Source organism: Musca vetustissima, unplaced genomic scaffold (assembly GCF_032173495.1).
Source record: "Musca vetustissima isolate MV318-11 ecotype Yass unplaced genomic scaffold, APGP_CSIRO_Mvet_v1 utg13279, whole genome shotgun sequence".
Lineage (NCBI taxonomy): Eukaryota > Metazoa > Arthropoda > Insecta > Diptera > Muscidae > Musca > Musca vetustissima.
This window is the reverse complement of record NW_026880990.1, coordinates 162,605-234,693: the sequence shown is the minus strand read 5'-3', so window position 1 is coordinate 234,693 and position 72,089 is coordinate 162,605. Positions and strand designations below refer to the sequence as shown.

Here is a 72,089-nt window from a genome sequence, read left to right as displayed (position 1 = left end):
TTTTAAAAGACCAAGAGGCGTAGTTTTTTAAAAGACCAAGAGGTGTACTTTTTTAAGGGCCAAGAGGCTTAGTTTTTTTAAAGGACCAAGAGGTGTACTTTTTTTAAAGCACCAAGAGGTGTAGTTGTTTTAAAGGACCAAGAGCGTAGTTTTTTTTTAAAGGGCCACGAAGTTTTACATGTAAGTTCTGACCTGACCAATAACATATATTTTGTTTGTAAATATTTAGGTGTTAAACTGAAAAAAAAACTTTATTTTTGTCCTTTTTTCTGGTCGATCTAGAGGCCACAATTATCAACCGAACATCACGAATTTTTATAGGGGGAAGGGGGTCTGCTTAATGAATAAGCATGACTGTTGTGAGAGAAATGATTGATCTTTAGATTAATATCAATTATTCTATTGTATGTACATACTCGTATCAGGGAGTTATACTTAAATATGTATGGGGATCTGGGTATTCCGATATTATTTCGTACTTTCAATACCAATCTAAAGGGTGCAAATGCCTTGCTAATGGTTATGAAATTTTGCATGATGTTGCGGTTATGACCAAGAACGACGTCTGTAGTTTTCGGTGGTGATCAGATATTTAGGGTATAAAGATATTTTTTTCGACTCAAAATCTGTGAAATATGACCGAATTCCGACTCCTGTTTATGCCCACCTACCAGCTTATTGCAAATTTTAATCAAGAGTTAATAATCGAAGCTGATAAAAGCAATCAACCTTTCGCATCGTCATGACGAGATGGTATATTACAACATGTAGCTGACAGCTAACACTTAAATATACTGTTAGGAATCAGGATTTCATACCAAAGTCTGTGGAAGGAGGTACATGTGACCTTATGGTCGAATAGAAAGACTGCTGGGTTGCGAAAAAATTGATCTAGACTATAGCAGTATGCCTATATTATAGTAAGGTAATCCTAAACATTGCTAGAGCTTCGCCTTTGGTGCTTTCCCTGATTTTGAAGCAGGTGTTTTCCCGATATTTGATATTTATTAATAAATGAACTGACTAACATCAATCCATACACATGCCTTTCCATCGATGCCAAATTTGTGTAAATCGATTTATTGCACACTTGATACACACTATTCGGTAATATCAATCAGACACCCGTTCGAATATATATGGAATATGCCTGCATATTACACAAAAAAAAAAAAAAAAAAAACGGAATAACGTCATTCTAGTTATCAATCGGACAAACATTAGGAGTTTGGTGCACCACTTACATTAAATCGGACGAAAATATATATGTGCAGATATATCTAAATCTGATCCGATTTTCACAAAACTTAACACACATTATTATAGACTCAATTCATTACGCTATCGCAAATTTCGTGCAAATCGAAATATATATATAGGGAGTTTGGTGCACCATTTACCATAAATCGGACGAAAATATATATGGGAGCTATATCTAAATGTGAACCGATTTTTCCCAATTTCAATACGGTTCGTCCTTGGGCCAAATGAATGAGCTGTGCCATATTTCATCCAAATTGGAACATAAATGCGACCAGTACTTTCTCTAAAATTTAACATCAACAGACGGACATACATAAATCGGCTCAGAAATTGATTCTATGCATATTGTCAAAAGGGAGGTAGTGGTAGCTGTAGTTTTCAAGTTCCACAGTTGTTCCGAGTTTACTGGACGTCTTGTGCATTAATACCATCAGCTTGGTCTTATTGACATTTGTTGCCAGACCAACTTCGGCAGACTCCTTCCTTAATCTGTTCAAAGATGGCAGTTACTGCTCGTAATGTTCGATCTATTATGTCCATGTCAACGGACTTGGCGGGCAACATATGCTTCCTTTTCTGTTTTTCTTTGCTTTCGGGCAGGATGTTAAATAAGTTACTCGATAGGTTGTGGAGACTAATTCCTCCCTAATTATACCCTACACAACTATGTTGTCAGGGTATTATAGCTTTGTGCAGCCCCATGAGTTTGTAACGCCGCGAAATATTGGTCCCAGAACCACCTTTAAGTATACCGATCGTCATATCTCGACTAGCTGAGTCGATCTAGACATGTGTGTCGGTCCGTCTGTCCATTATACTTTGTAAACACGATACAGGCCACAGGAATGGACCAATCTTCACGAAATTTTGCATGTAGGATGGGTTCTGGCCAATGAAGACTCCTATTGTTATTGATAAAGATTTAGGGGATGAAATGGACCAAATACTTAATTTTTGTCGGTTTTTCTGGTCGCTCCAGGGGCCGCAATTTTGGCCCAAACATCTCGAATTTTTATATGGAGAAGGGGATTGGGCCAAAGAATAAGCATACCTGTTTTGAGAAAGATCGGTCAATATTTAGCGGGTCAAATGGACCCTGACTTTTGTGCGAAAAATGACAAAATTTGTATTCTACAGCGTATATATTTGCCCCTGAAGGCATAGACCCCAGAAGTTGATAGTATATCCAAGAGGAGTGGTGGACCTTTAAATTGATACCAATTATATTGTTGTATGTACTCGGATGTGGGAGTTACGCTCAAATATGTATAGGTGCTTACGTATTCAGATATTATTTAGTAAGCCATTACCAAATTAGAGAGCGGAAATATAGCGCTGATCGCTTTGAAATTTTCCTTGAAGTTCCAGTTGTGGTCAAGGACAATGCTTATAATTTTCGGTGATGATCAGATTAAAATTTTGTGATGAAATGAATCGAAAACATAATTTGTGTGTTGTCGAGTTGAATATAATCCGAAAATGTAAGGAAAAGGTTCTGTTGACCTCTAATCGGGCAAGAGGGGGCAAATATCACGAATAAACATCCGCAGAAAGTTAGAGTTCCATGGTAGTTGTCTAGGGTATAGTATGGTCGGCCCCGTCCGACTATACTGCTCCGCTTACTAGATTTGGGCACCACTAACGTATAAAGGTTAGTGGGTATCGTGAACTTTAATGGCTACAGATTTAATTTTCTTTGTTGTTTTCACAGTATGATTCCGTGTGTATGCAACTAACCCGACGAGCTCTTCTAGGTGAACTCGCGGCATATATCTGCTCAACTACTTGAACGGTTGTTGAACGCTCTGTGTCCACAATTGAGATAAATGCAAGATTAGTCTGGGATTTTCAATTTATTCCTAATCGGAGCCTTTGCTTGGTATTTATCATTACATACGTTATCCAATCATTAGTTTCCCTAATAAAAGAAAAAGCCTTGAACTTGTTCGCAAAACTTCACTCCTTTATGTTTGACTCTTTCACACCAAGTTGGTCGTGGGAAAATCACTTGCTCTGCATCTGTTCAAAAATCGTGGTAGCATTTATGTAAATTTTTGTTTTATTTATTTTTTTCCAAACTAAAGTAGAACGACCGATGTCGGATTACCATGGTCTATCAATCAATCAATTAGTTAAGCGTTAGCCGGACAAGAGCGTTAAAGCGCTGAAACATGCTTTCAAACAAACCACAATGAAGCAAATGGTAAAAAATGAAAAAAAGAATGAAAAAATACACAGAAATTGGTAAACTGCGACCACCAATACAGTCGGTCGAACAGTCAAATTCTGTAGATAAAATTGTAAAGATATAATTTTACATACACACACACACAGAGACATTTGTGGTTGCATGGCGGGGGGTATTTATGCATTTGATGTAGGCGAATTTGTAGTAGGTGAGTAAATTTTTTTATAAGGTGTCGTTTGGGTTTCATTTTTTTTATTTGCAAAACGATGCCATGACAATAAATTTATTCAATGGCACAAATTTATGATCAAAATGACAGAACATGACATTAAAGTAACTAAACAAAAACAACAACATCGAAAATTCGAAAAAAAAATACCTAGAGCAAGAATATTTGTAGTGTAACGATGATATATGATTACAAATATCACACAATTTACATAAATACATATTGTATGTCCATTTCTCGGTGTGTGTGTTTGTGCAAATGTGCATGCTTGATCGTTTTGTATTTGTTTAATTAAACAATTTGTCAGAATGTGCAAAAATATGTTACACACATCCGAATTGCAATGCATTTATCATACGTGCATATGACCACATGTATGTTTGTTTGTAGGTCGCTGCATAAAGAAATTTATGTATGCTAATTTGTGCAGTTGGTAGTGTATTTACATTTGTCCGCCCGATTGTAATTCGCTTTATCAATGCATGTAATTGCAATCGTTTACATGTGTATATTTTATGCGAAAATAAAAAAAAATTGTTTTTTTGTTTTGACTTTCGGCCGCGTTGCGAACAATTGTTTGTATAAATGACAGCTGGCATACATATGTATGTATTGACCGATGAAACGGAAATTGCCAACAGGAAATGGATTCGATGGTAATAAACTAGGGAAATATGGAGTCGGATGTATGATCATATATAACAATATGTTTAAGAAATATCGGTGGATTTTTAATGAAAGTGATACTACAAAACTTTAAGAATAAGTGGCTATATATTAGGTTGGGAAAAATAAATCCATTAGGCTAGTCGTTGAAAATGTCGATAAAATTGGGGAAATTATCGAAGTTGACCGGCATGTTAGCAGTCGTAACATCTCCCAGGAGCTAAAAGTCGACCATAAAACTGTTTTAAACCATTTACACAAAGCTGGAATCAAAAAGAAGCTCGATGTTTGGGTGTCACACCAAGTAACAGAAAAAAAGGCTTAGATCGAATTTCCATCTGCGAAGTATTGGCCAAACGCAATGAGATATATTCATTTCTTAAACGGATGGTGACTGGAGATGAGAATTGGATCACATGCGATAACCCTGTGCGAAAACGATCGTGGTCAAAGAGCGGTGAAGCATCTCAAACCAGGCTAGGAATGTTCTGTTATGCATTTAGTGGGACTGGAGGGGATTATTTATTATGAGTTGCTTCCATATGGCCAAAAGCTAAATTCTGATCTCTACTGTCAACAACTGGACCGTTTGAAATTAGCAATTGACCAGAAACGGCCAGAATTGACCAACAGGAGAGGTGTCGTGTTCCACCAGGTCAACATAGGCCACTGATATCTAAAGTGAATCGCCAGAAACTTCGGGAGCTTGGTTGGGAAGTTTTAATGCATCCGCCATACAGTCCGGACTTGGCACCAAGCGATTATCAATTGTTTCTTGCATTGTGAAATTTCTTACTTACTTAGCTGGCTTATGAAATAAATTTTGTTACACAATCCGAGCTTAAAAACCAGTAAGGAAACTAGTAAAGTCGGGCTGGGCCGACTATATTATATCCTTCACCACTTTGGGTATATTCAACATATGTATCCTAACAGACGTCGAAGTAATACTAATTTCATTACATTGTGTCAATCAATTTACATTTAAATCTAAATTGAACCTATTTTTACGAAACTTAGCACACATCATTCTCGACCTAATTCAGTACCCTATGCCAAATTTCGTGCAAATCGAATGATATATAGGGATTTTGGTGCACCATTTACATAAAATCGGACGAAACTATATAAGGGAGCTATATCTAAATCTGAATCTATGTTCACGAAACTTAGCACACATCACTGTAGACTTAATTCCGTACGCTGTGCCAAATTTCGTGCAATTCTAGAGATATATAAGGACTCTGGTACAACATTTACATAAAGTCGAACGAAACTATATATGGGAGCTTGGGCCTTGGGCCACATTTCATTCAAATCGGATTATAAATGGGACCTGTACTTTGTTCATAAAAATACATAGACGGACGGACATGCATAAATCGACTCAGAAAGTGATTCTCTGCATATTCCCAAAAGGGTCTATCTCGATTCCTTTTGCCTGTTACAAATCTATGCACAAAGACATAATACCCTGTACCACAGTGTGGTAAATGGTATAAAGATTACCAGGCGGGTTGGTTTTGTCTGCAGCTCTTCCAATTTAAAAAATACCATGTTCCGAAATGTTGTCTTCCATTTAATCATTCCATCGGATTCGTGGACTTCCCCTTCTGCGTGAACCATCATTCTCACAACATGGCCTAGCCAACGTAGTCGCTGCAGCTCGATATGTCTGAATATGTCGATGTCCGAGAATAGGTGATACAACTCATGGTTCAATATACGGCGATATTCACCGTCGATGCAGATCGGTTCATAGATCTTTCGGATAATTTTTCTCTCAAACGCTCCAGGTGCTGTCTCATCTGCTTGCGCATGTACCCATGCTTCGGATTCATATAACTGCATATGCAAAATCAACTTATGGTAGAGTGTGAGTTTGACGGTGCCGAGGTATACAAAATCGAAGCTGGACATCAGCTTGGTCTTCCAGCGGCCTTTCTCACTTTGGCAGACCCTTGCTAAATTCGTTCATAGTGATTTTTTGTGTACAGAATGTCATTTCTGTTCACCTTTGCATCTTGTATGACCTTTTCCAGCAGGATGTTAAAAAGGTTATACGACAAACTGTCACCATGTCTGTATCCTCGATCGGTATTAAAGGGCTCCTAGAGGTCCTTTCCGACTTTAACTGCTGACCTTGTACCGTTTAAAGTTATCCTGCATAGTCGTATGAATTTCGCAGTTATGCCGAAGACAGGTATGTCTTTAAAAACCTCTGAACGGATTGGGCTATTGAATGCGGCTTTGTAATCGACAAATTGGCGGAATGTGTCGATGTATTTTTCATGGGTCTCCTAGAGGTCCTTTCCGATTTTAACTGCTGACTTCCGACCAGTTAAAGTTATCCTGCATAGTCGTATGAATTTCGCAGTTATGATGAAGACAGATATGTCTATAAAAAACTCTGAAGGGATTGGGATATTGAATGCGGCTTTGTAGTTGACAAATAGGTGGAATGTCTCCATGTATTTTTCATGGGTCTTTTCCAGGATTTAGCGCAGTGTGAAAATCAGGTCTATAGTGTATTTGCAGGGTCTGAAGCCAAATTGATACGATTTAATAATATTGTTGGCCATTGGCTGAAGTCGTTCACACAGCACGCTGGATAACACTTTATATGCGAAGGGAAGGAAACTTATTCCTCTATAGTTGGCACATACCGTCTTGCCTCATTTTTGTGCATGGAACACAGGAAGCTGAGGTTCTATTCATTGGGCATGCCAAATTGTACTAATGAGCTGGTGCATGCCGATCTTGAATAGTTCGACTGATAATCCATCGGCAAATGCTGCTTATTCAGCCGATTAATTGCTACTCAGACCTCATCGTGACTAGATGGTATATCTAGGTGATATACCGTAATATTTTATGGTTCTGGGGTATCTTCTTCACAGCTCCTTCGAGATCCTCAGCACGCTATCTGTATCTGTCACCAGGTTTCCATCTTCATCTCTACAAATTTGGCCCAGCTCATGTTTTTCTTGTTCTTTCTTCTGAAGATACGTTTCTCCTCTCTCATTTTCTTCCGATAATTCTCTCTCGCCTTACGTGTTGCTACTGTCTCAGGTAGCATTACGACACTTCTGATCGTACCACAGGTTTCTTGATGGTGGTCTTTGGTACCCAAGTGTTGATTTTGGTTTTTCGGGACAAGGATTGCTTTCGTCAAGCAGGTGGGTAAGTTGAGCGGAGTAGACTTCTGCTATCTGTTGTGTTTACGCATCGACCGAACGTCTAATACACTGGATGAATGCCTTCCGTCTATCACAACATGATCAATTTGATTTCTCGTTGCTTGATCAGGAGAGATCCAGGTGGCCTTGTGCATATCGAGATGCTTGAATCTGGTGCTGCTAACTACCATGTTTTTTGCTGCCGCGAAGTCAATCAACCTCATGCCGTTGTCGGATGTTTCTTCATGAAGGCTGAATTTTCCAACGGCCAAATATATTTTCCCTTCCGATTTTTGCATTAAAATCTCCTAGCAGAATTTTAAAGTCATGGCCAGGGCAATGGTCATATGCTGTTTCTAGGTGCTCGTAAAATATGTCTTTGGTCTGCTCATCTTTATCTTCGGTCGGAAGATAAAGACTTATGTAGAAGAACTTCGCCAAAGATATTTTCCCTTCCGATTTTTGCATTAAAATCTCCTAGCAGAATTTTAATTTCATGGCCAGGGCAACGGTCATATGCTGTTTCTAGGCGCTCGTAAAATATGTCTTTGGTCTGTTCATCTTTATCTTCGGTCGGAAGATAAAGACTTATGTAGAAGAACTTCGCTTTCATACGGATTATAACAATTCGCTCATCTACTGGAGTGAATCTGGAGACGAGGTCTTTTATTCTCCTGTTAACCATAAATCCGCAGCCAAATTTATGTCTCGTTTCATGACAGCTATAATACAGGGCGTAATCATGTGATTTACTTACACCTGTCCCTTTCCATTACATTTCCTGTAAGGCAATAATATCGGCTTTGTACTTCTTCTGTACAACGTGCAGATCGTGGTCCTTTATACGTTTGCGGGGGTCGTAAACATTAGGGGGGTTTGGTTCTCTTTTTCTTTGCCTTTTCATAGTAGGAGAGATTTTCCGAGTGTGGGCAACTTACCCGACGCCTTAACCCATTTTTTATAGTTTTTATGGAAGAACTTGCGGCACATATAAGCTCATTATTTCCACGTGTAATGAAAATAGCTACCCCAGGTGACACCATGGGGAGGTCAGTGTCCACAATTGAGATGAAAGAGGGACCAAGATAAGCCTGGACTTCACCATGCTAAAACCAATCAGAGCCGTTGCTTGGTATCTATCATCCCCTACGCCTCCATATACGCATCAGCTCGAAAAATATAATAATTGACAGTGTGGATCTTCGTATATTCCAGAAGAAATTGCCACGCCTTATTCGGCAATACTGGTCTGCGGTGACTGTTCCGCTTGAGCAAGAATATTAATTCTGAGTGGTAGCTTACAATCTGTTTCCCCGATGTATTTGTCTTGTGGCAATGACTTCATTTTATTCCCGAACATCCTGAAAAAAATTGAGAGATCCCGATAGAGGTCAAAAGCCATGTCTTGAAGGCATTTGAACCGAAATGGAATCATTTTTGAGAACTATTTGCATTGTCATTATTAAACCATAAATAGTAGATCTCGCAACACAACTTTTATTTCCATTAGCTGAAGACAAAATTCAAAATTCTGGAAAATTCCCAAGGACAATATACTTCCCCATATAATTAAAAATATGCCATGGCAAATTATTATTGACATCAAGGTCTCATTACTAATGCCTTCAGCTAGGTGTTGGCGCTAGTTGCATACAAACAATGCTAAAAAAATCTCACGGAACAGGTGCTATCATAAAGGGTGGCTAAGTTAAGGTTAAATGACAGATATTGCTTTCATTGTTCTCCACTGGCATACGCCATGATTTATGTAATACCAATCCCCAATGGGTGGGGTTCTGGCATGACAGATGAAAAAATGCGGTAACAAATTGTAACTACCGCAAGGCGTTTAACTTTAAATTGCGATAAATACTTTCATTACAAAAAAAAAAAAAATTTTAAAAAAAACTACAACAAAGTTGAACAAATTTGTAACAACACCTTTTGCAATGGAATGATGCCGCCAGCCGAACAGCCAGCCAGCAATCGAAAAAAATGTCACAATTTATTTCCACAACAATGAATGTTGTGATTGAATTACGATCTATATTGTATCAACATCTCTGGGCAAAGTGTATTTTCCGAAAGTCTGTCTGTCTGACCGTCCGTCCATCCATCCATCCGCATGTACGCCTGTTTATCTAGCTTCGCAGATATGTAGCGGCGAATGTTCTCTAGCAAGACAGTGATATTTGATTTTGTTGCACATAAATCACAAAATGCCTCATTCTTTTGGAATACAAAATGTGACAACAACAACCACAACAAAAATGCGAACTAACTCAGTACAATAATTTATGGACATTTAATGGCAGCTCTATAACCACTGGCTAGAGACGGGTGCAGATCGGTAGTTAGAAAAAATTGTTAACAAAAAATACAAAAAAATTAAATAATAAAATAAACAATAGCTGAAGTGTTTAATAATAGTCTTGTTTGTTGTTGTTGCTGATGTTGTTGTTATTATTTAATATCATGTAGAGGTGTAGAGTGCTCTTACAGAGTAGAGCTGCGCCGTGCCGTGCAATTGCAATTCATTAAATGTTTGATAAGGAAACCAAACTTGCCTTAATAACAATAGCGACCCAGGCAGGCAGCCGGAGAGAAGTTGTCATGGAAATAGACAAACAATTATGCACTTTGTGACACTTGCCACTCAAGTAACCCACGATCTACCAACAACCTACGGATACATTTAGCATTGAAATGAGAGGTTCAGCATTTGGTTTTCATTTTTTGTTTGTTTGTGTTACAACAAAGTTCCGTCTCCTTTGTGTGAAATGATATAGGTGTATGTATGGGTGTGCTCCACATACACTGATAAAAAGAGGGAAATAAGAAAAAAGTGTTTTAGTTGGCTTAGAATGGGGATTGAAAAATTATTGTAATGGATATTGCTTCAAAAATATTATCTTGCTTAGTTAGCAAAAGCTGGGCACAAAAATTTTAAGGAAAACAATTTGTAAACACGATACAGGCCACAGTTATGGACTAATCTTCATGAATGTAGGATAGGTTCTATTTAATATTTAGGTGATGAAATGGACCAAAAAATTTATTTTTGTTTGATTTTCTGATCGCACCAGAGCCCGCAATTATGGCCCAAATTTTTACATGGAGAAGGGAATCTTACCAAAGAATAAGCATGCCTCTTCTGATAAAGATCGGTTAATAATTAGTGGGTCAAATGGACCCTTAATTTTTTGTGAGAAATAACAAAATTTATAGATTTACCCCTAAAGGACATAGTATATCCAAGAGGAGTGGTTGACCTTTAAATTGATACCAATTATATTGTCGTCTGTACTCGGACGTGGGATTTACAGGTGCTTACGTATTCATATAATATTTAGTAATCCATTACCACACAAGACGCCGGAAATATAGCGCTGATCGCTTTAAAATTTTCCATGAGGATCCATGTATGGTCAAGGACAACGCCTATAATTATCGGTGATGATCCGATAATTATTTTGGGATGAAGTGGATCGAAAACCTATTTTTTGTGTTTTTTTTCTCCTGTCTATATATAGGCCACAATTGAAAGCCGAATATCACAACGCAACCCACTATGAAGGGAATCTGGAAAACTAATTAGAAGGGTTGTACTGAATATTAGTAATATTTGTTGACCTCTAGTCGCTCAAGAGGGTGCAAATATCGCGAAATATTGCCCAAAAGTTGTATCATAATGTTTTCCTAGTACTGCCTATAATAGATGAAGAAATAGATTGCTGAGAGTATTAGCATTATGGTTATATGAGGGTATACGGCAAAAATCTGCCTTATCGAAATATTGGTCTTAGAACCGATGTTTCTTTGGGCCAAATCCGTTTCAGACTATTTGGAGTCGATTTGCAAAAGTCTCCCTCTGACCCTTTGTCTGTCTGGCCGGTTGGTGCGTACGATAACTCTCGAATGGAATAACCGATTTCATCCCAACTTTGCACATCGTAATATTTCTTCCAAACTTAGTTCAAGTTTGTGGATGGAGAATATCGGTACATTGCTTCGGGTACCTTCCCTACAAAATTATCAAAATTGTGAAAAAAAAACAAATTTTAAAACATCATGCGAACGGACTATCCAATTTGAACCAAACTGTATACATCGTATTTTTTTACCAAGAATAGATCAATCTGAAGAAGCATTTTTAGACGGAATGAATATCTTTGAACACCGTTCTTAAAATTTCGGTTTAATTTTTTTCCGACCCGCAACCAATTTTTGTATATGCCAATCTTGAATTTTATCTGCGTAAACCTTTTTGGCTACCTTTTTCAGATGTCGACACAATTTACATGAGTTACCATGTTTTCGCAGTGTCATTGTAAACTTTTTAATTTTTGGTTGTAAGGGCGCAGGAAGAATTTCGTGATAGTTTTCATTCGTTTACAATTTTTTTGCATTCCAACAATCATTACTAATTTATTTTCTTTCGTATGTATTTCGTACACAAAAATTTATTATAAATTTCCCTAAAATGCAACAGGTGGGACCTTTGAACATGCCCAGTAAACTCCAGTAAAAACAGAGTTTTAACCTTTTGGCTTCGATTTCTCAAGCGGAATGAATGTCAGTTTTGCACCAAACATTGCACAACTTATTATTTTTACAAAGCTGATATAGGCTTTGTAAAAATAAGAAGATGGGACCCATTGATTTACTCTTTCTGATACCTCCCCCACAAAGGGTCCAAATTTTCAGTATTTACTAATCTAATATTAGGCGAATGGAATGGCCGTGTCTTTACTAGGACTCTATCATGTCCGAAGATGAGACGCATTGATCCACTCCTTCTGGTACCTCCCCCACAAAAAGTGCCAATTGGCACAACATTTTCACAACGTATTGAATTAGGTCTAGACTGATGTATGCCAAGTTTTGTTCAAATCGGTTCAGATTTAGATATAGCTCCCATATAAAGTTTCGTCCGATTTTATCTAAATTAGGCACCATACAGCCAATATTTGTACGAATAAGACAAAATTTAGCATAGCGTATTGAAATATTATAGTTTCGTCCGATTTTATGTAAATGGAGCACCACATTGCCAATATTTATCAGATGGAGACAAAATATTGCACAGAATACTAAATTAGGTTGTGATTGATGTATGCGTAGTTTTGTTGGAATCGGTTCAGATTAAGATATAGCTCAGCTGAAACACCATACTGCCAATGTTTGTTTGAAAGGTATCATATAGTTGGCCCCGTCCGACTTTTGAACTTTCCTTGCTGGTTTTTTGAATAGCATTGTCAGCTGGAATGTCTACCAAAGGAGGTAGCTTTTATCCAATGACTTTTTGAGAATGACACATATTACTCCTGTAGTTAATATAGAGGTCTTGAATATATGTAATGTATACCTAGAGCCCAAATGTTTATGAAAATCTTCAAATTCAGATTCTCCAACCAATATTGTAATTCGTTGATTATTTGAATTGATGTGACAAGCGAATCTAATGGACAAACTGCATCACATTAATCTTCATTAAAATTTCCCAGATATGTCAATTCTAATTTTGTGAAAATTGTATAATTCAATTTCTACCCTTAATTTCTGCAAAAATCTGCTGTTGTTTTTCCCTGTGTACCCCAATGACCGCGAATATCAATAAAACTCGGCAAGCCATTGGTCAGTGGAATAAATGTTTGTTGTGTGTCTATTACCAGTTGTTAAATATGATATCCGATAGTTTGACATTCATTTGTGCCAGTGAACATGAAATAGAAACGGAATAACCTCACACACACACATATATATACACAGTATGCAGATGCAATAGGGTGGGTCAATGTTTGGAGATTTATATTGAGGAGTTTTGATAATAAAATAGGGTTACCTTTACAACTACATTGCATTCCTATACAATGATACCATAGATCTTAAAGTCCTGAATTCTTTTGGGGCGACTTTAGACCTTAAAGTCCTCAATATAAATCGAGCGAATTTTTTGATATACTGATTTCCCATTGCATACATATGTCAGGGAAATATTTCTATATTTTCCCTTAATTTCAAATTATCACTCTTCATTGTTTACCTTATATACATATATGACCGAACAATGTTGCCTGCTGTCAGACAATCAGTTCCCTCTTTGTTACATGGAAGTATTTTCAAATATCGAATACTAGGTTATCCATATATTTTCTCGATTGGTCTGTTTTGTGTTTAACTGGCAAAATGGAAATGTTTGTTTAGTTGGCAGTTTTGTTGATGTTGTTGTTGGTGTTTTTAGTTAAGAGGGGTTAGATTTTGACAAGACAACGACAATAGCCACAGCTCAAATAGCCAGTTGTTCCAATACAGTAACAACAACAACAAAAAACCCTGTATGGAAACAAACATTTGGACCCGGTCACGATCTCTTTGTTCGATATTATGCCATGATATACAAACATCGAATATTCCGATTACAAGGCAATTGCATTTTGCAAAACGAAATTAATTTCAAATGTCAAACTAATTCCGTTTTTTCCTTTTGTTTTTTTGTTATTTAATTTTACTTTATTAAATTTTATTTGAATTTTTTTTTTTCAAATTTAAATTGGAAAATGTAACAAAATTTACAATTATGGGAAAATGTGTGCACTGATAAAGAAATCATTTAAAATTTAATTGAATGAATTAATTAAAATGTATATAAAAGATTGAATTCATGAACATGGCGTATGGGATGGTTATGGATTATTATTAGAGTTTAAATTCTTCCGAATTGATATATGTATTTGGTTTGGTCTAATTCCGCTACATCCTTCAAAGCTTGTTTCATGGGAAGTTCAAAAACATAATTTTCATAATATTGGTATTTTAAACAGATTTAAAATAGCTATATTAAATAATTTAAAATTAGAATCGTTAAGGAAATATGCAGAATTTTATGATTATGTTTCCAAAACTTTTCTTACCCTGCGTTTCCAAGCGACGGAGCAGTCGAAGACACTTATGTTTATGCAATAAGGGGACTACCAGTTCTCGATTCAATTTTTTATGATTTCCACCGGTTAGCAAATGGACATACATTGCATTGAAGTCTTGAAACTTTGTATATAAGCATATGAAGGCTTAAAGGATAAGAAAATTAATTAAAATAATTTTGTTGCTCTTTATTTAATTTACGAAAAGACTTTCTTTTGGACAGCTGGCATGATTTACCATCATTAGAACATTCGATTTCAAAAAGTCCAATGGTCTTCGGTATGAACTAGGATTATTAACGTCGTACAAAAAATATCGAAATGGTGGGCCTATACAATTTGATTTTGGAAAAATCGCTTATTTTCGATCTCAAACCAAATTAGAAAATATGGAATACTTTGATCGATTACATTCATCGTAGTTCACTCGATAGTTATGTATGTATATACATAATAACGTGCTAATATTTGGAACGCATAAAATTAATTTTTTTATCTCCCATGCCCACCATTCGTATAAGCACTGTTTCGAGAAAGATGCGTTTAAAGTTTGAGAAGCACTATTGCCGTCAATTAAAACTGACACAATAAATCGGCTATATCTTCTTGAGATTTTCGCGTGAAATTTTAAGGGGACATTATTGAAAAAGTGTCAGTGGGTGTTGCCGACAGATATATACCCTTAGCCTATGGTTTTCTGGGACCTTCGAAATCATTTTTTTTTTTCAAAGAATTTACCATCTTTGGAGAGGCTCCAGATGAGGTTACCCTATAGACCCCATTTTAGAATTTGGAAAAATATATCCCATTTTCCAAATTTAATAAAGTTTGAAAGACATATTATGATCTACATAATGTTGACCCATTGTGGGAGAGGGACATGCTGGAGTGGGTCCCATCTTTGGATTTGATTTATGTTAGGTAAAAATATTACGATGAGCAAAGTTTTAATGAAATTCGTTAATTTCATATAATATATTTTTAAAAATTTTCAAAATGTTGACCCTTTGTGGGGGAGCTACTAGAAGAGGTGGACCGATAAATCTGTCTTCAAATATTAGACATGTTTGGTTGAAGTTTTAGGTTAAGCAAAGTTTGAATCGAATGCTCTGTTCGCATGATATTACAAAATTAATGTTCAGCAAAATCTTAAAAATGTTGACACTTTGTGGAGGAGTTACCGGAAGGAGTGGAACAATAGGTCACATCTTCGGGCTTTATCTGCGATTGACAATGATAATAGGTTGAGCTAGGTGTGGTTCAAATGGTATAGTTCGTTCGTATGATATTATAAAATATATTTTCAGAGTAACCAGCCGGGAGTAACCAGCCGGACAGACGAACGAACATTTGTTAATCCACTCCAAATTGTCTGAAACGGATTTTGTCCAAAGAATCATGGGCCCTAAAACCAATATTTGGATTAGGCACACTTTTGCCGAATAATATAAAATTAATAATGCCGAAAAATAGTCGGAACCTTTATGTGGGATTATATCAAAATGTATTTTACTCTCCATTATTCCGAATGGCAAGATGGTACGCTACCCTTTATGGGGGCTATGTCAAAATCTTGGACCTATTTTGCTTTTTTTATACCGAAACATAACCCGTTATTTATAATTTATTGTAGGACATCCGCTTGAAAATCTGGGCAATCAAAGAAGTAAAAGCATCGCACTATGTCGCAAGTTCATATTAACAGCCGCCAAAAATAAAAGAAAAATAACATTTTGCAAATAGAGCAGGACTTTTCTGAGAGAGGCATTATGAAGTTACCTTTAAAATGCCAACAAATCATACAAAACCAGTAAGGAAAGTTCAAAAGTCGGGCGGAGCCGACTATATGATACCCTTCACCACTTTGGGTACATGCATTGTTAATATCTACAGTATCCTGTAGATAGAACGGTCATAGAATCTTTGGAGGACCATTGAGATGAAATCGGGCGAAATAAAATGTGCTATCTAGATAAATATTTGAACCAATTGAAAAACCCCATACACATATCATTCTGAAATCAATGAAAAATTGCATGTCAAACGGAAAGACTTGGATTCTGTGGAGTACCATTTGTATGAAATCGAGTCAAATCATGTATGGGAGCTATATATAAACACATGGACCTAATTGAGTAACCGTTGCATACACCATTTGTTTTTTGTAATCACTATATTCAATTTAATACCCTCTGCCAAATTTCGTGTAACCACCATTTACATAAAATCGAAAGAAAATATATATAAGACCTATATCAAAATCTGAACCGATTTCAACAAACCTTATCACGCATCATTTTTTTCTCAATAGCAGTCGCTATGCAAAATTTTACTCAATCACACAAAAATTGGGAGTTTGGTGTATCATTCACAAAAAATCAGACGAAACTATATAGCAGCTATATTTAAATCTGAACCGATTAAAAAAAAACATCGCTGATATCAGTCTGGATCTAATTCAGTACTCTGTGCAAAATTTTGTCCCAATCGGACAAATGTTGGGAGTTTGGTGCATCATTCACATAAAATCGGACGAAACTATATATGGGAGCTTTATCTAAATCTGAACCGATTTTAAAAGAACTTCGCAGACTTCAGTGTGCACCTAATTCAGTACTCTGTGCAGAATTTTTTCCAAAACGGACAAATATTGGTAGTTTGGTGCACCATTCACATAAAATCGGACGAAACTTAATATGGAAGCTATATCTAAATCTGAACCGATTTAAAAAAAAAAAAAAAAACTTAGCAGACATCAATCTGAATATGATTCAGTACTCTATGCAAAATTTGATGCCATCGGACAAATATTGGGAGTTTGGTGCATCATTCACATAAAATCGGACAAAACTATATATGAGAGCTATATCTAAATCTGAACCGATTTTAACTAAACTTGGCAGACATCAGTGTGGACCTAAATCAGTACTCTGTGCAAAATTTTGTGCCAATCGGACAAATATTGGGAGTTTGGTGCATCATTCACATAAAATCGAACGAAACTATATATGGGAGCTATATATAAATCTGAACCGATTCCAACAAAACTCTGCACACATAAGCATAGACCTGATTCAGTGCACTGTGCAACATTTTGTTCCAATCGGACAAATATTGGGGGTTAAGTGCATCATTTACATAAAATCGGAAGAAACTATATATGGGAGCTATATCTAAATCTGAACCGATTTTCTCCAATTTCAACGGGGTTCGTCCTTGCGCCAAAGTGAACTTTGAAGAATTTCATCCAAATCATAAACATTGTTAACAAAAATACATGGATGGACGTGATTCTATTCTCAAGAGGAACCATGGGTCTATCTCGATTCCTTTTGCCTGTTACAAACATATGCACAAAGACATAATACCCTGTACCACAGTGTGGTGAAGGGTATAAAAACGGTGCATATTTGCATGTTTGTTTAGGAAAAATCGGACGAATATATATGTATATGTGGGAGCAATAATATATACCGGTTTTCGCGAAACTTAACACACATCACTCCGGACTTCATTCAGTACGCTATGCCAAATTTAGTGCAAATCCAAGGATATAAAATGACTTTGGTACACCATTTACATAAAATCGGACGAAAATATATATGTAATCCCGAAACTTAACACACATCGTTGCAGACTTAATTCAGTAAGCTATGTCAAGTTTCGTGGAAATCGAATGATATATAGGTACTTTGGGGCACCATTTACCTTAAATCGGACGAAAATGTATATGGAAGATATATCTAAATTTGAACCGATTTTTACGAAATTTAACACACATAGTTCTACAATTAATTCAGCACGCTATGCCAAGTTTCGTGCAAATCGAAGGATATATAGGGACTTTGATGCACCATTTACCTTAAATTGGACGAAAATACATATGAGAGCTATATCTAAATATTAACCGATTTTTACGAAACCTAACACACATCACCCCAGACTTAATTAAGTATGCTATGCCAAATTTGATGCACCATGTACATTAAATCGATCGAAAACATATATGGGAGCTATATCTAAATCTGAACCGATTTTTCCCAATTTCAATAGGGTTCGTCCTTGGGCCAAATAAGTGACCTATGCCAAATTTCATCCAATTCGGATAATAAATGCGACCTGTACTTTGTTTACAATTTAACATGGACAGACGAACAGATCGGACAAAGACTCCTGATCCGATCTTATTGTTTTTCCGTCACTGTATACAACACATTGTATCATATTTCAATGTGGGGTATTGTAATAATATTCCCCAATGTATGCCGACCGTCCACTGTATTCAATTGTCCAATTAAATGTCTGCTTAGTTAAAATTCTTATCTGCAACAATGTTTTCAAACAATGATGTTTTGTTTTATTCGATTTTAGTTATTCTACTCTCCTGTCAATTGATTTTTTTTCTGAAATCACAACGCCAGTGAATGGCGGATGATTAGAAAATTAAAAAAAAACAAACAAAAAATAAAAAATTTGAATTTAATATTATGTATACATTGTTGCATTGCAATTTGTTGTATTAATTATCGAGAAAATAATACATAATATAAATAATAATAATAATGACAAGTGTAATGAAATATTTAATAATATATATACGAGGAAAAATATCGATTTCCTTTTAGAGAATAAACAATTGATTTGCAAGGTTTATTACTTTGTCTCAAGCAACTTTCAATAACTTCCAGGTAAATGGTAAATGGTAAACTTTTAGATAGAAAATTTTCAATATATATATATATATACTAGCGGGCCCGGCAAACATTGTCTTGCCTTAACAATATTGTTAAGAAATAATTTTCAGTATTTCAGGTTTGTTTTTCTTTTTGCTTTTTTTTATTCATACTTGCATAAACAATTTTTCTGGGTAAGAGATATATTTCGCCATATACCGATTTTGATCGTTACATTGGAAGCTATAGCACACACGCAATAAATTTGAATAATGTCATAGCATACTGAACTGAGTCTAGGATTATGATGCACTAAGTTTCGTGAAAATCGGTTCAAATTTAGATATACTTGCCATATATAGTTTCGTCCGATTTTACTAAATGATGCACCAAAACCCCTATATATTTTTCGATTTAAATGAAATATGTCATAGCGTACTGAACTTAGTCTAGAATTATATGTGCTAAGTTTCGTGAAAATCGGTTAAGATTTGTATATAGCTGGTATAAAGACCCAAAGTTTGTACGATTGACACAAAATTTTGTACAATGTACTGAAGTTAATATACATTAATTTCTGGCAAGTTACGTTGAAATCGTTTCATATTTAGATATAGCTCGACACGAAATTTTGCACTACGTATCAAATTGACTCTTGAATGACGTTATTACGTGTTGTTAAAATTAGCGCAGATGCTTCCATATATATTTCAAACGGGTGTCAGATTGAGATTAAATTTTGAAGAGTGCGGCCTACCGAATAGCGTGTATCAAGTTTGCTGTACTCAAACGACTCTAAACTTTCCCGAATGAAATGAAATTTAGCATAGGTTCCAGAAACGCATAAAGACCACCTATTGAAGTTCGTTCAATTTCATGAAAGTGTTCTTTCAAAAAGGTGACGTCTGTTAGGAGACATATGTAGAATATATCCAAAGTGGTGAAGGGTATCGTATAGTTGGCCCCGTCTGACTTTACTTCTTTCCTTTCTGGTTTTACCATCTAATTGAATTCGTATTTCGCAGTAATTTTATATTTTGTTTTATATTTTGTTGAAAATGTACCTATCAATATTCACGAAAGCTTCCGAATAGACCCCATACAATGATACTCCACATTATTCGATGCGTTCGGAGGTTTGGCATTGCGGGTACCCGCAATATTCGGCATTTTGGGGAGCTTCTCTTAGCAAAAATTATCAATATTGGTCCAAGTTTTCAGATAGCCCCCATATATGTTATTCCCCTTTGTTCGGCATTTTCTCATGTGGTGTCAAATCTTCCTACCAAAATTTCACATTATAGTTGCTGCAATATGTCATTGACTGGATGGATATTAGAATTAGAATTCTCTGAATGGACACAATCTCGATTCCGAATGTCTTCTGATTTTCAATTCTTGCATTGTCCCAATAAATTCGTGAAACGTGTGCATACAATGATCGCGTGTACATTCAATGATATCCTTCTGAATTATTTTTTTTTTTTTTTGTATTCTCACCTAAAATATTTTCAATACAATGACAATCCAATTGAAAAAAATAAAATATGTACATACTTTGAAAATTTAAAAAAAAATTGACAATGCTTCATAATATTTTTTTGCAAATTTTTCGCGGTTTTCGATTATTTCTCACCTTTTAAACATTCCCTGAAGCTCCACGAATATTTAAAGACTAAGATAAGAAAAATCCGTTCAGCCGTTCTCGAGTTTTAGCGAGACTAACGAACAGCAATTCATTTTTATATATATAGATATTACCACTTGTTCACATTTGTGTGACTAATCAGTTATCACCTGTATTTATTTTAAAGGAGTAAAATAATTAAACACAAAGACTATTTTCCAATATAACTCTCGGATAAATATTTCCTTTTTCCTGCCTTGTGACATTTAGATCAATATCATAAACTTCCACTCACATCGATGTGACCACCCTCGAAGTATAATTTTACATTCATAATTCCCATTGAATTAATCACATTTGAGACATTATCTCAACACCCCTCATTATTAATACATATGTATGAGATTATTTTAATTATAATTATAACAATTTGAAATGACAGAATGTTGTATGTAATATTTGTTTTTTATTAGCTCTTTCAAAATCCATTATTTTCTATATATAATACGAATCAACACTTGTTGCTCTTATGTGAATGTAAATTTGACATTTGCATTTTCTTGACGTCAAACAAACCTTTTTGTATTTGCTTGAAATCGCAACACATTTACACTTACAAAATGATTAATATGTCATATAATTAATAGTTACCTGCAAATATCGTATATCCATAATTTATATGAAACTGGGTGTGCATGGTGGCAGATAAAGAATTTCATATATATCGACAATCACCACTTAGAGTAGTCATTAATGTTCACATTACACAAACTATAATTTTCTTTGAATCCGTCATCAGCATGCCATAACAATATTCATATAATCGATATAGAGAAAAAGGAAATATCGATTAATATTAATTGAGACGTATTTCCATTCAAATGTGATCAAGTTTTTCTTTGCTTTACATTTTATCATATGACTAATGATATTGGATACTAAATATTATTTGTTATAAGAGATTGGAAAAATACAACTGCAGAGGGCAACTATAAACGAGCTGATGGGTAGGGAGTCACTACAAACAAGCTGAAGCACAACAAAAAAAATCATGTCTTTTTATAGTCATTGAAAATTTTTTTTTAAATCAAAGCTTGTTTAAGTCCATGATTATTTTTTTTAATTTATGCCTTTTTTATTATTTTATTCCATGAAAAATTATTTTTGTTTTAATCCACACCTACTATAGTTCTTGAAATAATATTTTTTCAATAATATTTTTGAAAAAAACTCGCAACCTTTTATAGTCCTTGAAAATATATTGTTTAAATATCGGCACAATTTTAAAGTTCATGATTTTTTTAAACCACGCCTTTTTGTAGTCCTTCAAAAAATATTTTTTTTAAGAATCGTCGCCTTTTTAAAGTCCGGTAAAATATTTGTTTTCTAATCCAAGACTTTTCATAGTCCTCAAAAATATTCTTTTTTAATCCACGACTTCTACAGTCTTTGGAAAAACAGCTACTTAAAAATCCACGCCTTTCATATTTTTTAATCCAAGCTTTTTTATAGTCGTTGAAAAAATATTATAGTCCTTGAAATATTTACTTACTTTACTTAACTGGCTTGTTACGGAACGGTTGTTCCATAAGCCGAGCTTAAAAAAGTCCAACAATTTGGAATACCCCGTTCCAAGATGCTTCTGATCAATATAATAGCACGGGTAGTATCAGCGTCTTGTAAAGTGTGGGTTTGGTCTGACGGGAGGTGGCCTTGTTTCTAAACTGTTTACTTAGAACATAGTACCATCTTTTGGTCATCACAATCCTTCTCCGAATTTCAAAACTGATGTCATTCGCTTTATTTATGGCGGTACCAAGGTATATAAAATCTTTAACTATCTCGAAGCAGTAGTTCTCATGTTCCACAGTTGGTCCGAGTCTACTGGACGTCTTGCGCGTTGATGCCATCAGCTTGATCTTCTCGCCGTTTACTGCCAGACCCGTTTTGGTAGACTCCTTTTCAATTTGTTCAAAGATGGCTGTTACCGCTCGCAATGTTCGACCCATTATATCGATGTCATCGGCGTAGGCGAGTAATATGTGTTGTTTGGTGTGCAGAGTGTCATTTCTGTTCACCTTTGCGTCTCGTATGACTTTTCCAGCAGGATGTTAAAAATATCACTCAACAAACTGTCACCTTGTCTAAATCCTCGTTAGGTATTGAATTGCTCCGACAGGTCCTTTCCTACATTAACTGCTGACCTTGTGCCACTTAAAGTAATCCTGCATAGCCGTATTAATTTTGCAGGAATGCCGACATGGCTTTGAACACCTCTAAACGGATAGGGCTGTCGAATGCGGGTTTATAGTCGACAAATAGGTGGTATGTGTCGATGTGTTTTTCGTGGGTCTTTTCCAGGATTTGGAAGTGAACAGCGCAGAGTGAAAATCTGGTCAATGGTGGATTTGCCAGGTCTGAACCCGCATTGGTATGGTCAGATGATGTCATTGACCATTGGCTTCAATCGTTCACACAGCACGCTGGATAGCACTTATTCTTATTGGTTCCGGGGTATCTTCTTCATCGCCACTATTTGTTACTAGAAGCTTTTCGAAATGCTCCTTCCAGGTCCTCAATACGCTGTCTGTATCTGTCACCAGGTTTTCTTCTTCATCTCTACAGGAGGATGTGCCTTCAGTTTGGTGTTTTACTCGTTGGTAAAATTTCCGGACTTTATTCTGACTCCTGTACATCTCGATTTGCTCACGCTCACGTTTTTCTTGTTCTTTCTTCTTTATTTTTCTGAAAACACGTTTCTCCTCCCTCCTTTTCTCCCGATAATTCTCCATCATGTTACGTGTTGCTACGGTCTGCAGGGTTGCCCTATAAGCTGCGTTTTTCACATCCGAAGCATTACGACACTCCTGATCGTACCATGGCTTTCTTGGTGGTGGTTTTTGGTACCCAATTGCTCCTTTTGCTGCAGTTTGTAGGGAGTGGACAATTCTTTACCATTGTGCTTCTATACTATTATCGGGACAAGAAGTGCTTTCTCAAGAAGATGTGTAAGTTGAGCGGAGTAGGCCTCGGCTACCTGTTGTGTTTGCAGCTTTTCGACGTCGAGTTTCCGTGTTGTATTAGATCGCACCTTTGCTGCAACATTAAGACGGGTGCGTACCTTGGCTGCCACAAGGTAATGGTCCGAATCGATATTCGCTCTTCGGATCGATCAATCTAAAACACTGGATGAATGCCTTCCGTCTATCACAACATGATCAATTTGATTTCTCGTTACTTGATCAGGAGAGATCCAGGTGGCCTTGTGTATATCGAGATGCTTGAATCTGGTGCTGCTAACTACCAAGTTTTTTGCTGCCGCGAATTCAATCAACCTCATGTCGTTGTCGGATGTTTCTTCATGAAGGCTGAATTTTCCTACGGTGGGGCCAAAGATATTTTCCTTTCCGATTTTTGTATTAAAATCTCCTAGCAGAATTTTAATGTCATGGCCTGGACAACGGTCATATGCTGTTTCTAGGAGCTCGTAAAATATGTCTTTGGTCTGTTCATCTTTATCTTCGGTCGGAGCATGGGCGCAAATGAGACTGATGTAAAAGAACTTCGCTTTTATACGAATTATAGCAATTCGCTCATCTACTGGAGTGAATCTTGAGACAAGGTCTTTTATTCTCCTATTAACCATAAATCCACAGCCAAATTTTGGGTTTTCCAAGAGTGGGCAACTAACCCGACGCCTCAACCCATTTTTTTATAGTTCTTATGGGTGAACTCGCGGCACATATTAGCTCACTATTTCATCGTGGGTGATGAGAATAGCTCCCCAGGTGGCACCGCGGGGAGGTCAGTGTCCACAATTGCTATGAAAGAGGGACCAAGATAAGTCTGGACTTCGCCATGTTAAAGTCAATCAGAGCCGTTGCTTGGTATCTATCATCCCCTACACCTTGAAATAGCTTTTTAAAAAACACGCCAATTTATAGTCTTAAAAAAATATTTTTTTAAATCGAAGCGTTTTTATAGTCCATGCAAATATATTCTTTAAAAGTCCACGCCTTTTTGGTCTGTTTGTCTTTGGAAAAATATTCTTTAAAAATCCACGCCTTTTTGGTCTGTTTGTCCTTGGAAAAATATTCTTTAAAAATCCACGCCTTTTTGGTCTGTTTGTCCTTAGAAAAATATTCTTTAAAAATCCACGCCTTTTTGGTCTGTTTGTCTTTGGAAAAATATTCTTTAAAAATCCACGCCTTTTTGGTCTGTTTGTCCTCGGAAAAATATTCTTTAAAAATCCACGCCTTTTTGGTCTGTTTGTCCTTGGAAAAATATTCTTTAAAAATCTACGCCTTTTTGGTCTGTTTGTCCTTGGAAAAATATTCTTTAAAAATCCACGCCTTTTTGGTCTGTTTGTCCTTGGAAAAATATTCTTTAAAAATCCACGCCTATTTGGTCTGTTTGTCCTTGGAAAAATATTCTTTAAAAATCCACGCCTATTTGGTCTGTTTGTCCTTGGAAAAATATTCTTTAAAAATCCACGCCTATTTGGTCTATTTGTCCTTGGAAAAATATTCTTTAAAAATCCACGCCTATTTGGTCTGTTTGTCCTTGGAAAAATATTCTTTAAAAATCCACGACTATTAAAAAATATTGGAAACAAATACTCTTTATCCTTTCAGCTCGTCTATAGGGACTCTCCCTTCAGCTCGTCTATAGAGATTCTCCCTTCAGCTCGTGTATAGAGACCCTCCCTTCAGCTCGTCTATAGAGACTCTCCCTTCAGCTCGTCTATAGAGATTCTCCCTTCAGCTCGTGTATAGAGACTCTCCCTTCAGCTCGTCTATAGAGACTCTTTCTTCAACTCGTCTATAGAGACTATCCCTTCAGCTCGTCTATAGAGACTCTCCCTTCAGCTCGTCTATAAAGACTCTCCCTTCAGCTCGTCTATTAAGACTCCCTTCAGCTCGTCTATTAAGACTCCCCTTCAGCTCGTCTATAGAGACTCTCCCTTCAGCTCGTCTATAGAGACTCTCCCTCAGCTCGTCTATAGAGACTCTTTCTTCAACTCGTCTATAGAGACTCTCCCTTCAGCTCGTCTATAGATATTCTCCCTTCAGCTCGTGTATAGAGACTCTCCCTTCAGCTCGTCTATAGAGACTCTCCCTTCAGCTCGTCTATAGAGACTCTCCCTTCAGCTCGTCTATAGAGACTCTTTCTTCAACTCGTCTATAGAGACTATCCCTTCAGCTCGTCTATAGAGATTCTCCCTTCAGCTCGTGTATAGAGACTATCCCTTCTGCTCGTCTATAGAGACTCTCCCTTCAGCTCGTCTATAAAGACTCTCCCTTCAGCTCGTCTATAAAGACTCCCCCTTCAGCTCGTCTATAGAGACTACCTGCATCTTGTCTACCTCGGCGCCTTTATGAAAACTTCCATCTATATTAAAATCTGATAAGTGAGTGGTAGTTCAAAATTAACGGATTTTGCCAGCAGCCAAACCCAAAGTGTTAAACATCCTTCTCAGAGCCGTTGCTTGGTATCTATCATCCCTACACCTTGAAATAGCTTTTTAAAAAACACGCCAATTTATAGTCTTAAAAAAATAATTTTTTAAATCGAAGCGCTTTTATAGTCCATGCAAATATATTCTTTAAAAATCCACGCCTATTTGGTCTGTTTGTCCTTGGAAAAATATTCTTTAAAAATCCACGCCTATTTGGTCTATTTGTCCTTGGAAAAATATTCTTTAAAAATCCACGCCTATTTGGTCTGTTTGTCCTTGGAAATATATTCTTTAAAAATCCACGCCTATTTGGTCTATTTGTCCTTGGAAAAATATTCTTTAAAAATCCACGCCTATTTGGTCTGTTTGTCCTTGGAAAAATATTCTTTAAAAATCCACGCCTATTTGGTCTGTTTGTCCTTGGAAAAATATTCTTTAAAAATCCACGCCTATTTGGTCTGTTTGTCCTTGGAAAAATATTCTTTAAAAATCCACGCCTATTTGGTCTATTTGTCCTTGGAAAAATATTCTTTAAAAATCCACGCCTATTTGGTCTGTTTGTCCTTGGAAAAATATTCTTTAAAAATCCACGCCTATTTGGTCTGTTTGTCCTCGGAAAAATATTCTTTAAAAATCCACGCCTATTTGGTCTGTTTGTCCTTGGAAAAATATTTAAAAATCCACGCCTATTTGGTCTGTTTGTCCTTGGAAAAATATTCTTTAAAAATCCACGCCTATTTGGTCTGTTTGTCCTTGGAAAAATATTCTTTAAAAATCCACGCCTATTTGGTCTGTTTGTCCTTGGAAAAATATTCTTTAAAAATCCACGCCTATTTGGTCTATTTGTCCTTGGAAAAATATTCTTTAAAAATCCACGCCTATTTGGTCTGTTTGTCCTTGGAAAAATATTCTTTAAAAATCCACGACTATTAAAAAATATTGGAAACAAATACTCTTTATCCTTTCAGCTCGTCTATAGGGACTCTCCCTTCAGCTCGTCTATAGAGATTCTCCCTTCAGCTCGTGTATAGAGACCCTCCCTTCAGCTCGTCTATAGAGACTCTCCCTTCAGCTCGTCTATAGAGATTCTCCCTTCAGCTCGTGTATAGAGACTCTCCCTTCAGCTCGTCTATAGAGACTCTTTCTTCAACTCGTCTATAGAGACTATCCCTTCAGCTCGTCTATAGAGACTCTCCCTTCAGCTCGTCTATAAAGACTCTCCCTTCAGCTCGTCTATTAAGACTCCCTTCAGCTCGTCTATTAAGACTCCCCTTCAGCTCGTCTATAGAGACTCTCCCTCAGCTCGTCTATAGAGACTCTTTCTTCAACTCGTCTATAGAGACTCTCCCTTCAGCTCGTCTATAGAGATTCTCCCTTCAGCTCGTGTATAGAGACTCTCCCTTCAGCTCGTCTATAGAGACTCTCCCTTCAGCTCGTCTATAGAGACTCTCCCTTCAGCTCGTCTATAGAGACTCTTTCTTCAACTCGTCTATAGAGACTATCCCTTCAGCTCGTCTATAGAGATTCTCCCTTCAGCTCGTGTATAGAGACTATCCCTTCTGCTCGTCTATAGAGACTCTCCCTTCAGCTCGTCTATAAAGACTCTCCCTTCAGCTCGTCTATAAAGACTCCCCCTTCAGCTCGTCTATAGAGACTACCTGCATCTTGTCTACCTCGGCGCCTTTATGAAAACTTCCATCTATATTAAAATCTGATAAGTGAGTGGTAGTTCAAAATTAACGGATTTTGCCAGCAGCCAAACCCAAAGTGTTAAACATCCTTCTCAGAGCCGTTGCTTGGTATCTATCATCCCTACACCTTGAAATAGCTTTTTAAAAAACACGCCAATTTATAGTCTTAAAAAAATAATTTTTTAAATCGAAGCGCTTTTATAGTCCATGCAAATATATTCTTTAAAAATCCACGCCTATTTGGTCTGTTTGTCCTTGGAAAAATATTCTTTAAAAATCCACGCCTATTTGGTCTATTTGTCCTTGGAAAAATATTCTTTAAAAATCCACGCCTATTTGGTCTGTTTGTCCTTGGAAAAATATTCTTTAAAAATCCACGCCTATTTGGTCTATTTGTCCTTGGAAAAATATTCTTTAAAAATCCACGCCTATTTGGTCTGTTTGTCCTTGGAAAAATATTCTTTAAAAATCCACGCCTATTTGGTCTGTTTGTCCTTGGAAAAATATTCTTTAAAAATCCACGCCTATTTGGTCTGTTTGTCCTTGGAAAAATATTCTTTAAAAATCCACGCCTATTTGGTCTGTTTGTCCTTGGAAAAATATTCTTTAAAAATCCACGCCTATTTGGTCTGTTTGTCCTTGGAAAAATATTCTTTAAAAATCCACGCCTATTTGGTCTGTTTGTCCTCGGAAAAATATTCTTTAAAAATCCACGCCTATTTGGTCTGTTTGTCCTTGGAAAAATATTTAAAAATCCACGCCTATTTGGTCTGTTTGTCCTTGGAAAAATATTCTTTAAAAATCCACGCCTATTTGGTCTGTTTGTCCTTGGAAAAATATTCTTTAAAAATCCACGCCTATTTGGTCTGTTTGTCCTTGGAAAAATATTCTTTAAAAATACACTCCTTTAAAAAAATTGAAAAAATATTTATTATCTCTTCAGATCGTCTATAGTGACTCTCCCTTTAGCTCGTCTATAGAGATTCTCCCTTCAGCTCGTCTATAGAGACTCTCCCTTCAGCTCGTCTATAGAGACTCTCCCTTCAGCTCGTCTATAGAGACTCTCCCTTCAGCTCGTCTATTGAGACTCTCGCTTCAGCTCGTCTATAGAGACTCTCCCTACAGCTCGTCTATAGAGACTCTCCCTTCAGCTCGTCTATAAAGACTCTCCCTTCAGCTCGTCTATAGAGACTCTCCCTTCAGCTCGTCTATAGAGACTCTCCCTTCAGCTCGTCTATAGAGACTCTCCCTTCAGCTCGTCTATAGAGACTCTCCCTTCATCTTGTCTATCTGCATCTTGTCTACCTCGGCGCCTTTATGAAAAACTTCCATCTATATTAAAATCTAATAAGTGAGTGGTAGTTCAAAATTAACGGATTTTGCCAGCAGCCAAACCCAAAGTGTTAAACATCCTTCTCACCTAGTCTTCAAGGTAATTATGTATGTTTGTAAGTTTGTTTATCTTGTTCGGATTTTCCAACTCTGCTGTCTTGTTATTATCATGTTGAACCAACTTATTAATGCTCTTGCATCTGAATTAATTAATAATTGTAACAATTGTGCACTAAATGAACTGCATATCGGGTGCTGTGCATAATGAGCCTGGCCAGATGTCATGTTAGCATGACAAGTTACGACTTTTATTAATGTTGTTCCGCGTGGTAGAACACAATGTTGTGAATGGCTGTGTTAACGGATATTGGTATGATGTCCGTTTGAATTGCTTGCGACAAAATGTTGAGAAATGTTTATTAAAAAATGGATATATGTTTTAAATATTTTCAAAGGCTACTGATATTAATATTGAAACTAAAAATGACAATTATTTATAATAAAAAATATTATTTCAGTATTAAATTACCTAAATGACGCTTATTTTTTCATTGCATACTTGTATATGAAATTTAGCCTCCCACAATTAAATCCATTTCAAAATTTTTATTGTAGGAAGTATCGAACTATGTTATTAACTTAATTTTTATTCATTTGTCAATTAGCCTTTGTATAAATGTCTTTTGTTGTAAACTTCAACTAAAGCGGTAGTTTGTCAAATTTATCACGCTTATTAAATTAATATTTAATCTGATTAAACGAGACAATGCTGTGGCCAGTGGCCACATTTAGCATTGGCACTTAACCATTGTTATTGGCTATTCCTTTTGTTCTTGTAGTCACGCTGTACTTGGTGATTTGACAAAAAGTGAATACTTGAGTTTTTTTTGCCACTCTAAAAAATGTAAATATTTGCGAAAAACAATGCAACAAAACGTAAAAATTATTTATGCAGATAAAAGTTCAGTACTTGTTTGTTATTCAAAACAAAAAAAAAATTAATAATATATATATATATATATATATATATTAAAATATTTTAATTATGATATTAAAAATAATAAAACTATTGTTCTGCCCTTTAGCTTATTTATAAATACTATCAGCTCATCTATAAAGATTGTCTGGAATACCATTTTAGGGATTTTTAAAAATTATTTTTCCAATTTGAAAAGAATAACTTATCGAAAAATTTTTCAAGGTTTTTTGGAATATTTTTCCCAAAAAACTATCTAAAGTCCTGGATTTTCCAAAAATATTTTTTTTGAGGGCATTTATTTTTTCGAAGAATATTCAAAGGCATACCTTTTTAAAAAAGGCATGGGATTTAAAAGGACTATCTCAAGTCGGTTTTTTTTTGAAAAGCAATTTCAAAGACCTTCCAAAGCATTTGATTTTTTAAAAATGTTTTTTCATCCAAGGTGTGCATTTTTATTAAAGAATATTTTTTTCAAGGACTATCAAAAGGCGTTGATTTTTTAAACTTATTTCTTCTATGACTATAATTTTTTTTTAAAAAATATATCCTTTATTACTATCCTTAGGCGTGGATTTTTAAAAAGATTTTTTAGAACCACCAAAGCCTTGACGTTTTTAAAACTATTTTTGTCAATGACTATCCATTATTTTTTATTTTTTTTAAATCATATTTTGTTTAAGGCATTCATAGGATTGGATTTTAAATTTCAAAGGATTTTCGCAGGCGTATTTTTTTAATATTTTTGAAGGACTATTATTTTATATTTTAATTATTTTTGAGAGGCGTGGATTTTTATACCCTACACAACTATGTTGTCAGGGTATTATAGCTTTGTGCAGCCCCAAGTATTTGTAACGCCGCGAAATATTGGTCCAAGACCCACCTTTATGTATACCGATCGTCATATCTCGATTAGGTGAGTCGTCCGTCCGTCTGTCCATTGTAATTTGTAAACACGATAAAGGCCACAGTTATGGACCAATCTTCACGAAATTTTGCATGTAGGATGGGTTCTGGCCAATGAAGACCCCTAATGTTTTTGGAATAGATCGGTTAATATTTAGGGGATGAAATTGACGGTTTTTCTGGTCACTCCAAACACTGAATTTTTACATGGAGAAGAGGATCGGGCCAAAGAATAAGCATACCAGTTTTGATAAAGATCGGTCAATATTTAGCGGTCCAAATGGACCCTGACTTTTGTTTGAAAAATGACAAAATTTGTATTCTATAGCGGATATATTTACCCTTGAGGGACATGGACCCGAGAAGTTGATAGCATATCCAAGAGGAGTGGTTGACCCGTAAATTGATAACACTTATTTTGTCGTATGTTCTCGGATGTGGGACTTACACTTAAATATTTACAGGAATCTACGTATTCAGATATTATTTAGTAACCCATTACCACAATAGAGAGCGGAAATATAACGCTGACCGCTTGGAAATGTTCCAACTTAATTTTTTGTGTTTTTTCGATTCGATCTATAGGTCATAATTGAAAGCCGAACCTTAAAAAAACAACCTACGGTGAAGGGAATCTGGACAAGTAATTAGAAGGGCTATACTGAATATTAGTAATATTTGTTGGCCTCTAGTCGGTCAAGGGGATGCAAATATCGCGAAATATTGCCCATGCTCAGAATATAAAACCACAGAAAGTAAGGCTTTCTTGGAAGTTGTGTAGGGTATCATACGTTCGGCCCCGTCCGACTATACTGCTCCGCTCATTGGTTTTTTATTGGATTTTTTAAAAATATTTTTTCATGGACTATCCGAAGGCGTGGATTTATTAAAAATATTTTTCGAAGGCCTGCATTTTTGGCCCAAGGACGAACCATATTGAAATTGGGAAAAATCGGTTCAGATTTAGATATATCTCCCATATATATTTTCGTCCGTTTTAATGTAAATGGTACACCAAAGTCCTTATATATCTTTCGATTTGCACGAAATTTGGCATAGCGCTCTGAATTAAGTCTAGAAGGATGATTGTTGAGTTTCGAGAAGATCGGTTCAGATTTAGATATAGCTCCCATATATATTTTCGTCCGATTTTAGGTAAATAGTGCATCGAAGTCCCTGTATATCCCTGTATTTTTTCTTTCGATTTTATGTAAATGATGATTGGTGAGTTTCAAGAAGATCGATATAACTCCCATATATATTTTCGTCCGATTTTAGGTAAATAGTGCACCAAATTTCCTATATATCCTTCGATTTGCACGAAATTTAGTATAGCGTACTGAAATGAATCTGGAATGTTGAGTGCTAAGTTTCGGGATAATTGTTCGATATTTCGATATAGCTCCCATGTATATTTTCGACCGATTTTAGGTAAATAGTGCACTAAAATCCCTATATATCCTTCGATTTGCACGAAATTTGACATAGCGTACTGAATTGAGTCTAGAATGATGATTGGTGAGTTTCGAGAAGATCCGTTCAGCTTTCGATATAGCTCCCATATATATTTTCGTCCTATTTAATGTAAACGGTGCACCAAAAACCCTACATATCTTTCGATTTGTACGAAATTTGGTACATCGTTATGAATTGGGTCTGGAGTCATGTCTTCCAAGTTTCGTGGAAATCGGTTTAGATTTAGATATAGCTCCCATATATATTTTCGTCCGATGGTGTACCAAAGCCTCTACTTTTTTCGATTTGCACGAAATTTGGTATAGCGTACTGAATTAGGTCTAGAGTGATGTGTGTTAAGTTTCCTGAAAATCCGTTCAGATTTACATATAGCTCCTATATATATTTTCGTCCGATTGTAGGTACATAGTATACCAAAGTCCCTGTATATCCTTCGATTTGCACGAAATTTAGTATAAGCTAAGTTTCGGGTAAATCGGTCCAGATTTCGATAGCTCTCATGTATATTTTCGTCCGATATTATGTAAATGGTGCCCCAAAGTCCCTATATATCCTTCGATTTGCACGAAATTTGGCATATCGTACTGAATGAAGTCTAGAAAGATGTGTGTTAAGTTCGGGGAAATCGGTTCAGATTTAGATATAGCTCCCATATATATTTTCGTCCGATTTTATGTAAATGGTGCCCCAAAGTCCCTATATATCTTTCGATTTGCCCAAATTTTGCACAGCATACTGAATTAAGTCTAGAAAGATGTGTTTTAAATTTCGTGAAAATCGGTTCAGATTTCGATGTAGCTCCCATATATACATATATATTCGTCCGATTTTACATAAGTGGTGCACGAAACTCCTAATGTTTGTGAAATTTTGCACAACGTATCAAATTGAGACTTGAATGACGTTATTGCATTTTATTGAAATTGGTGGAGATGCAGCCATAGCTCCCATATGTATGTTCGAACGGGTATCTGAATGAAATTAAATTTTTAACAACGAATAGCGTGTATCAATTTTGCTATAAATTGATTTCCATAAATTTGTCCCGAATGCAATTAAATTTATCATAGATTGCTGAAAGACATGAGTATGTTTCTTCGAGGGAACATTGACATGCAATTGTAAGGATGCATATGTAGAATATACCCAAAGTGGTGAAGGGTATCATATAGTCGGGCCAGTCCGACTTTACTACTTTTACCACTACTATTATGCAAAGGCGTAGATTTTTAAAAATATTTTTGAAATATTATTCAAAGGCGTAGATTTTTATGATTCTAGGGTTTTTTTTCCGACATTTTGTGTTTTTTTTACTGTAACTTATTTTTACTGCTAATGTATAATATGTTAATCTCTTTTTTTACAGCTCCAAATTCTTATTTCTTCCACGTATGTATGCTCTTATTATAATCAGAAATTTTACTCAAATAATATATATATATATATATATATTTTTTTTTTTTTAATTTAAACAATTAATATAGTATATATAGACATAAATCCATATATAGTCCTTTTAAATTAATATCAACACTAATTAAGTAATTAATTATCAATTGAGTAAACACATTTCGTTTTAATTACTTCAAATATTTGTTGCATTTCTTTAAATACTCTGTGTGTGTTTGCTATGAAATGTAATTAAATCAAATCAAATTAAATTAAAAGGCGCCAAAATTGTTGACAAGTTAGTGATTGCTACAAAATACAATACATCTGGTTCCTCAAAATAACGTTCATCGACCAACAACAACAACAATAGCAGCCACATCCTCAGCAGCTGCGCAGTACCCTTCATTCATAGCTGCGAGAAAATCAATCATTGATCTGACAGCCAACGTGATACATCAAAATTTTTTCATTTCGTTTCATTTTTTTTTGTTATTGTTATAGATTTAGTGGGAACTTAACAATTGATGTGGCCACAAATACTTGCGAAAAAAATAAATAAAACAATATACAATTAAGTGCTGAAAACAAACCGCATCAGTCGAAACGAATTGAAATTATGGTACAAATTCTGAATTTCAGGCAAATGGGCGCGAGAGTTATTTGGGGACTATGACTAAAATTGGACCGAAATTTTTTATTATGGGTAGGGAGATTTTCTGCCGAATGAAGACCTATACCTAAAATTTTTAAAATACCCAACATTTTTTTGAGGTCTTGTCCTGTTTCCTAATATTTTGTTGTTTTTTTATTTTTGGTACCATATAGTAATAATTGTTAATCCCACACCATGAAAATCGATTGGAGTTTCTTTCCAATTATATTTTCTCCATATGTTACAAACGAATAGATAAACACAATATATCCCCAAATTCCCTTGCGGAACTTTCCGCTTCACGTGTTACACTCATTCCCATTATATTCCCTCGTCATAAGTGATTATAAAAAATAAGATACAATATTTATTTTGGCATATAAGTGTGATGTGCTAAAGACAATAGCAACAACAACAATAAAACAGACATTAAAATAAACAATTTCATCTACAGTCTCTACGTTTAGGCATTTGCGAACACATAAATAAACATTTGGTTGATTGTTGTTAAAAAAAAAATTAAATGGTTCAGTCCTAAAGCATGTTATGGAAAAATAAAATCGGTTCACTTATTGTTAGCACATAAATACAATTAAAATTGCTAATTATAACATTGTTATGTTAAGTAATATGGCTATTTGTCTAATGGCGTAAACAATTTGAAAAAAAACCGATTATTCGGGTTTTATTAAATCATATATAAATAACATTATACAAATCGTTCAAATCCTACTATAAGTTGAATTTAGCATAGCAAAATATTGGGGCCAAAGTTAGAACATCCCAAAATGAAAACTTATGAAAAATACCCGAAAAAAAATCAGAAAAAGTTCGGCAAACATTTTTAGACAGTTTTTTGTTTGCTCGTGAGTTATTATCGTGAAGAATATAAAAAATCTCAATTTTTCTAAAAATATTTTTTTTAATTACCACTAAGTCAGGCGCCAGCGTACTTCTCATTGAGGTCGTATTGTTGTTAACTTTAATTCGAATCAAAACTATTTCAAGAATGTCCCTACAAAATTTCAAGTGAAAATCTCAAGAACTCTTGAAAATATAGCCGATTTATTGTGTCAGCAACAAGTGGCTAAAGGACTTATCAAACTTTAAACGCGTTTTTCTCTTTTGCGAATGGCGGGCACGATAACTCAAAAACTAATAACCCAATCGATTCCAAAATTTTACACGTTTCTCTGTGAGTGCATAGCTATCGTATGAACTAGGATAAAGCCAATCGATGAAGATCTTCCTTATTTGTTAACTTGGTTTTTGGTCAAAAATTGGCGATTTTCCAAAAATATTTTTTCAAAGGTCCGCCATTTTGTTAATTTTAGAGCGAAATCAATAATCCTAGTTCATACGAGAGCCAGACATGTACTATTTCTAACACCGTTGGAATTTTCGGATTCCGATGTTCCAGCGAGGAGTTATCATGCCCGCCAACCAAAAAAGGACTTTAATTACACAAAACAACAACAAAACAGTAACAAAAAATTTTTGTAAATTATTTTTCTTCTCATTCAAATATATATGTGCAAAGTTACAAACCTTAACAAGCATTGGTATTGATTTACCACCCCATTGAAAGTCTTGAAAAATTAAAATCGAGAATGGGTGGGGTTCCCTTAAGAACTTCGATTTGTTACAAGAGACATATGGGTATGGAAGGTTTTATGGAAAGAAGCAATAAATAGCTACTGGGGAGAATATCCCAACAAAAAAGGATCAGTGAGGATCCTTTTTGTACGCCTAACCTCTCGGCGAACAATGCCATACATTCCTCACTAACAAACTGGAATTCTGCCTTACTATTTTGCAAAAACAAAATATTTAGATTTTTTTTAGAAAATGTCTATTTTTTGTTTTTAATTTTTGAAAAATTTCGAAATTTTTAAAGCTAATTTTTCTACACTTTAGTACGGTGAAAATGTTCCTCATCCAAATATTGGTTTTAGACCCCATATTTCTTTGGACCAAATCCGTTTCAGAAAATTTAGAGTCGATTTACAAATGTCCGTCCGTTGTCCACGACAACTTTCGAAGGGAATAATCGATTTCATCCAAACTTTGCACATCTTATTATTTCTCCCAAACTTTGTTCAAACTCGAAGATGGGAAATATCGGTCTACTCCTTCTGGTACGTCCCACAAAAAATTGTGGAAAAAATGTCCCACAATTGTCGAAATTGTGCAAAAAATTAATGTTATAATATCATGGGAACCAAACTAGCCTAGATCAGGTTTGAAGATGAAATCCATTTGTCCACTCTTTCTGGTCCCTCTACCACAAAGGGTCAACATTAATCCAATATCAGGCGAATGGAATGTCCGATTTGAACCAAACTTTGCACATCCTATTATCTTTACCAAGCCTAGATCAATTCCGAAGTTGGGACCCGTCTGTCCTCTCCTCTGGTACCTACCCGAAAAAGGGTCCATACATAATCCTTAACATTTTTTTGAATAACCGAATTGATCAACATTAAATCTGAAACATCTTGGATAAAAATATATAACTTTTATAAATTGAATAATAAAACCTGTGTGTAACTACAAAGACCTTCTCCGCAAACCATAGGGTAGGAGTATATAACTGTCGGCAACGCCGTAATTCTATGTCGATAGACATATTCATCTATATTTTGTTATCTCGAATATATGTACGAACATATGTACATTGCTGCGATATAATAAGGTTTCGATATAATAAAATTTCACCAACTTTAGTTCGATATAGATCCAGTTTTACATATAGCTCTCATATAAAATAATTGATTCTGATTGGCGAGAAACGTCATACAAATATGTTCACCTTTCCAGTTAGATATAGACCTCATTTTAACGGTACACCATGATTTAGTTTGCTCTATAAAACCCACTTTGTGGCATTTTCGGTATTTATACCCTACACAACCATGTTGTAAATGTATTATAACTTTATTTGGTCCTAAGAGTTTGTTCCGCCGAATTTTACTATACCGCTATTAGTTATATCTCGTCTAAGTCAGTCGATCTAGACATATGTGTCCGTCTGTCTGTCTGCCCAACATAATTTGTAAACACGCTACAGGTCACAACTATGACCAAATCGTCACAAAATTTTGCAAGTAGAACCCGATCGGACCAAAGAAGACTCCTATTGTTTTTGGTAAAAACCGATTAATATTTAGGGTCATCCCCTAAACTTTATTTTTTGTTCTGATCGCTCTAGATGCCGCAATTATAACCAGAACTCCGCAAAATTTTAACGGGTCAAATGAAAAAGTGAAAATGACAATTTGCATACCATTTCGCAAATATTTAAGTCTGAAGGATATAGACCCGAGTAGTTTATAGTATATCTAAAAGGATTGGTTTAAATTGATACCCATTTATGTACGAACCCGAGTGCTAAGTTTATACTAAAACTTTACAGGGATTGTATTACCATTACCACACTAGAGGGCGGGAATGTGACGCTGATGACTAGGACATTTTCGGTGATATTTTGGAGATGAAATCTACCGAAAATATTATTTTTTCTCGTTTCTAGTCGCTCTAGATGTTATAATTCTAAGTTGAACATCACAAAATTGTCATTAGGAAGGCGATCTGGCCAACTAATTCGAATGGCTTTCATTGATATCTAAGGTAAATATTTAGCGGGTTAAATGATGCCGCAGAGGATCTCTTGTGTAGGTTATCATAGCTTGGTATTATTTTTTAAAAAGTGGTAGACTCGAAAATCGAGATAGAACTATGGCTCCTTCACCAAAGTTGATTAGAATTGCCCATAGAATGTATTTACTCGACTCCATACAAATTGGACTTTTAACACTTTCTTCTTATTACAATCTATACAGTAAAACCGGAAAAAATATTTATAATGGGTTTATTATTTTTTGTTTTCAATTCATTTTTTTTCACATCACTAATCGATAAACAAATAATTAAAACAATGAATGGTTTGTGGTGTTGCATTAATTTGATTAAATTAAATGTCTACAATTTATGTTTAATTATCTCTTGCCAATTTTATACAATAGATAATTGGGTATGAACGTCATGTAACCTGTCAATGGTAACAATTGTGAGATTTAATTAAAATTTGCAATAAGTATGCCATATGTCAGAGTACAGTAAAACCTCACTTTACAAAATCTCAACAAAAGAAGAACACAAAATCACGTAGGAAATAAATACATCGGAGATAATAATAATAAATGCAAATTTAAAAATATTAATTATTGAAAGATTTTTTAGTAACCGGTTCCACTGTATTCCTCCCATAAATACCATTATGTTTTTTTGAATGACACTTTTCAAACAGTAGCCAAAACAAGTTTTGTATAAATTTTTTTCCTTTTTGCCCAAAGACATTTAACATTTCTTTGTTTTTCAATACCAATTGTTATGTGGCCGTGGCAACTTTCAACTGTGGCGATAATTAGTAAATAATTTCGAAATTACTCCCGTTGAAATAAATACAAAAAAAAAAAACGGCCATAAAATATTCACAATATGTAATGTAATAAAAGATTGACACTAATTGTTGAATGTCTCTGTGTGTCGAGACATTGGTATTTATTTTTTTATCATAATTTTTATTTTTTTATTTCGTATCACAAAACCAAGGCTATAAATATAGATATTAACTAAAATATAGTAAAAAATCTTTTTCCGTCATTTAGGAATTCTTGGGAATTTTTTATATGACAAAATATCCCATTTTTATTGATTCCGAAAATATATAAACATATTTTTATTTATTAGTTTGCGGTTTTTATTTTTTGGTAGAACTACAATGTTTTTTTTATGACAATGAGTAAAGTTTTTAACTGGTTCCATAAGTCTTGGTTATGGAACCAGTGCAACTATTGTAAGTAGAGTGACAAAGTGACAAGTGGGAAGAAAATCTAAAGAGAATCGTAGGGAGTAGCAGCAGACTTGCTTAAAAAAGTTGCATGTGTAAACCCAGACTAATTGTTTTTGTACGTGGGTTACTATGTATATTTCTGACCCAATAAAGAAAATTCGTATATTTATCATCAACATGATTTTCTTCTTTTTTGAAGTATTCTCAAGAATGTTCTATATTACACCTCAAACAAAGAATTTTTCCTACTTTTTTGAATCGCCCATGCCTTTAAATCAAACATTCGATTTTGAATCGCCCATTCCATTTTCAATTTTAAAATTGCAAGATTTTCAATGGGCTGGTAAGTGAATACCAATGCTGGTAGGTTTGTAACTTTGCACATATGTGTATATGAAGATTTAAAAGCGAGGAAAAATAATTTACAAAATTTTGTTGTTGTTGTTTGTGATTGATGGCGGACACGATAACTCCTCACTGGAATCCGAAGATTTTAAAGACATTAGAAATATTTTATGTCTGGCTCTCGTATGAACTGGTATTATTGACTTCGACCATATACTAAGTTAAAAAATATGAAAAATCTTCTCCGATTAGTTCATACGATAGCTATATACACAATTTGGAAGCAATTTTTGAGAATAACTCTTGCCGTCACTTGATGATACTAAGATAATAAATCGGCTGTATCTTTAAGAATTGTTAAGTTTTCACCTACAATTTTATTGGGACATTCTTCAATTAGTGTAGGTTCGAATGAAATCAATCACGATCACGCATTTATTTCTTGATCTGGGGAATAAAAAAAATCATTGAGTGCCAAGTCATGTGTGTCTGTCAGTCCGTCTGCCTTTTGTAATTACTCTAGCCTCTACAGAAAGTGAGATATGTCTGTCTGTCCGTCCGTCCGTTTGCCTGTTGTAATTACTCTAGCCTCTACAGAAAGTAGATGGATCGCCAAAATTTTGCGTTTTTTGGGTACCAAATTTATCCACTAAAAATTATAAATATAGATCAAATTTTTCGGGTAGACCTCATATAAGCGTACCCCCAATTTTCAGTATTTTGGGGTTCGTGAACGTATTTTTTAAGCAAATAAGCTGTAATTTAGTACTTTGAGTTCTTATTGAATAACAAATCTTTCCACTAAAAATTATAAACATAGGTCAATTAGCTCCCATATAAGGGTACCCCCCAATTTTCGGGTTTTGTGTGTGCGTTTCTTTAACCGAATTTGCTGAAATTTGGTACATTCTTATTGGGTACTAAATTTCTCCACTAAAAATTATAAACATAGGTCAATTTTTTAGGGTAGCCCTCATATAAGGGTACCCCTCATGTTTTCAGTATTTTTTCAACCGAATTCGCTGCAACTTGGTAGCAGTGTATGGTAACAAACATCCCTCTAAAAAAATATTAATATTCACACTTTTTATTAAAATTTTGTGGGGTAGCTCACATATAAGGGTACCCCCAATTTTCGATTTTTGTGTGTGCGTTTCTTTAACCGAATTTGCTGAAATTTGGTACATTCTTATTGGGTACTAAATTTCTCCACTAAAAATTATAAACATAGGTCAATTTTTTAGGGTAGCCCTCATATAAGGGTACCCCTCATGTTTTCAGTATTTTTTCAACCGAATTCGCTGCAACTTGGTAGCAGTGTATGGTAACAAACATCCCTCTAAAAAATATTAATATTCACACTTTTTATATTAAAATAGATATCTGATTTGTTACACGTTCTTGTGTTTATCTTTATATAGTCGTATTCCATCATAGTAGGGGGATTCTGTATACGAACGTATAAAATTCTAAGACGATTTACCCGAATTAGACATCTGTTGCAATCGTTATACTTTCGGAGGAGAACAGAGACGATTTAGTCGATTTAGCCATCTGTTGTAATCATTCTATCCTGTGTACATTGGTGATGGCCTCATATAACCTTGCCCTCTAAATTGCAGTATTTTGTGGATTTCATTCTATCATGCATCGTCAAATCAGACTACATGTTGGTGTTTTGCGATTTTTGGAAAAATCTCCATTAAAAATTTTAGAAATTGGAATTTGGAGTACATTGTGGTTTACAACAATCGATTGGTACAATTTTTTGTATAAGTGGTTGAGGGTATCCACAGTTCGACCCGGCCAAACTGAACGCCTTTTTCACTAGTGGCTGTAATTTAACATTCTTTTTTTGGGGGCTGACATATATTTTTGCCGAAAATAGTTTTTGGCATATCCTGACCCGATTTCAGTACATTTAAGATTTTAGCCACATGTTCCTACTACAGAGCTGAATGTGGACATTACGGTAATTTGTGAGGTGAAATATATCTATGCAGAAAATTATCTATAAATGTAGCTCTTTTTTAACATAGCCTGCATATAAAGGTCCCAATCCATTTTTTTTGTAGAGTTTAGCCACATTTTCCAACAGAAAGTGATGTAAATTGGCACTACGAGTTCTAGGTGGCAGGAAAACATATTTGGACATAACACCCTTTGCAAAGAAGGGACCTACCCATATTCGAGATTTTGAAGTTTTAAGCTCTGAATTGTCTGTAATTTGGCATTTCGAGAAAAAAAAGTTTGTTAAATTATTCGATGTTGGTCCGATGTATCTACCCCATGTAAAAAAGACCCGATTTCAGTTTTTAAGGGGTTAGCCCCTAGTGGCTATAATTTGGCATTTCTTGTGGATAAGAATCTTCATTTCAGAAAGTTTTCAGTATAGGTTCACGTTTTTACATGGCTCCAAAGCCCTGCTCTATTAGAAAATACGTTGAAGATTCTAGTCCAGTTTTTAAACCTGAATTTTCAAATAAACAACCCTATTAGCAGCCAATTTAGAATAACATCTACTTCACCATATCTAGTTCAACACTTTGTTAAGAAATTTTGAATGCACACCACTTTGTGGTGGGTATAAAATGTTCAGCCCGGCCCGAATTAATGACATTTTTTGTTGTATATATTTTCAGTCTCTGTTTTTCTCTTATAGTACCTTTGCTATTAAAAAAAGTACAGACACATATTAATTATTAGTTTGATTAGAGATAATCTAGTTACATATGACCAAAGGATCATAGGGTATCATATAGTCGATATGCCCCACTTTAGCCCTATTTCTCACTGCTTGTTATTAGTCTAGTTTGTCACTAGTCCACTAATCTGATTCTTTATTAAAATTTTAATGGTTTTTTGTCACCTTGTTAATATTTTTAATTTTAACATTCATATCCATTCCCTATTCCAATTAACTACAAAAAATATATTTTTTTGTTTTTGAAAACTAAAAACAAATGTAAATAATATAAACAACAAATCTGATATTTTTATTGCCTATGGAATATGCCTCCTAGCCTATGATGGAACGTGCTTTTTTGAACGTAAAACTTGTAGACCACAACAAAGAAAAGAGAAGCAAAACAAAACGCATTGAATGACTGGAAGAAAAATTTTCCGTTCTTTTTCTTTTTTGTCGATTTGAGTCGCATACTCTTACAGTTACCGGTCGGTTGTTTTCTTTGCAATATGTTTTTTTTTTAGTTTGGCCTTTTACCGGTTCCAATACATATCGATCAACAATTGGGTGAGAAAAAATGCCAATCGTGACTAGTAACTTTGTATAGGAAGCCAGCGTTTACAAAAATATTGATGATGATTGTTACAATGCGGGAATTTCTTTGGAAATAGTATAAGTTATCATATCGGAGCCGGATTACGATTTTAAAATGTCAATATGATTTTTATACCCGTAGCTATATAAATATCGGGTTTAGTATTATATTTCTTGAAGCATTTACAAATGTACCCTTCCTCTTGTAACTTTTGAAAATCATATAAATTTGAACTGTAATATTTATACCATTATATTTATTTATCGATGACTCAAATTCGTATCCAAAGTTTCAAAGACCTTTGACTGAATTTTAAAATTGTGTAATCAAACATCATATTCACTCATTCCTTTTTTTGTGAATTTTTTTCTGCCTGTTTTTTATGACACACAAAATCCATTATTCATTCCCGGCATTCTGAATAATTATTTTAATAACAAAACAAATGTGTGTCTCTGTGCCCAAAGGCCATGGCGGGATCACATTCGATGAAATTCAATTGCACTTCCCTATTGTGAGTTCTTTGTTTTACTGGCATTATTTCAAGTGGGGATTAATTCGATGTAATTGTTTTAAATGCTTTCCCAAACTTCCTTGTTTATTTATGTCACACGGGAAAAGAAGAGGCGAAGTTTTATGCTGAAGAAGTAAAAAAATCCTTACGGTTGTATCGTACATTGAAATATGATTTATGGCAATATTCAAAAGAATTTTTTTCCGCCAGTTTTGATCCTAGAAAAACATTTCTTAAAAAAAATATTCTTAAAAAAATCCACGCCTTGATGATATGCTTTGAAAAAATATTCTTAAAAAAATCCACGCCTTGATGATAGGCTTTGAAAAAATATTCTTAAAAAAATCCACGCCTTGATGATAGGCTTTGAAAAAATATTCTTAAAAAAATCCACGCCTTGATGATAGGCTTTGAAAAAATATTCTTAAAAAAATCCACGCCTTGATGATAGGCTTTGAAAAAATATTCTTAAAAAAACCACGCCTTGATGATAGGCTTTGAAAAAATATTCTTTAAAAAATCCACGCCGTGATGATAGGCTTTGAAAAAATATTCTTTAAAAAAATCCATGCCTTGATGATAGGCTTTGAAAAAATATTCTTTAAAGAAATCCACGCCTTGATGATAGGCGTTGAAAAAATATTCTTAAAAAACCACGCCACGGGAAAAGAAGAGGCGAAGTTTTATGCTGAAGAAGTAAAAAAATCCTTACGGTTGTATCGTACATTGAAATATGATTTATGGCAATATTCAAAAGATTTTTTTTCCGCCAGTTTTGATCCTAGAAAAACATTTCTTAAAAAAATCCACGCCTTGATGATAGGCTTTGAAAAAATATTCTTAAAAAAATCCACGCCTTGATGATAGGCTTTGAAAAAATATTCTTAAAAAAACCACGCCTCGATGATAGGCTTTGAAAAAATATTCTTAAAAAATCCACGCCTTGATGATAGGCTTTGAAAAAATATTCTTAAAAAATCCACGCCGTGATGATAGGCTTTGAAAAAATATTCTTTAAAAAATCCACGCCTTTGAAAAAATATTCTTTAAAAAATCCACGCCTTGATGATAGGCTTTGAACAAATATTCTTAAAAAAATCCACGCCTTGATGATAGGCTTTGAAAAAATATTCTTAAAAAATCCACGCCGTGATGATAGGCTTTGAAAAAATATTCTTTAAAAAATCCACGCCTTGATGATAGGCTTTGAAAAATTATTCTTTAAAAAATCCACGCAGTGATGATAGGCTTTGAAAAAATATTCTTTAAAAAAATCCACGCCGTGATGATAGGCTTTGAAAAATATTCTTTAAAGAAATCCACGCCTTGATGATAGGCTTTAAAAAAATATTCTTTAAAAAATCCACGCCTTGATGAGGCTTTGAAAAAATATTCTTTAAAAAATCCACGCCTTGATGATAGGCTTTGAAAAAATATTCTTTAAAAAATCCACGCCTCGATGGTTGGCTTTGAAAAAATATTCTTTAAAAAATCCACGCCTTGATGATATGCTTTGAAAAAATATTCTTTAAAAAATCCACGCATTGATGATAGGCTTTGAAAAAATATTCTTTAAAAAATCCACGCCTCGATGGTTGGCTTTGAAAAAATATTCTTTAAAAAATTCACGCCTTGATGATATGCTTTGAAAAAATATTCTTTAAAAAATCCACGCATTGATGATGGGCTATAAAAAAACCATTTGAGCTTTATAGAGACCTTTAGGTCTTTATAGAGACCATTTGGGCTGTATAGAGACCGTTAGGTCTGTATAGAGACCATTTGGGCAGTATAGAGACCTTTAAGTCTTTATGGAGACCATTTGGGCTGTATAGAGACCGTTAGGTCTTTATAGAGACCAATTGGCGTTTTAGAGACCGCCAGGTCTTTATAGAGACCAATTGGCTTTTTAGAGACCGCCAGGTCTTTATAGAGACCAATTGGGCTGTATAGAGACCGCCAGGTCTTTATAGATACCATTTGGGCTGTATAGAGACCCTTAGGTCTTCATAGAGACCAATTGGGCTGTATAGAGACTGTTAGGTCTTTATAGAGACCATTTGGGCTGTATAGATACCGCCAGGTCTCTGTAAAGACCAATTGGGCTGTATAGAGACTGCCAGGTCTCTGTAAAGACCTAATGGGTTGTATAGACACCGCCAGGTCTCTGTAAAGACCTAATGGTCTGTGTAGAGACCGCCAGGTCTCTGTAAAGACCTAATGGGCTGTGTAGAGACCGCCAGGTCTCTGTAAAGACCTAATGGGCTGTGTAGAGACCGCCAGGTCTCTGTAAAGACCTAATTGGCTGTGTAGAGACCGCCAGGTCTCTGTAAAGACCTAATGGGCTGTGTAGAGACCGCCAGGTCTCTGTAAAGACCTAATGGGCTGTATAGAGACCGCCAGGTCTCTGTAAAGACCTAATGGGCTGTATAGAGACCGCCAGGTCTCTGTAAAGACCTAATGGGCTGTATAGGACCGCCAGGTCTCTGTAAAGACCTAATGAGCTGTATAGAGACCGCCAGGTCTCTGTAAAAACCTATTGGACTGTATAGAGACCGCCAGTATTCTGTAAGGACCTAATGGGCTGTATAGAGACCGCCAGGTCTCTGTACAGTCCAATTGGGAAATCGACGTCATAAATTCGGATGTGTAGAGACAGTCAGGTCTCGTTATAGAGACCAATTGGGCTGTGTAGAGACCGTCAGGTCCTTTATAGAGACCAATTGGGTTATATTATAGAGACCGCCAGGTCGTTATTAAGAGCCCTATAGAAACCGTTTGGTCTTTATAGACACCAATTGAGTTCTATAGAGACCGTCAGGTCTTTATAGAGACCATTTTTTCTCAGTGTATGTGTCAATAAAAGTTGTAGAGCGTTACTACACTACACAACACGGTTTGTGGACGTTGACGCTTACTGCAACGTTAACAGCGTCGTCAACGACGGCCATTGAGCGTCTGTGTGTTTATCCAAATAAACGAGAAAATCTTTCATTTGCAAAATCTGCTGCTGTTTTGGCGTTCGCACAACAAAAACCCGCCGGAAGCCAAAGAAGAAACAACCAGGCATACAAAACAATGAAATACATTCGATCGTCTGCTTCGTCGGTAAAACGTACGGAACCGCCAGTAACAGAACAGAATCAGCACAGTAAACAACAAACGAATAAACAACAATAACATTTAATACGAAACAATAACAAAACATTGTTTTTGCTGCAATTGAGAACGTCGGGATTTAAGAAACCCGAATAAGAAAAGAAAATACAAAATAAGAAAAAAACGAAAACCAAACAAATAATAAAAGTCAACAAACAAACCGGCCAGAATTTCGCTGAATGTATATAAAAACGTAGTGCCAGGCCAGCGGCCCGTTGACAATCATTCAGTTAGCCAATGTAACACGACAACAATAGACACGAAGTCTGATTGCTTGCAATATTCTGTATATAACTGTGTAACGGAAATTCAAAAAATATAAATAAAGCGGATTTTTATGCAATCGTTGATGAAAAGAAATTGAACATTTATGTCCTTAGAAAGGATAATACAAAATAAATATTGAAAATATTTTTTGTTTTTTATTAAAAAAAGCTAAGAAATAAAAAATATAAAATTTCGTATTATATTAATTCAAAACCCCTCAAACCGGACAGCCAATCAAGTGTGATCATTCAACCATCATCTACCAAAAAAATAAAACAAGTGAACCAAACGAGCATTCACATCATTTCACACAGCTGTGAAATAAACAAATTGTCGTCGTGATCGATTGATACTTTCTTCGTATTTTTTTTCCATTTTTCAAATTGTCGTTTTTTGACTTTTCTTCTCGGCCAGTGAGAAAAGTTAGCAGATCCGTGAAGAGTGAAAATTGTCTGTGTGTGTGTTTTCCTCATTTAGTCGCGTTGAGTGAATGCTGCTATTTTGACTTGGGAAAATAAATTGAAAATTGTGTACAACAACAGCTAAACATTTTGCAAACGAGAAAAGCAAAAAAAAAAAAAAAACAATAAAAAAAAATAATAGAAAGCAAAGCAAAAGAAAATGTTACGCTGTAGATAAACAACAACCATCTGTTCTGAATACCTTAATTTTTGTTTTCGTTTTTTTTCTCCTCGCAATTAATTGCTGTTATTTACCATCGAAGCAGAAGTTTCCACAGCAAAAAAAAAAAAAAGAAAAACATACATAAATAAATTAAGGAAAACATCAAAGAATTATAAAAATAACAAAATAATACTATTGTCGGCAACAATAAAACACACCCATTTATTGCCAATAATTTGACGCATTCCGTTCATAATTAATTTGAACATCTTAAAAAAGATTTATCTGTGAATTCATTCCAACCAAAAGCAAAAAAAAAAAATACAAATAACCGCCACCATGGAAATCGAAAATATCTCACAAATGCTACAAAATAGTCGCACATTTGCTAAAAATGATGCGATTATTATTGAACCACGATATACGGTGAGTAAAAAAATTAGCAAATAAATTTAAAAACAATTGTGAAAAATGTATATTAAAATAAATAGGTGTTGCGTGTAAAAATGGCCTAAATATTTTGGCCTATTTGTTATTCCATTTATTTTCAAGTGGAACTGAGAAAAGAAAAACTTTCGTCGATCACTGTCCACATTGTGACCATGACGATTTCGATAGGAAACATATGTCGTTCAGCAATCGATTTGTATAAGACAACAAAATTTCAGGGTTGGAAAAGTGTTACTAATGGAATTTAAGAAAAATAGGAAATAATGCATAGATAACAATAATGCAATAATAATGTACAAGTTTTAAAAATTATAAATATTACTTCAATAATTATGTCCTTCAGTATAAAGTAAATTAGGAAATGAAATGATTGACTTGATTATAATTACAGTCGAAATCAGTTTTAGGGTCGTTAAAGGAATTGATCGCTATAAGCGATTGTCTTTATGAAAGATAAGAAAAGTTCAGAACTAATTCGGGAATTGTCGCACAATGGCCAAAATTCAAATCTAGCGGGGAAAAGTCCAAAAATTAATCACCACATATTTTAAAAACTGTTTTTACCATATTTTTGTAAACATATCGGGGAACAAAGCATCTATGATCCGATGTGGATGAAATTTGATACAAGTCACTTATATGGCCTAATGACGAATCCTATATAAATTGGAGCAAAGTAAGCCGATTGACATGCAATTTTTTTAGATTTCAGAATGCGGGGGTTTTTTTTTTTTGTCTATGTAGATCTATGCCATTTCAATGGCCCTCCTGTTCTATCTACAGAATATTGTACATATGAGCATCTCTGTTATACCCTCAGCCTTTAGGCTAATGAGAAATATTGGTTTTAGACCCCATGTTTCTTCGGACCAAATACGTTTGGAGTCAATTTAGCCACGTCCGTCCGCCCGTGCGTTGTCCTTCTGACTGGCTGGTGCGCACGATAGCTCTCGAAGGCAGCAACCGATTTCATTCAAACTTTGCACATCTTAATATCCGATTTTAAATTTGTGCAGCCTAATATCTTTATCACGCCTAGATCAAGTTTAAATATGGGACCCACTGGTCCACTCTTTCTGTTGCCTCCCCCACAGAGGGTCAACATTTTCAATATTTACTATACCAATATCAATAACCAAACTTTGCATAACACATTACCTTTACCAAGTCTAGACTAAGTTTGAAGATGGAAACCATTCGTCCACTCTTTCCGGTACCTACCCCACAAAATGGTCAAATATCCGACGTTAATGAAACCTTCTACAACCTATTATCTTTACAAAGTCCGAATCAAGTAGGAAGATGGGACCCATTGGTCCACTCCTTCTAGTACCTCCCCCACAAATGGTAAACATTTTCAATATTTGTAAATCCAATATCAGGCGAATTAAAGGTTCGATGTGAACCAAACTTTGCACAACGCATTATCCTTACGAAGGCTAGATTAAGTCCGAAGATGGGACCCATTAGTCCACTCCTTCTGGTCAAAATTTTCAATATTAGTAAATCCAATATCAGTCGAATGGAATGCCCGATTTGGACCAAACCTTGCACAACCTATTACCTTTACCAACCCAGGATCAAGTCCGAAGATGGGAACCATTGGTCCACTCCTTCTGGTACCTGCCCCACAAATCGCCAAAATGTTCAATATTTGTAAATCCAATAAAAAATTTTGCTTAACCGGAAAAATATTGGAAGTTTGGTGTATCATTCACAAAAAATCGGACGAAACTATATATGGGAGCTATATCTAAATCTGAACAGATTTTAACAAAACTTCGCAGACACCAGTCTGGACTTAATTAAGTACTCTGTGCAGAATTTGTCCCAATCGGACAAATATTGGGAGTTTGGTGCATCATTCTTAAAAAAACGGACGAGCTATATCTATATTTGAACCGATTTTAACAAAACATTGCACACATCAGTTTGTACTTATTTCGATAGTCTGTACAAAATGTTATCCCAATCGGACAAATATTAGGAGTTTGGTGTATCATTCAGAAGAAATCGAACGAAACTATATATGGGAGTTATATCTAAATTTGAACCGATTTTAATACAACTTCGCAGACACCAGTCTGGACTTAATTCAGTACTCTGTGCCGAAGTTTGTCCCAATCAAACAAATATTGGGAGTTTGGTGCATCATTCACATAAAATCGGACGAAACTATATATGGGAGCTATATTTAAATCTGAACCGATTTTAACAAAACTTTGCACACTTCAGTATGGACCTAATTCAGTACTCTATGCAAAATTTTGTCCCAATATATATATATATATATATATATATAATACATAATTTTTGGAGGACTATCCGAATGATAAATGTGGATTTTCAATATGCATTTATTTTACAATGACAGTTCTTCCATAAAAATCATCATTAATTGACCTATATTAATAATATAAAGTTTAATATTTTGTTCACTGTTTGACATTTATTCCCCCTATAATGGTAACGCCTATAAATTCAAATAAAAGTCAACAACGGTCTTCACAAGAGACCTGTTTGTAAAAATTTTTCATTATTTTAATTTGATATTTCTAAAAAAATTCTGTATAATTACGACCCGGACAAAAAGTGTTTTATTTTATTTATATAAGCATAAAATGAAAATTGAAAAAAAATCGATTTTTCCATGTACACAAACCATAAATATTTTTGTTAATAACTTCCATATATGTACGTTTTCCATCCTTTAAATTTTTGGATGTTTACTCATATGGTAATAAATATTTATTGTATATGCGTAAACACGTTTGTGCACAGTCGCTGCATATAATACGCATCAATGTGCATGCAACATTAGATGACTTACGATTTATTTCTGCGAAATACAATGTATTAATTTATGGAGCATAACATTGCCATTTGTGCAATGTGAATATTCTATAATTATAAACAGTAGACCCTGGATATAAGGACTATGCATCCATTTCAAAATTATTTATGTACGTTGACTTCTCTCAAATTTTAAATACTTTAAAATTTTTTCAAAATTATCTGCATTTTTTGTATTGCTAAATTTTCAGCTATAATTTCTATAAAAGTTTTCAATAGGCTTTTCTAAAAACAATAATTTACTGTAGCATACAGGAAGGAAAATTATTTTGCGTATTCGCCGATGTGTCATGTTCATACGTCTCACAAGCAAACAGCAGGTTTACAAGAAATAAACAATTTGTAGTCTTCTCGTGGAAATTCATTTAACTGCACTATGATTTTTTTGCTTTGTCACATTTTACTGCTAATATGCACCAATGGCCAATGAACATTCGACCGACCGGTCTATCTGTCTGTCGGCAGCCAAGACGATTGGCTACACTTTCTTAAAAAATTTAATGTTTTTTTTTGTATTTTCTCTAGGGTGAATTGTGAGTATGACAACAATTCACGATCTTTGCATCATTAATAATACACTTTAGAATGTCATTTATGGACACTTCCACATTAGACGCCGGCGAACATGTGAACATGTGTCTGCGGGATTTTTTGGATCATGTGAATGTGACAAATATTAAGCATCGGCGGAATGACACATTTTTTTGAGAAAACAGAAAAACGATTTTATTTTAAGATTTTTATTTCAAATGCGATAAAATGGACGGGATTTTTCTTTCGAATTCTGATGAGTAATTTTTAAAGAATATTTTTAAAGGACTATTCGACCTATAGGCGTGGATTTTTAAAGAATATTTTTTAAAGGACTATTCGACCTATAGGCGTGGATTTTTAAAGAATATTTTTTAAAGGACTATTCGACCTATAGGCGTGGATTTTTAAAGAATACCTATAGGCGTGGATTTTTAAAATATTTTTTTTTATAGGCATGGATTTTTAAAGAATAGTTTTTAAAGGACTATTCGACCTATAGGCGTGGATTTTTAAAACATATTTTTTAAAGGACTATTCGACCTATAGGCGTGGATTTTTAAAGAATATTTTTTAAAGGACTATTCGACCTATAGGCGTGGATTTTTAAAATATATTTTTTAAAGGACTAGGTCGAATAGTTTTTTAAAGGACTATTCGACCTATAGGCGTGGATTTTTAAAATATATTTTTTAAAGGACTATTCGACCTACAGGCGTGGATTTTTAAAATATATTTTTTAAAGGACTAAGTCGAATAGTTTTTTAAAGGACTATTCGACCTACAGGCGTGGATTTTTAAAGAATATTTTTTTAAAGGACTATTCGACCTACAGGCGTGGATTTTTAAAGAATATTTTTTTAAAGGACTATTCGACCTACAGGCGTGGATTTTTAAAGAATATTTTTTTAAAGGACTATTCGACCTACAGACGTGGATTTTTAAAGAATATTTTTAAAGGACTATTTGACCTACAGGCGTTGATTTTTAAAGAATATTTTTTAAAGGACTAATAAAATATTTTCGATGAAGGATTGCGCAGCAATTTTAAAGGAATATTTTTTGGGACTATCCGAGCTAAAGGCGTAGATTTTTCAAGGATATTTTACAGAGGCTATCTTTAAGGAAGGCTTAGGAGCTAATGACTACTGTAAAAAATATATGTAAATCAAAATTATGTTAAAATAATTTTTTTCTTTTATATTCAAATACAAACATTTTATTTTATTTGCCAATATCAATAACATTTCCCTTCCTCTTTCATTTGCAGCTTTCGGATTTATATCCAATTGCAAGACTATCACAGAAAATGGACAGTGTATTGAATGTATCCGCCACCCCAGCTGTGACCAAGGCCAAGACAGATGATTGCCCATACACCGTGGAATATGTGACTGAAGAAGATTCAGAAGCACTTTTGGATATGCTGAAAACATTTTTCTTTAAGGTAAGTGTAGATTGCAATTGATACAATTTATTAAATATCCAATATTCACAAATGTCATTTGTCTCCATCAACCTCAATCTCTGGTTCAATCTCAAACTTCCATAAGCTTCAACAAAATTCGTGAAATCTTTTAATTCAATAATATCCTTGAACTTTCTATTTTTTCTCCATCACTCCCAATCTCGAGGTCAATAACATTTCTATCGTCAATGCAATGCAAATAATTGTGAATTTTTTTGCAAAACAATTTCAACACGAAAATTTCTTCATTGAATGCCATATGTTTTCTATTGATTAGCTATGCAAAAGGAATTCCGCAAAAAAACTCATAAATCTCTATTTTCCTGTGCAATGGACAGTGTTGAAAACAATCATTAACATTTCTTGTTGGTTGGTATGTATCGAAAATCTGCTGCTCTAAGTAAACAAAAATCCAATTGGAATTATTTCAAATACTAATATTTTTTTTCTCAATCGTTGCGTATTTGGTGTGCTTTGTATTTTCTTGTTTTTTGAAAATAGGAAACAACAACTACAACAAATTGTTGCAACTGAAATGAAGTACATTGAGAAAAACATTGGATTTAAAAAATAAGAGAGGATTTTTTGAATGAAAAATTTTACAAGGACTATTAGAGCAATACGATTGGATTTGTTTGTAATCTGTATTTTTTGGACGACTATCCGGTCTATAGACGTGGAATTTTAAAGTGTTATTTTTGAAGGAATATCAAAGCTATAGGCCTGTATTTTTAAAGAAGGACTCTTCGGGCTATGGATCTAAGGTTTTAAAGAAATAATCTTCGGTATATGGTCGTGGATTTTTATACCCTTCACCCCACTGTGGTACAGGGTATTATGTATTTGTGAATATGTTTGTAACAGCCAAAAGGAATGGAGATAGACCCATGGTTCCTTTAGAGAATATGCATCGAATCACTTTCTGAGTCGATTTGGATGCAATTTGGCACAGTTCACTTATTTGGCCCAAGGACGAACCCTATTGGAATCTTTATAGCTCCCATATATAGTTTCGTCCGATTTTTTGTGATTGATACACCAAACTCCCAATATTTGTCCGATTGGGACAAAAATTTTGCACAGAGTACTGAATGAGGTCCAGACTGATGTCTACGAAGTTTTATTAAAATCGGTTCAGATATAGATATAGCTCCCATATATAGTTTCGATGCACCAAACTCCCAATATTTGTACAATATATGGTTTCGTCCGATTTGTTTTAATGATGCACCACTCCCAATATTTGTCCGATTGAGCAATCCATAATTTTACTCGATTTCATACAAATGGTACACCAAAGAATCCAAGTCTGCCCGTTTGACATGCAATTTGTCATTGCTCTTCACTAGGAAACGTAAGATTCCTAGTTTCCGTTTGCCATCACTGGGAGGAGTGACATTAACCCTTTCGCTCTAAGAAAGGACTGCTGGCTCTATACTCATGTAAGAATTCCATTGGTAAGAGCTGGGGATTAAGACCCGAAATTATACACTGGCTGTATACGACGATCGTCTTACCCATTTTTACTTATGGTTGCCTTGTTTGGTGGCAGGGGGTTAACAAAAAGATGCGGCTGACAAAATTGAGTTTAGTACAGCGATCGGCTTCAATCCTGATCACCGGAGCGTTAAGAAGTGCACCACAGGCAGCCTTGAACGCAATTTTGAATCTCCAACCTTTGGTCATTCTGATTAAATTCCAGGCGGCCAGGTGTGCCCCAAGGCTCCGGGAAACGGATGCCTTGAAATAGCTGAATAGGTTGTGACCTCTTTAGGGGGAATAGTCATATTAGAAACTGTGTTCCCTCTCATAGGGACTTTAATGACATCAAAGTTGAGTTTCCTAGTAGGGAATCCTGGATTAGTGGTTCCTCACCTCTGCCAGATGGAGGAGGGCACTGGCTCAGGCGTTTACTGTAGGGAATTAGGAGCATATAACTCATATAAACTCAACAACCTTTGTAGCGTTTTCCAAGCAGAGATTCTTGCAATCACGAAAGCGGCCGAGATATTAAAATCACTTAATGCCGACATTACGGGACCGTTGACTATATATGTGGATAGTCAGGCGGCCCTTAAAGCGGCGAAGTCGCGAACTATAAACTCAAAAACAGTTCATGATTGCAAGTCCGATTTTTAGGAAATACGACAGATAGTTGGTTTATGTTGGGTTTCAGGACATAGTGACATTGAAGGGAATGAAATAGCCGACGAGCTTACTCGAGGGGGCTCACAGTCGTCCAATGTTCCGATTGAGAGATCTGTGAGACCTCCCATCGGCTATTTCACTGGCAGAATCCGTGCGTTCTACTGTGAGGTAGTCGGCAACAGATGGCTAAGAGAACCTGCTTGCAGAATCTCAAGATCTATCTGGCCTGAATTCTCTCGTAAAAGAACGTCTTCGCTGCTGACACTCAATAAGAGGGAGATCAAAACCGTTGTGGGGATCATAACAGTAACACTGTAAGATTAGATCTCTCACTTCGAAGTGGGACTCCAGTAGAGAGGATTACTGTCGTCTATGTGAGGACGAAGAAGAACTGAAAACAATTGAACACATCCTCTGTAAATGTCCATCGCTGATTAGCAGAAGACACAAACATTTCGGAAGATATGAAATAGATAATCTAGTCTTCTTCTCCAAAAATAAACCCAAACCAGATCCTAGGCTTCGTCAAAAATTTGACATGGCTAAAATAACCTTTCTTTCGCTATCATTTCTCCTTGCTCCTCTACTATCTCTTTTTCTTTTCTTTACAGGTAATATAAAAGGATGATCACAATGGACATGGTCTCCGAGTGGACGGTTGTAACAACCGTACATACCTAACCTAACCCATCTACAGGATATTGTAGATATTAAAATATAGTCGGGCCTCGCCCGACTTTTGAATTTTTCTTACTGGTTTTAATGGAAGTGATGTGCTAAACCCAAAATACGAAAATAGTGTCAATTTAGCGAATATTGGTGGGTACTGTTATAAGAGCACTACACCAAACCCTTTACCGATATAACCCATTTGCAACACCAAACATCCACCTTATAGAGGAGGGTATAAAATATTATTATACCATGAGGGAGTATAATTCACGGACTGAATCATGTGGAATTCCTATGAATAGTTTTGATGTGTACTCAGGACTCTCTACGAAGACGAAAATCTTTCTAGCTGACAAATTGCGAAGATCGATGAAAATAATTTTAAAGATATTCCACGGGAGAAGATACACGATCCGGGAGGACTTAACATTGTTATTATGAATTAAAAATATTTTTGGAACGTTCTCCAGTTTAAGGACATGGAATATTTTTGCGGCGTACACAAGTCTTTAGTCGTAGATTTTTTAAGAACATGTGTAAAGCATACTTAGGGTTAGTGTTGTATGGCAGGATCTGTCATTTCCATTGGAAAGTTTGATATTTTTATACCCTTCACCACACTGTGGTACAGGGTATTATGTCTTTGTGCATATGTTTGTAACAGGCAAAAGGAATCGAGATAGACCCACGGTTCCTTTTGAGAATATTCATAGAATCACTTTCTAAGTCGATTTAGGCATGTCCGTCTGTCCATCCGTCCGTCCGTCTGTCCATCCGTCCGTCCGTCTGTCCATGTTAAATTGTAAACAAAGTGCAGGTCGCATTTATTATTCGCATTTATTATTCCCATATATAGTTTCGCCCGATTTCATGTAAGTGGTGCACCAAAGTCCACATATATCTCTCGATTTGCACGAAATTTGGCATAATGCACTGAATTGAGCCCAGAATGATGTCTGCCATGTTTCGTGAAAATCTGTCCAGATTTAGATATAGCTCCCATATATAGTTTCGTCCGATTTCATGTAAATGGTGCACCAAAGTCCAAATTTCGCTTAACATACTGAATTGAGAATAGAATAATGTCCGCCAAATTTCGTGAAAATCGGTCCAGATTTAGATATAGCTCCCATATATAGTTTCGTCCGAAATCATGTAAATGGTGTACCAAAGTCCAAATTTCGCTTAACGTACTGAATTGAGAATAGAATAATATCCGCCAAATTTCGTGAAAATCGGTCCAGATTTAGATATAGCTCCCATATATAGTTTCGTCCGATTTCATGTAAATGGTGCACCAAAGTCCCTATATATCTTTCGATTTGCACGAAATTTGGCACAACGTACTGAATTGGGCCTATAATAATGTCTGAAAAGTTTCGTGAAAATTGGTCCAGATTTAGATATAGCTTTCTTATATTATAGATTGATTTTAAGTAATTGACTCACCAAGGATATCATATAGTCGGCCCCGTCCGACTTTACTACTTTCCTTACTGGTTAACATATGGTTTTACATAATAACGTGTGAATTATCTTGAGACAGTATCGGTAAATATTTTTCTATATTTTTATTGAAAATCTGTTTCTATTGAAAACCCCCTTTCAATTTCTCTCAGTGTCCACCGGTTTACGCGTACACTTATTATGAATAATTACCCAGTTTGTTATTTTTTTGTCTACTGTAATTGCCTTTGTGTGCGATGCGGTGCGCAACGGCATGGATGTGTACGTCTTTTGCAATTATTTTGAGTGTAAATATTTTGATTTTTATTGTTTGAATTGAAATTGAATGTTTGTTTATAGAATCGGACAGAAAGAAGTGCGCAAGCATAGCATAAACAAATTCGCACCAAAAATAAATGCTAATTATTTGCTTTCGTTAATAATGCCTGAAATTAAAAACACAAAAAAAAAAACCAAACCAAAACCAAGCACCATACCAACCGGCAAATACCAGACACACAAAGAAACACACACGATCGAAGTGGCGATGTCGGGGTTTACGAAAAAATAAACGCGTGGATCTTCAGCCGTTGATAGGAAAACAGGTGCGAATTCTGATGTTATTCGATTTTGTTTTGTTTTTGGTAATTGGCACACGTACGTGTCGCTGGTGAATTTGGATGGTAGCCAGTTGGGAGGGAATGTAAATGTAAATGACAATGATGATTAAGTGGAGTACGGGAATTTCTATACATATGCTAATTTTTTGAATATTAATGACTTTATTTTTATTATTTTGGAATATACCATAAACAAAACTTTTATCAAATCTGTATACCGGCTTTGCTGAAAAAAAAAAACAAACCGTAAAACGTGTTTTTTCATTAGAGAGTCAAAGTGATAAATTAAAGAAAATATATTAATTACTTTTTTATTAACCCTTTCATTACTGCTTGAGGGTGTCTTCAAATGCCTACTCATTAAACTGTTTTTTTTTTAATTGTAAAAGCTGAATAATAAAATAAAACTTATCGTTGAAAATGTTCAGCAGATCTCATGACGACCATTTGAGTAAAACTGCTTTTAACGTGGACCATTTGAAGATGATTTTGTTCACATGAGGGTTAAGCAATATAAACACCCATATGTTTTGAGTTACTTCCCTTTAGGATGAATAACCTGACATTTTATTTCAAAAAAATTATTTCGCATTGCCATTAAAAAATTGATTGATTCAAATCATTACGAGTTATTCCACACTTCATTCACACATTTGAATCAAATAATAAAAAAATATTCCACAACTTTTAAGAATTTCGCAATGCAAAATAAATTTATCGGAAGTTAATTTTAGAATACATAAAATTCCATATGTTGAATCCATTTAAGTCATATTGGATTCATATAATCATATGTATTTATATTATTTTGTGCATTTATTTATGGCGAATTCTGATATTAAATCCAGTAGCTGAAACCAGTAAAATAAGAAATCAAAAACCAATCGTATCATAATTTATTCTAACTAACATTTCAATATTTTGAAATATTCTTCACAAATTCTTCTTTAAAAATAATGGAAAAATACTATCCCCAAAAAACAAATTTTTTATTTAATTTATGGTTATGTTGAATTGTTCATAAAAAAGTTATACCACTAATATATATTGCATATTTATTCAAAAATTATGTTTAAAATCCCAGCATGAAGGCCGAATTCTTTTTTTGAGAAAATTAAATACCATATTGCAGATATCTAGATCGAAAAATTCGACGACATTTCAGTTGAAAATGGAATATCCAAAATATGAAGGTGTGAAAACATATATTAAACCAGTAAGGAAAGTTCAAAAGTCGGACTATATGATACCCTTCACCACTTTGGCTACATATAAGAGATGTTAATATCTATAATATCCTGTAGATAGAACAGACATAGAATCTTTGGGGGACCATTGGGATGGAATCGGACGAAATTAAATGTGCTATGTAGATAGATATTTGAACCAATTGAAAAAAACCCCTATACACATACCATTCTAAAATCAATAATTCATTACTCTGTGCAGAATTTTGTCCCAATCGGATGAAAATATATATGGGAGCTATATGTAAATCTGAACCGATTTTAACAAATATTCGCATACATAAGTATATACCTGATTCAGTGCGCTGTGCAAAATTTTGCACGGACATTTATTGGGAGTTTGGTGCATAATTCATAAAAAACCGGACGAAATTATATATGGTAGCTATATGTAAATCTGAACCCATTTTAACAAAAATTAGCAGACATCAGTCTGGACATAATTCATAACTCTGTGCAAAATGTTGTCCCAATCGGGCAAATATTGGGTGTTTGGTGTATCATTCATAAAAAAATCAGACGAAACTATATATCAGAGCTATATCTAAATCTGAACCGATTTCAACAAAACTTCGCATTAATAAGTATGGAACTGATTCAGTGCGCTGTGCAAAATTTTGTCACAATCGGATACATATTGGGAGTTTGGTGTATTATTCACAAACAATTGTACGAAACTATATATGGGAGCTATATATAAATCTGAACCGATTTTCTCCAAATTTCATCCAAATCGGATAATAAATGCGACCTGTACTTTGTTCACAAAAATGCAAGGACGGACGGACGGACATGCGTAAATCGAAGGTGATTCTATATATATTCTCAAAAGGAACCATGGGTATATTTCGATTCCTTTTGCCTGTTGCAAACATATGCACAAAGGCATAATACACTGTACTACAGTGCAAAGTGACAGCTACTTCAATTGAAAAATACCGAATATGGGCGGCACGATTTTTTTTAAAAATCCACGCTTATGGATAGTCCTTAAAAATATTATTAAAAAGATCTTCGTTTATTGTTAGTCCATAAAAATATGTTTTAAGCCAGTGAGCGGAGAAGTATATTCGGACGGGGCCGACCATATGAAACCCTACACAACTTCTACCAACCTTTAATTTTTGTGGTTCTATACTCAGAACCTGGGCAAGATATTTGCACTCTCTTGACCGATTATAGGTCAACAGCTCTACGTTCTAAGAAAAATAAAGATTTCGGTTTATTGCATCCTAAGCATCATCTCAAAATCACCGAAAAATGTAGGAATTGTCATTGGCCATAACCGGAACTTTATGTAAAATTTCAAAGAGATCAGCGCGAAATTTCCGCCCTCTAGTGGGGTAATAGTAGTACTAAACAATATCATAACACAATATCATAGACTCCCACATCCGAGAACATATAACCATATAATTGGTATCTGTTTAAAGGTCAACCACGCCTCTTGGATATACTATCAACATCTCTGGTCTATGTCCTTAGGAGTAAATATATTCGCCATAGAATTCAAAATTGGTAATTTTTCACACAAAAGTCAGGGTCCATTTAACCCGCTAAATATTGACCGATATTTATGAAAACAGTCATGTTTATTCTTTGGCCTGATCCCCTTCTCCATGTAAAATTTCGCTATGTTTGGGCGATAATTGTGGCCTCTGAAGAGACCAGAAAATCAGTCAAAAATTAACCATTTGGTCCATAATATGCCCAAAAACAATAGGGGTCTTCATTGGCCAAAAGATTGGTCCATGACTGTGGCCTGTATCGTGTTTACAAAATATAATGTACAGACGGACGGACACACATGTCTAGATCGACTCAGCTAGTCAAGATATGACGATCGGTATATTTAAAGGTGGGTCTAGGACCAATATTTCGCGGCGTTACAAACTCTTGGGGCTGCACAAAGCTATAATACCCTGACAACATAGTTGAGTAGGGTATAAAAATCTTCGCTTATGGATAGTCTTTAAAAATATTTTAAAAAAATCCACACGTATATTTTTAAATCAATAAGGAAAGTAGCAAAGTCGGACGGGGCCGACTACATGACTAACAGACGTCGAATTTTTGAAGGACCATTCACAAGAATAATACTAAATTAAATCGGACGAAACTATATATGGAGCTATATCTACATCTGGACCGATGTTCAGGAAACTTAACACACATCATTCTAGACCTAATTCAGTACGCTATGCCAAATTTCGTGCAAATCGAGAGATATATGGGACTTTGGTACACCATTTACATAAAATCAATGGGAGCTATATCTAAATCTGAACAGATTTTTCCCAATTTCAATAGGGTTCGTCCATGGGCCAAATAAGTGACCTATGCCAAATTTGATCCAATTCGGATCAAAAATGCGACCTGTACTTTATTTACAATTTAACATGGACCGACAGACGGGCATGCATAAATCGACTGAGAAAGTGATTATATGCATATTCTCAAAAGAAACCATGTGTCTAACTCGTTTCTTTTTGCCTGTTACAAACATATGCACAAAGACATGTGGTGAAGGGTATAAAAATATTGTAAAACACTTTATTCTTAAATCTCGAATAGTCATTCGAAATATATTTCCAGGTTTAAAGCTCGGATATTCTTTTAATAAATAGTTTTGAAAAATCTACGTATTGTCTTTCATAAAATAGTTTTAAAAATCCACCTTTAAAGCTCGGATAGTCTTTCGAACCAAAATATTCTCAAAAGGTAATTATAGTCCGAATTATATGTCTTTGAAAACAAATATTATTAAAAGACATCACACTTTTAGATATATCAAGCCTATGAATAATATTCTTAACAAATTCAAAATTGTAGGTCACATGCTTAAGTAGCCCATCCCATTTAGTAAAACGCAATAAGCTATTACATTAATATTATTTATCCGCCCCAATATATTGGCTTACAAATTTCAATGCATAGGTACCCCTCCCTCATATTAGAATATTCATATTTTGTATTTTTACATATTAATGCGTAATTTTCCTGCAACTTTTATTGAGCCTGTTGATTTTTTTAATATATGCAAAATGTAATATTTATGGCAAACAATAAATATTTGTATAAAATAATTGTCATATAATCGTTAAGGTGTTAATAAAAAATACGCTAATATGTTTTTTATAACTGTTTTGCATACACTATTTATTATCGTTATTTATTAATGAATTCTGTTATTATTTATTCAATATTATGGTTGTTGTTGTTTATTCTTAACATCGTAGTTTTTGTTTGTTTGAATAATTAATTCTCTTAGAAAATTCAATAAAGAAGAAATTCTCAAAAAAATTAAAAAAAAACTCTTTAAAACATCAGTATAAATTTAAAATTCAAATTACAAAAATTTCACTTTTATTCTGAAAAAAAATAATCCCAAAATAAAATTCAATTTCTATACAATAACAATTATTGCAATAATAATTCGTCATTGTATGCCAACAAATTCGTGAAACAATTTCCAAATGATTTGCCAAAAAAATTATATATGTGGAAAATTTCATTCAATATTAATGAAATAAAAATTCTCCAGATAATTAAAAAAAACCATCTGCATAAATATTAAATTCAAATTACAAAAATTTCACTTTTATTCTGAAAAAAAAAATCCGAAAATAAAATCCACTGCGAATTTGCATACAATAACAATTCTCACAATAATAATAATTCCTCATTGTTTGCCAAATAATTCGTGAAACAATTTCCGATTTCCTTAAAACGTGCCTTTCCATTCGATACAATGTGAATTTCGGTGCATTTTTAATGACTTTTGAATAAAATTTAAAAAAAATAAAAACAGCAAAAAACAATTGCTTACGTATCGATTTTTTATTCGACATATTAAGCCATAAATAATCAAAGATAATATCTGAGCAACAACTAAATTGTTGTAATAACAATATGTAATAATAAAATGTCTAAGTTCAGTTCCTAAATGTTGACGGGACAAGTGTGTGTGTATGAGCCGTGGTGTGGCGCACGTTTTTTATTGTTTTCTGTTTTTTTTTTTTTTATAATTGCTACTTCATATATGGAGAAAAGAATGTAACAATTGTTTTCCTATGGTGGTATTTTTTATTTAGTTTTTGAAATATATATTTTGATATAAAAACGTATCGATCTAAATCTAAACTTATAGATAGGATAGTCCTTAAAAATTGTATTCAAAAAATCATCCCCTGTGCATCGGATAGTCTTCAAAAAATTTTATTTAGAAAGTCCACGCATATAAATGTTTTTCTTAACCCACATATACTCAACCGCAAATGACCAATTAATTCTGATAAACGTGTCCCAAAAATCAATTCTTTCAACAAGATTTATTAAAAATCTATACTTAAGCTTGGGTGGACCTTGAAGCTATTTTTTTTAATTTAATTCTTCAAACATGTTTAAAAAAATAACGCTTGAGATTTAAGTCCAGAAAAATATAGTCCAGATAGAACAGAAAAAATATTTTTAGAACTCGGATAGTCTTATTTGGAAAATCCTCCCATGTGGATCGGATAGTCCTTAAAAATATTATTTAGAAAATCTACGCTTATAAATCATAAAATAAAATATTTTTTTAATCCACACTTATACATTGTTCGTAGAGTTCTTTAAAATATTCTGAGTTTATAGTTCAAAGATTTATTCACAAAATATGCACCGCCAAAAACGTTTTGGCCGACCAAAAATGCGCTAATGTGTAGCTCTTATAAGAGCTCATAATGACAAGGTGCATAGTTGAATAGTTTTCCTTAATAAGCAGACGACCATTTACTTCGAAGAGCTTCTTCCACGAACAAGTTTCGTCGATTTTTTTTTAATAACCATACTTATTAGTCTAATAATAATATTATTAAATAATTAAAAAAAAAAAACAGTTAGCGGAGCAGTATAGTCGGACGGGGCCGACCATTTGATACTTTACACAACTTCCAAGGAAATCTATCTTTGTGTGGTTCTATATTCTGATTCTTGGTCAATATTTCGCGATAGTTGCACCCTCTTGACTGACTAGAGGTCAACAAATATTACTAATATTCAGTACAGCCCTTCTAATTACTTGTCCAGATTCCATTCACTATGGGTTGTGTTGTGATGTTCGGCTTTCAATTGTGGCCTATAGATCGACTCGAAAAACACAAAAAATTATGTTTTTGGTCCACTTCATCCAAATATTATTATCTGATCATAACCGAAAATTATAAGCGTTGTCCTTGACCATAACTGGGTCCTAAAGGAAAATTTCAAAGCGATAAGCACTACACCTTTTTCACATGTTATTCAAAACATATGAAATGTAATTCGAGAATTCCATTTGTAATTCACAACATATAATTTGCAATTCGAGAATTCAATTTGTAATTCATAACATACCAGTTGTAATTCCAGAATTTCATTTGTAATTAATAAAATACCTTTCGAAATTCATAGAATTCCATTTGAAATTCATAAAATTCCATTTGCAATTCCAAGTATTGCATTTGAAATTTATAAACTTCCACTTGATATTAATAAAATTCCTATTGAAATTTAAATAATTCAATTTGAAATTCTTAATATTTGATTTGAAATACATAACATTTCATTTGTTTTTCATAACATTTCATTTTATATTCGAAAAATATTAATGTTAACACACAAGGAATGTGTATGAATTTGAAATGAATTGTTACGAATTACAACTGAAATATTCTGAATTACAAGTGAAATGTTATAAATTTCAAGTTAAATACTATGAATTTTAAACGGATTTATTTGAATTTCAAATGAAACTCTACAAATTTCAAATGGAAATATACCAATTAAATTGAATTTTTTTAAATTACGAAATAATTTTTTTGAATTTCATATGAAAAGTTTAAAATTATAAATGAAATGTTGTGAATTACCAATTACATACTCGAATTACAAGTAAAATGTTATGAATTGCAAATTGAGTTCTCCAATTACAAATGAAATTCTCGAATTACATTTTTAATGTTTTGAATAACATTTGAAAAAGGTGTATATTTCCGCTACTAAATAATATATGAATACGTAAGCACATGTAAATATTTAAGTGTAGCTTCCACATCCGAGTACCTACGACAATATAATTGGTATCAATTTAAAGGTCAATCTCTCCTCTTGGATATACTATCAACTTCTCGGGTATATATCCTTCAGGACTAAATATATATGGCATTGAATACAAATTTTGTAATTTTTCACAATTGCGGCCTCTGGAGCGACTAGAAAAATGGACAAAAATTAAGTATTTGGTCCATTTCATCCCCTAAATATCTTTACCCAAAACAATTGGGGTTTTCATTGGCCAGAACCCATCCTACATGCAAAATTTCGTGAAGATTGGCCCATAACTGTGGCCTGTATCGTGTTTACAAATTATAATGGACAGACGGACGGACATACATGTCTAGATCGACTCGTCTAGTCGAGATATGATATGATCTGTATACTTAAAGGTGGGTTTAGGACCAATATTTCACGGCGTTGCAAACTTTTGGAGTCGCACAAAGCCTGACAATATAGTTGTGTAGGGTGTAAAAATATTATCGAAAAATCCAGAAATATTGTTCTAATAGTCCCGATGACCGTTTTCTTAAAAACCCACACTCATGGATCTATTTGTCTCCTTGAAATTTGTATTTAAAAAATCCACAGTTGTGGGTCAAATAGCCCCTCTAAATAAATAATAAATAGCCCTTATAGCTTTTGAAAAGTATTAAAAAAAATACGTTTACTTCTTTTGAAAAAAAAATGAAACAAGCAAAATTTCTTAAATCGGTGGGGTTCTTTATATATGAACAAATGTTAATGTATTGAAATAAAAAAAGTCAAATTTTGCCTTTACATGTCTGATGGTCCTTAACATCTCATTCCTAAAAATCCATCATTTTAACGCTCTAGTGATACTTCAAAAATGTTTTAAATAGTCATTGATGGTGCTTCAAAAATGTTTATAAAAAATCCTTAATATAAATCTTCAAAATATGTCTTGAAAATAAAGAACTTAATGCTGTGTTTATTCTAAAAAGTTATATTAAATAGTCCACGGTTAAAGATATGGTAATTTCGGAATATTGTCCAAAAATAAACGCTTTACAGCTCTGATGGACCATTAAAAAATTAAATTACTTATTATTACTTATAATAAATATCCATGTTTTAAACTCTGATGGCTTTTCAAAAAAAAAAAACTCTTAAAAAAACCTCACCATAAAATCTAGATGGACCTTCAAAAATATTCCTAAAAAGATCTATGCTTGACAGTCCCAAAAACTACGATAATTGGTCGAATATTCGTTTTTGAAATGTTTTTTAAAAAAAATCTGCACATACAGCTTTGACAATCCTTGCAATATATCCCTTAATAAAACCCCCGCCCCATTTTTTTCCTACCGCCCTTTACCTAAGATAAATTGTATTACTTAATTAAATTCCTCACCAATGTCAATGCATGTAAATAGGTATACAGGTCAAGATCGTGATAAGATAGCACAAAAACCTGACACATTTCTGCCACCCCCTGTTTTACATGTTGTTTTTCGATTTTTTTCTTTCAACAAAATCGTGCTGCTCATGTTTTAGTGATAGTGACTAACTTTCCAACATCCGTGAGTGCAGCAACGATTACGTGAAAATCAAAGTTTCAAGTTCAACTCGTTGTGTGCAGCCTTTTAGCAAACATCACGAACCATGGGCGGTTGGGTTCAAAACTATTATCCATTGTATAATTAAAACTATTTATAATTTGCACAAACATCCATCCATACATGCAAATATATTCATTTCAATAAATCACGTTTAATTCCTTTATCTAAACTAATAAACACCTTTAGTTTTGGCTTGGAAAAACCAACAATCCACCATGGAGGGATGGATGTGGACATTAAGACATTGGGTCTTGATAAAAATTGCAATATCAAAATAAATGCACATTGTAATGAATTGTGAAGGGGGTGTTGTGCCAGAGGTAAAAATTGTACCGAATCCACTTAAACACAAACAACAATAAAAAATACAAACAAACACACCCTCAATTAGACAAAAACAAAAAATGAAGAAAAAACAATAGATTACATTTCAATGTTCATGATTTAATTAATCACCAAAGCCATCGATCGGCACGGCACGTTCGCTTAAATACTACAAAATGAACGGAGAAAAAAAATAATTACGGCGCTGTACTGCATGGTGGTGATAGCTGTTGTCCCGACAGCTAACCAACCAACCAGCCAGCATGTATTCTGGCATTTAATGAATGAATGAAAGAATTACGTCCGATCCAGATGTACAGACGTCGACCACCAAGTATTAGCTATTAAGTAAGCCAAGCTTATATGGAAACTCCATTTGGTACTTAACTACTTTTGTTGTAATTTATCGCATTTATCACATTTGACTGCTCTATTTTCAGCAGAGATGGTGAATTGCAAAGGTGGAAATTAAAAAAAAATAAAAATTTAATTCAATCAATTAGCTAAGATTAAGGATGAATATTTTTAGATCAACTACAATTTTTTATAATATAATGGACCAAAGAGAGAGATTTTTATGGTCCTTCAACAAATATTCCTGAAATATTCAGATTTTAAAGCTCCGACTATCCTAAAAAATAATTTTAAGCAATCCACACTTTAAATGCGTATGGTTCCTCCAAAGGATTCTCAAACAATGTACTCTTTAATGTTATATGGCCTATCGAAAAATGTCTTCAAAACTTAAGCTTTAAAACAACAATGGACTTTCAGATAATATTCATAAAATAGCTATTTGGCCAACAAGATTGGACATTTTTGGAATATTTTCAAGGATAATTATACCAATTTAAGTGTTGTTTAATATAAACAAATAAAAGTGTCGTTAATGCCTCCCGAACTTTTTATAAACTTCAACATGAGTTATTATATCTAAAATTGATCGGAGCTTCAGGGGAAAATGAAATACCAAACTACATTCATTTAGGATTGGCATGGACCTTGAACATACCGAAAATTTTGAAGTGCTAATTATCTTAAAAATTTACGCCTCTGATCTTTTTTTAGAAATATACGCCTCTTAAACAAATTTAAAAAATATATGCCAAAAACTTGAGTATCCTTCAAAATTATCTTCAAAACTACTTAATAATCTACGTGAGTATCCTTTAAAAAAGTTAAGAAAATCTATTCCTCAGACCAGAGTATACTTAAAAAAAACTTTAAAAATCTAAAACTCAGAGCTAAGCATAAAAAATTAGAAATCTACACCTGAGACCAGAATATACCTCAAGCTAATTTTAAAAATCTACGCCAAAGAGTATCCTTAAAACTTGCGTTAAAAATCTACGCCTCAGTCCCGAGTGTTCTTCAAAATAAAAATTTAAATCCTAAAAGATCTGAGTATCCTTAAAAATTAAAAAAAAATTAACCTCAGAAATAAATTTCCATAAAACAAGTAAAAAAGTGTCAGTCGGTGTTGCCGACAGATATTTACCCCCAGCCTATGGAACTTCTAAAAATCTAGGCCTCATGTCTAGCTAACCATCAAAAAATCTTTATAGTCCACGCTTATAACTAGAATAATCATGCAACAAATTCACACTCGGAAAATCCTTTAAAAATATTCCCAAAAAATCCACACTCAGATAATCCTTTAAAAATATTCATTGAAAGTCCAAGCTCCCAGCTCAAATAATCCTTTAAAAAAATTCCTTAAAAAATCCACGCTCGGATAATAATTTAAAAAATATTCTTTAAAAATCCACGAAAAATTTTTTTAAGGTTTATTCGAGGTATAGACATGGATTTTTAAAGAATATTTTTTAAGGACTATTCGAGCTATTATATAAAAATCCATGTCTATACCTCGAATAAACCTTAAAAATTTTTATTTAAAAAGTCTACTTTTTATGTCGTATAATCCTTTAAACAATTAACGCTTCTAGCTCGGATAATCCTTTAAAACACAAAAAAATAAACCTTCAAAAATTATTCTTTAAAAATCTTCGTATCTATGTCGGATAATCCTTTAAAAAATCCACACTTCTAGCTCGGATAATCCTTTAAAAAATATTATTTATAAAACCCACGCCAATAACTCCGATAGTCTTTAAATAAAAATTCTTCAAGAATTCTTATTAAACCAGTGAGCGGAGCAGTATAGTCGGACGGGGCCGACCATATGATACCCTACACAACTACCACGAAAATCACACTTTCGGCGGTTCTATATTCTATATTTTCCAAAAAAATGGTCACTTTAGGTTTTGGTTGATTTGACCCTCGGAAAATTGACCGATCATCATCTAAACAGCTGCTCTAAATATTTGGTCAGATCCCCTTCACCTTGTAAAATATATGATGTTCTGTATATAATAATTGCCTCTAGAGCTACTAGAAAATCTGACAAAATTAAAGTTTTCGGTTCATTGCACCCCCTGAATGAAATCTCAACATCACCGAAAACTATAAGCGTCGTCCTTGACCATCAGCGCGACATTTCCGTCCCCCAATGGAGTAATAGTAATAATATGCACATATTCACCTTTACTTAATTGCGTATAACTCCCGCATCGGAGTACATACAGCCATATAATTGGTATCAATTTGAAGGTTAACAACTCATCTTGGACATACTATCAATATCTCGAGTATATGTCCTTCAGGAGCAAGTATATACGCCCCAGAATAAAAATTTTGTAATTTTTCACACAAAAGTCAGGGTCCATTTGACCCGCTAAATATTGACCGATCTTTATCAAAACAGGCATGCTTATTCTTAGGTCCGATCCATGTAAAATATCACGATGTTCGGACCATAACTGCGACCTCTTGATCGACCAGAAAAACTGACAAAAATTTAGTATTTGGTCCATTTCATCCCCTAAATATTAACCGATCTTTATCAAAAACAATAGGGGTCTTCATTGGCCAGAACCCATCCTACATGCAAAATTTCGTGAAGATTGGTCCATAACTGTGGCCTGTATCGTGTTTACAAATTATAATGGTCAGACGGACGGACACACATGTCTTGATCGACTCAGCTAGTCGGGATATGTCGATCGGTATACTTAAAGGTGGGTCTAGGACCAATATTTCGTGGCGTTACAAACTTTTGGGGCTGCACAAAGCTATAATACCCTGACAACATAGTCGTGTAGGGTATAAAAATCGGATAATCCTTCAAAATTCCTCGCCTGTAGTTCAGAGAGACCTTCAAAAAATATTGTTTACAAAGTCTACGTTTATACGACAAATAAAAAATATATTTCAAAAATATTATTAAAAAAATTCCGCGCTTTTTATTCGGTTATTTTTTCAAACTTATTATTGGTATAGTCCTTAAAAATATTCCTTACAAATCTACGCGTATAGTTCGTATAGTACTTTAAAAAATACACGCATATATCCTTAATAACCCTTCAAAAAACTTTTAAAATCCTCCCTTCAGAAATAATTTTTTGAAAATTCACGCATTTTTAATGAATACAAATATTTAAAAAGAAAAAAGATTTAAGTCTTATATTCTGAATTTATGAATGTTGAGCACATTGTAATTTTCCAACCCTGATTGTAATTAACTTGCTCTTTAATTGCTGGTATTGGTCTTTAACTAAGTCAGCATCGATCACTAATGGATTCACAACTACTCGACTACCTACCTCTAATCGTATCGCGAGAATGCTGCTGCTATTTTAAACGATTCTTAAACGTTTATTTTTTTCCGAACGGATAAATATTTATTTTCACACTTTATGTGGTAATAAATTGGCTACTTATTTATGAGCGGATTGAAAACATAAATAGTGAATTGAGTTTATAAATAAACCAATATGGCAATTGGAATTAATTGCTCTAATTGTAAGGCGGAACATTGTAAATTAATAGTAGAACAACAACAAAACGATTCTGAATGTCTTAACGACATTTAGTTGTCAGCATATCCTTTTTGCGACAATGATTTATTGAAAGTTGTTTAAAATTAGAATTTTGTTGGAATAGTGTAAATTCTTTAGTAATTTTTATTGTTTTCTTTTTATTTACAGGATGAACCCCTTAACACCTACCTTAACTTGGGCGAATGCAAGGAGCTCGAGGAATACTCCCTGAAATGCATCAAGGACGGCTGCTCCTTCAAGGCTGTGGCTAAGAATGGTGAAATAATTGGTGTGTTCCTTAATGCCCTTATGCACCGCCCTGCCCCTGATGCGGTACCCGAGGCCTCTGCAGATGCCTGTGAACATCCTAAATTTAAGAAAATTCTCCAACTGATGGATTTCATTGAGGGTGATTTCAATGTTTTCGATTTGTATCCCGGCACCAATACCATTTTGGATGGTAAGATTCTGTCGGTAAATACCAATTATCGTGGTCTGGGTATTGCTGGCCGTCTTACCGAACGAACATTGGATTATATGCGTGAACATAATATCCCTGTGATGCATGTCTTGTGTTCTAGTCACTACTCGGCTAGAGTTATGGAAAAATTGGGTTTCCATGAGGTGTATCGCTTAAATTATTCCGACTATAAGGTCAATAATGAGGTTGTATTGAAACCAGAACCACCTCATGTTGCTGCCAGGATTTTGGTCAAGGAGATTGCGGATGTGGTGAAAACAAAACTATAAAAAAAAGAAAACGCAACACAAAGAGGAGGAAGAAGAGGCTAGATGTTTAGCTGAAAAGAGGAGGAGAATGGAGACAGCCGGAGATTGAAAGAAAATGAAAAAGAGAAAAAATTCCCCACCCATTTGTTAGATGCATGGTTGTATGTACGATATGTATACCACCCTAGGTGTATGTATATGTTAGTTTGTAATATTTGTATGTATGTCTGTTGTTAATGAGTTTTGTTTTTGTTTTTAATTTTCTTTTTTCTTTTCTACATATAATTAATATTTTAAAACTTAAAATTAAAAATACAAATATTAAGAAAGTAATGTGATTTTTTAGAATGATTTAAGTTACTTTTTATATGGTGTTGGTT

The 72,089-nt window shown here is 34.4% G+C and overlaps 1 protein-coding gene across 1 annotated transcript; it reads left to right on the top strand.

The window, feature by feature from the left end:
- The first annotated feature begins 47,970 nt into the window (after nucleotides 1–47,970).
- Nucleotides 47,971–71,730, top strand: LOC133327020 (arylalkylamine N-acetyltransferase 1-like). The gene is made up of 3 exons (XM_061535614.1): nucleotides 47,971–48,105; nucleotides 52,784–52,960; nucleotides 71,149–71,730. Exons 1-3 carry the CDS (start codon nucleotides 48,019–48,021, stop codon nucleotides 71,728–71,730), a joined length of 846 nt encoding a protein of 281 aa, XP_061391598.1. The 5' UTR covers nucleotides 47,971–48,018.
- The last annotated feature ends 359 nt before the right edge of the window (nucleotides 71,731–72,089 follow it).

Bases quoted from the DNA above. Each gene is read 5' to 3' on its own strand.
- LOC133327020 (XM_061535614.1), top strand. From the start codon at position 48,019: ATGGAAATCGAAAATATCTCACAAATGCTACAAAATAGTCGCACATTT. The intron at 48,106-52,783 runs GTGAGTAAAAAA...TTTCATTTGCAG, and splicing joins TTATTGAACCACGATATACG to CTTTCGGATTTATATCCAAT. The intron at 52,961-71,148 runs GTAAGTGTAGAT...TTTTATTTACAG, and splicing joins TGAAAACATTTTTCTTTAAG to GATGAACCCCTTAACACCTA.